The 60,948-nt window shown below is 41.8% G+C and overlaps 1 protein-coding gene across 1 annotated transcript; it reads right to left on the reverse strand.

The window, feature by feature from the left end:
* Positions 1-25,198: 25,198 nt before the first annotated feature.
* Positions 25,199-57,330, reverse strand: foxo6b (forkhead box O6 b). The gene is made up of 2 exons (XM_058405355.1): positions 56,153-57,330; positions 25,199-29,542 (listed from the first exon to the last, which is right to left on the reverse strand). The coding sequence occupies exons 1-2, from the start codon at positions 56,600-56,602 to the stop codon at positions 27,878-27,880; spliced, it is 2,115 nt and encodes a 704-aa protein (XP_058261338.1). The 5' UTR covers positions 56,603-57,330; the 3' UTR covers positions 25,199-27,877.
* Positions 57,331-60,948: the final 3,618 nt, after the last annotated feature.

Here is a 60,948-nt window from a genome sequence, read left to right on the forward strand (position 1 = left end):
CCAGTATGCTGCCTGTCCCCCGGGGTGAGGTCCAACCACACACACAAACCCACATACACCAACATAAAGCAAACTTAATGATTAGTCTTCATACGGTGCCACACACACAAGTAGAGTCAAAGACTCCTGCATAACAAGAACCACAATCTGCATAGTGAACATACTTTCTCGAAGTTGGCCGGCTTGATCAGGACGTGATGCTGCTCTTACTGTTGCAAGCACAGGCATGTGAAGGAAGCTTCTACAAGCTAATGAACAAACATTCATCCGTTCCAATAGCTCGTGTGTTGAAATGAGTCTCGGTGAGAATGTTTATCTGGATAAGCTCGGAGTGTGCGGTCTCGAAGGAAGCGGGCCTGTCTCTCCTCTACGCCACTATGCGTCCCTTTGGAGTCTACTTGACCGACTAAAATCTTCAGTGGTCACAAATCTTACACACGAGCAGCAAGCTGTTATTATGGCAAAGAAAAGTATAGAAAGGACATAAAGTACTCCTTAAACTTCATTTTGTGTGTGTGTGTGTGAGAGAGAGAGAGAGAGAGAGAGAGGAAAGAGAGAGAGAGAGAGAGAGAGAGAGAGCACTATACACGTGCGATCTTGTTTATGAACTACTCCAACTGCTGCAGCTGACCCTAGTGATGAGCAAATGGATGGGCTCACACCACTGGAATCTTGTGTAACACCACAGATGAAATTTTCTCCTCCAGCCGCAGCCACAGAACCGCTAATTTGTGGAAACGGCCATCAGTTCCCGAAACTGCTGGCCCCAAACCTCCTGCGCCGAGGTGATTATTGTGTGTGTCACACACATCAACAGCAAGCCTGCTGGCAATCACAATACCTGCATGAACACATCCGTTTCCTTGTTTACACATTTACACAGCGTCATGAAGTCGCTGATCCACAAATGGCGCTGTTCCAGGACAGGATTAAAGCAAGACACCTGTTAAAAACAGTGTTATTGGTCCAGGAATTAGACCTCTGTGAGGCTCAGGGAAACTAACTGTCTTAGGGAACAGAGATAAACAACAAGTGCTGCACATACGATGTTGGCTTAACAGATTTCCAGCTCCGCCGTGTTTATTTAGCGTAACACAAATGTAGCATTGCCTAGCTCGCATACTCAAACAAAAGAAAGTAAGAAACGTTCTTCATACGTAAAAGAACTACTACCGACTAGTTTCCATCAAATTATCCTCTGTCCAATCATGTAACCTACTAAGATTTCAATCCTTAATTAATCTCCTCTTGGCTCGCTCTACTAGTGGTTTTGAGGAAATGAAAATATTTGTGGATAAAATCTATTTAGCTTTCCCGTACTTGGAAAGTGAGAATGACTCGCCTCGTCTCGCCTCGCCTCGCCTTCCTGCTTATTTTTAAGCCCCACAGAGGATTCATCTGTGATGAATCTACAGCCATCTTCCTGCTTCAGTGGATAACAAGATGCTGAGCCCAAAAACTGAATCACCAAAAAAAATTCGCTGAAATACTTCAGTCCCTGTTACACCACAGCTGTAAAGTAATGCCACATCTGGATCTGCACCTGTGTATCTGCTGTATCTGTATTCACATATACACCCTGAAGTGGGCGTGGCCTAGCCTGAAAGCTGAGGGGGTTTTTTTTGGTTTGTTTAATGTTAAATTAAATAGTAAACATTATTATAATGCCTTTGGAAAGTGCTCGCTGTTATCCTTCCATTTTCTGTACTGTTTATCCTACACAAGGTCACAGCGAGCCTGGAGCCTATCCCAGGGGATTCAGGAGACATACTATACACAGGGTACACCTGCACACACACACATACTTAAAGATGCCAATAAGTCTACCATGTATATCTTAGGACTCATGGAGGAAACTGGAGTACCCTGAGGAAACCCCCGAAGCACCAGGAGAACATGCAAACACCACACACACGGTGGAGGCAGGAATCGAACCCCCAACCCCAGAGATACGAGGCAAACATACTAACCACTACAGCCTTCATACCCCCTAACACTGACCGCATGGTCTGTACATTCTGGCTCTGACAGTTCCTCAACCTCCAGCTGCAGTCCAGTTCACTCGAGTTCATAATTGGTCTCAGCTCGAGATGTACACAAAAATCCTGCAGAAAATCTTTTGTTTGTACATGTTTCCGAAGCTTTCGGAAAAATAAAAAAAAAGTCAGATGGATCTACTTCCTAAAATTTAAACAAATGTGCAGCCTGATTGAAACCATCTCAACCTTGACCAGGCAGTCACTAAGGATGTTGTAAATGCATCACACACTGACGCACTTTCTATCTAAACACTCACTCGTGCCCACATGAAAGTAATAACCTCCAAACCGCATGACTTCTTGTTGAGTAACCTGTAACCCCAGGACCAGAGCACACCTGTAGTCTCGACCACATGGCCCATGAACCTTTCTGGCAAGCTTTTTTTTTTATGTATAAAAACGAATAGCGTGTCTCCTGTTTGTACGTGTTGAGTACAGTTGTCAGTTTCGTAAACTGTAAACGCTCATAGTGTGTCCTAATGAACAAAAAGAGAAGATATTCCTAGATATTTACGGCACACGGAACAGGAAAAGACCCAAAGTAACACTGTCTAAATATCTATAGTGATTTTCTAGACATTTTCCTTCTCTTCTCCCAATCTCTTCCTCATTTTCACTATCTCTCTTTCCTTAGGCAGTACAAAGTGGATGAAGAGGCGAAATTCTCATCTGTTTGATGGATAATTTGAAAAGAGCATTTAAGATTGAAGGAGAGAGGGAATGAAATATTGCTTGCCCTCCATTCTGAATCCCATCGCTCCATTGCTTTAAGAATTTGGTGTGTGTGTGCGCGTGTGTGTGTGTGTGTGTGTGTGTGTGCCTTTGAAAACTCAAAAGCTTTATACATGAACAAAGGCATAACCATCTGAAGTTCCACAATAGAATCCTTTATTGTGAATTTTCTTTTCTCACACATACACACACTTTCATATATTGTCACACATGCAGACACAAACAGACTCACAAACACACTCACACATACATATCAATCCCCTAGCTTCCTGCAGTGACACACCTCCTCAGCTTCCTCCACGCCACCTTACCAGCCTACACTTCCACTCATATTCTGTTCCAAACCCCATGGGGTTCTTTCTCCCCCTCTCTAATGAAGGGGTGCGGCTGTGGTGTCTACGGAACGTCAGGAATGCCCTATTCAGCTAGCGGTGTCCCACAGGGCTCGATGACGGAGCTCTGGCGGAACGAAGAAGGACAAGGACATTGCCGCTGACAGGGAATGAGCGTGCATGCGAGAGTGTCCAGTGCTCCTCTGTGTCACACAGCACGCTCTCCTTAATCCTGCATAGCTGCGTATTTGTGTGGGATGTATACTCCAGGCTGGGATGGTTGAGGTTAATGTATTTAGGTCCCCTTCACTCTGGCATGGCACCAGCATGGGGTGGTAATTGATTCTCTGTGTGCCATTAGTCTTTGAGACAGAGATGCGCCAACGAGGGAGGGTGCTGTCACTTAGAACCTGGCAACGTGCCCAGCGCATACACATACCAATAAACACATGCGCACTATGCGAGCTAAGAAACACACCCACACTGTAGACGTCGGCCATCAAGGTCTAGAGCACGAAGGGCAAACTATTAACATACTCACATACAAAAACATGCATACGCATTAGGAGCCATACACTAATGTGTTACAACATATCTACAACTCAAGTCTATCTAGCGCTTCTCTTATTCATAGCAGTGCTAACAAGAAGCTGAGGCGCAGCCTGTATGCTAATGCTAATCTGATAAACCTGCCTAAGGCAGAGACAGAGACAGGAGTCAGCGCCATCACACACTCATCATCACCTGGTGCCTCTTGCCATCTCTCGGCCTCATTAGCACCGCTCCTCTCTTTATCATTAGCACGACTTCTCGGAGTTGATGGAACATCAGTGTCATTAGAGGCACGCCTATCAATGTGGCAACAGTTAGACACGGAGGATCATCGCTGCCGTAAACACCGCTAGATTAACCTTTCTGGATTTGCTGCTACGTTTCTTCCTTCACTCTCAATGTTTACAAAAAGCATTTTGGTTTAGAATAAAATGAATACAGCATATCAGTGCATTGCGATGCTAACTAATGATTAGCTGGATCTATTTCTTTTAAGTCTCCTCAGAACACTAGGTGCTAGGTACTTGATTAGGGGATATAGGGTAACTGTACTGGGTACGCAGATATGAAAAGGAAGTGACTACTATTTTCTGTTGTTGTTGCTGCTGTTGTATTTTGGTGTATTTTTTTGCTTCATTAGCCTGAATCTATTTTGATTAGCATCCAGCAAAACTAGCTTTGCGGAGGAGTCTGAATGTGTGTCCACTGAACTATTCTGATTTTGACATTTAAATGCGTAAGTTTCCGAGGTCCTGATGTAAATCTGATCAAATATTATTTGGTGCATTTTCTTTTTTGTATTTTCCCCGGAGAATAATAACAGGGTTCACATTTCAAAAAAAGCTTTCCAGTTTAATCTACGCCCACTCGCAGTTATGGATGCTTGGAGCACTAAAAAGATGCAAATAGTGGCATAGTATTATACAGCTAGTATAGATATATACACTATACGATCAAAAGTATGTGGACACCTGATTATCAAACCTATATGTGGTTCTTCTCCGATTTGAACATTCTGAAGCACATAACTGTCTAGAATGTATGCTGTACATGGCAGTGTAAAGATTAATGTGGAAGAACTCGAGTGTCCTGCACAGAGCCCTGACTCTGACCGAACACCTTTGGGATGAACTGGGAACTGGAAGACCTCCTCACCTATAACATCAGTGTCTCATTAATGCTCTTGTAGCTGAATGAACACAAATCCCAACACAGCCATGCTCCAACATCTAGCAGAAAGCCTTTCCAGAAGGTTATTGGGGGAGTTCAAAAAGCCCAAGCACATGAGGGTTTGCTGGTCAGGTGTCCACAAACCTTTGACCGTATCATGTCGCAAGTTGAGCTTTATCATCTTTCATAGAGAAAAATGCTTCAAAATGTGTTTGTTTTTATTTTTTTAGTTCGATAATCTGACTGTTTTTACCTATTTTATTATTCAATATATTCATTCCGCTTCGTTTAATTTTTTTCTGTCCCAAAGCAGCTTTCCAGGCATCACTGTAGTTCCTTAATAAAAACCCCAGCAAGGAGAAACTCTGGGGGAAAAAAATCTTAAGATAAATCATACTGTAAAGAATCCATCATCTGGGTGATGCTAAATAGTGGGATTGTACACCATTACATTCGACAGCCATATAAAGAAAACACTGGCTGTGTTAAAAAATAATATGAAATCTTTAGTATTGTGACTAGGAGCTCTAGAATGGACAGGGTTGGCTAAACGGTTAAGGCTTTTGGTTGTTGAACAGAAAGTCAGGGTTCAAGCTCCAGCACTGTGCAAGGCCTTTAACCCTCTCTACCTCAGGGGTGCTGGATCACGCTTGACTCTCTCCTCTGACCCCAACTTCATAACAAGCTGGGATATGTGAAAAAACTTTGTGTGAGGCAAACAAATAAAAGCTTCTAATGAGTACAGGATAGTCTAAACGCTGGTCAGAGGGTGTGGGATGTGAAGCCCGAAGCAGGAACCCACACTGAATGGAATATCCAATGCAGGGAAATGCATTCTGACACACCTAGGGGCAAATCTACCTAATATTTAAGGAAGTAGGAGAGAATATGGAGGACACTCAGGACATGAGAGACTCCATACAGACAATAACGTGAGCCCAGAATCAAACCCTGGACTCTGGAGGCAGCAACAATACAGCACTTCCTGTATAATATTCATTTTCATTTCCTCAGTAGTTAGCGTCCTTGTTGTCTATTCCCCAGCACCAGATACTTACGGTTCCTTTTACATGACAGTTACAAACGCAACAGGATGCGTTCTCTGACACACATGAAGCCACTGCCAATACTGACAGCAACTGTAAATAAGTGATCATATGTTCTGTTCATCACAGGATACTGTGTCATTACCGCTGCATGTATGTGGGGAATAACCGCATGGATTTTGCTTATTGTACCATGGATGCATTGAGAGAGAGAGAGAGAGAGAGAGAGAGAGAGAGAGAGAGAAAGTGGCATCCCTGTCATACATGTCTGGCACTCTCACTGCTCATTTGAAGTTGGCCATTAATTGGACCCATACTCTTTTCTTTATCTATTTTTGTTTGGCTGTTGACCGAGGCGTGCATGGTCCTCCATCGCCCGCATCTCTAGGTCGACGCGGCTAGCTAATTAAGACTCCAGAGAGCCAATAATTGCTGTTGCGTGCCTCTCGGCAGAGCAAAGGAGAGTTCTCTCCCGGCACAGCCTAGAAGAAACCAGCTCAGGAGCACAGCAGAATTAAAAGGCTTATATAAGCTTGCGGTGAAACTATTAAACAGCATCCAACTTTTATTTTTTTCCCCTGACTTGTGAGGAACTGCCACTTGATTTAATAGGGCTTATTAAATGTGCATATCATACGGAACCTCTCTCTTTCTCTCTCTCTCTCTCTCTCTCTCTCTCTCTCTCTTCCGCTCTCTCTTCTCTTTTTCTTTCAAACATGCACAGATGGAGAGAGAGAGAGTAAGAAGTCCACTGCTGTACACAATTAAGTCCAGTAGACAGTCAAGAGTAAGTAGCACCTCACTGAGAGCTGTGGTGGACACTCCTAAAATAAAAACACTTCCTGACTTCAAACACAAAGTTCAGTAAAAAAAAAGAAGGAATGTGAAAGCAATGAGGGAAAAAACAAAAACACCACACAAAAAAAAACTTCTCAAATCACAAAGATGCAAACATGTTTTAACACAGTCTTTACACTTGAACAGCATTAAGGATTAGCTTACTTTCCCCCTCTCTCTCTCTTGCTCTTTTTTTCTCGGCATGCTTGAAATCAAAACTTAATTGGTGTCTTAAATAAATAAATAAATAAATAAATAAATAAATAGTCTCCCCTGTTCTACATACAGCCTTTAGCTTTCCCCTCACCTCAGGATTTCTACATTGCTTTTCTACAAAAACAGTCTACAAATCTACTCTCATTACTCTTATTGACCTCTCATGATTGTGACTCCACTTTGATGCCAGCCAGTTACTCAAGTCAGTTATGGATACGAGGTTCAGGGTAGTCCAATTTCCTGCAGATTAGCTCATACAAATAGCCCCACATTTCTACCTTTTCAGGGGTGACGTAGTTGGTGGTCATGGGTAACTATAACATTATGAACACTGACAGGTGAAGTGAATAACACTTGATCTCCTCATCATGGCACCTGTTAGTGGGTGGGATATATTAGGCAGCAAGTGAATATTTTGTCCTCAAAGGAAAAATGGACAAGTGTAAGGATTTGAGTGAGATTGATGAAGGGCCAAATTGTGATGGCTAGACCACTGCATCTCCAAAACTGCAGCTCTTGTGGGGTGTTCCCGGTCTGCAGTGGTCAGTATCTATCATAAGTGGTCCAAGGAAGGAACAGTGGTGAACCGGCGACAGGATCATGGGCGACCAAGGCTCATTGATGCACGTGGGGAGTGAAGGCTGACCCGTGTGATCCGATCCAACAGACGAGCTACTGTTGCTCAAATTGCTGAAGAAGTTAATGCTGGTTCTGATAGAAAGGTGTCAGAATACACAGTGCATGACGGGTCAGGGCTGTTTTAGCAGCAAAAGGGGGACCAACACAATATTAGGCAGTTGGTCATAATGTTATGCCTGATTGGTGTATATTCGCATACTATATAGAGTAGTTTTCTCCTATATTTTGTCTATTCTTTTACCTTGTACAGCCTCCAACTTTATTGTACAGTAGATTGCATTTATTTCTTTTTTTTATTCCTTTTTTGTCTTATTTAATTTTATTTTTAAATTCTAATTTATTTATTTTTTTAATCCATATCTCAATTTGCTTTATACACAGACAGTTGTAAAATGCATTTTGTTAGATGTCGTACTGTGTATAATTGTGTATGTGATGAACAAAAATGTTGAATTTTGATCATTTCTGATAGGGGAAAAAGTACAATATAGGTATAATATAAGTCAGGTTCTAGATACAACTGCTGGGGGGGGGGGTCATTATAAAAGTCTTTACCATTGGTTGATGATAGATGTCACACAATAATGGTGAAGGTGAAGGTAAAGGTAAAGGAGCTTCCCAAGTTCTCCGGGACAACAATATTAAACAACTCTCAAATAAAAAGAAGCATAACAAAGACCTTAAGCATCCCTGTCAGAACAATTAGATTGATAATATGCAAGTGAAGAGACTAAGCAGTGTTCAGTAGTTTTTGGAGATTGTATGACATGCTTTTAGAACAGCTTTAATATCTGAGCCAAAGGCCAACTTGTCAATCAGTTTGTGGTGCATAGTTCTCTCCCATTTCAAATAAATAGTAGCCTGGCCTTGAATGACTGAAAATAACTGGCTGGGAGCTTTGCCAAGATGGCCACTGAGCAGACAGACATTACTAGAAGGATTCTGGCTTTGACTTTGCTCTTTCAACCCTGTAAAACCCTGCAATACCACAAGAAACAACAACGTTTTGGTTTGGTGATCTGTCCGCTTGGCGTCCATCTGTGTGTTTATTATAGTCCACTCAATTTAACTGTAACAAACGGTGCATGGAAAGCTATACCAGCAGATTAGCAAGAAAACACTTCATTACTTGTGCACTGCTAGCTATGTAAACATCAACTCAGTCAACTATGTTCAATTTGAGCTGATTAGCAATTGAAGGCGAAAGCTGTTTTCGCAAATGTAGGGAGAGAGAGAGAAAAAAAAAAAAACAGGACCTGATTCAAGATTTCCTTTGCTTGTCATTTCATTAAATGCAGTTTGATGAATGTGTGGTGTTATGTGACATATTCTGTGACTAAAATCATAGAGGTAATCAATAATAATTGATCGGTTTCTTTAAGAAATATTAATATATATTCATAAAAGTTAGAAATACTGTGACTTGTGCACTGACCTTATATATTGAGCCACACCCTGGGTCAATATATAAGACAACAAGACCAACTTTCAATTATCTATCTATCTATCTATCTATCTATCTATCTATCTATCTATCTATCTATCTATCTATTCATTATTATTATTATTATTATTATTATTATTATTACTATTATTATTATTACTATTGTTATTATTATTATTACTATTATTATTATTATTATTATTATTATTATTATTATTATTATTATTATCATCATTATTATTATTGCACCTTATTATTGCATAATAGATATCATCACAAAGCAGATTCACAGATATCCGGGGGAAAAAAAAGATATAGATTTCGATCTTTACCTAATGAGCAAGCCAGAGGCGACGGCGGCGAGGAAAAGCTCCCTGAGGCGACATGAGGAAGAAACCTTGAGAAAGAGAGGAACCAGACTCAAAAGGGAACCCATCCTCAACTGGGTAACACAGAACACCAAGAATATAAATCATTACTCTTCTACAGCCCTATATTGTAGTCTCAGTGCATTAAAGATCTTTTTTATAAGCAACAGGGTCATGCGATGAATTCACTGTAAAAATAAATTACAATGAAAACTGCTTGATTTCTATTCCAAATAATGTCCTGTCTTCTAATATGATATATGATTGGTGGTCCGTCACGATTTAGGTGGAACAAAAACATTTTTGTCTCTTGGCTCTTGAGCCATGACTAGACTAATCTCACAAGGCTCTAGAGAAATGCTGTGCAAACAAACCAAACAAGTGTTACATATTAATTTGGTGTTTCTTTGATTTATTTATTTTTAAGGCACGTCTTTCATATAACAGTCCATTTTCTGGGTCTGAGAATTTCTTCCGAATTGAACTGATTGAAGTTTGTGTTGTTTTCTGCAGGGTTCAGTTCACAAATTAAAGCAGACCAAAAAAGACCACAACTTTTCTTTTCTTTTTTTCTTTTTTTACTGTATGAAGGGCACACAACAGGAACTGACCTTGCAGAAACAAGACTTTTTGTTCATTATTCAGTTATACAGGAGTGAAAAATGTAAGCAAACATTTTGCAAGCATTCAGAGAAATCAACAAAGCACATGGCTCAAGTTCTAAATAATAAATAATTCATTAATCATATAAATAGTCATAATAATCGTCTTCCTATTTTCTGCTATAGCCAGCTATAGAAATTACAGAAACTATTGAATCCATCCAGATATTACAACACTCATTCTAACAAACCTCAAATCACAGATATACACCTTGAGGAGTCTTTGCCATCTACTCAGTGTGCAGATCTGTTGTGTTATGTCCTTTGTGATTGCTGTGCTGGTTTGTTCGCACTGTTTTAGTCCGGTTTCGGTCCATGTTGCGCCGTTTATCTCCGTTTGCAGATGATGGACCTGGACTGAAGCGAGTTCTCACTGCTATCAGACCGAGGCTCTGTCTTGAAGGTGATATTGGACTGCTTCAGTTCACGCTGAAGAAGCGTGTTCACACCTGTCCAATAAACCAGATTTTTAAAGTGAATTTTTTTTTTTTTTCTACTTGATACATCAAAGTTGTTTTCAGAAATTCTTAAACCTGACGAGGTATTCTTGGCATCTTTTTAATTATCCCCCCAAAAAAATTTCCCTGCATAAAATTGCTCAGAGCTTTGAACCCTGTAAACCCAGCGGAATGAATTCTCCGTATTGAAGGAGATTGGATTGGGTGGTTAGGGTTCATCACTTCTTTTAATACATGTCTCCCCACACAAATGCATCTAATTACAAACTTGTACGCACATTCACTGGCACACCGAGAGTCACTACATACACTTACTCAATTAAACATGACAACAGAAAAGCACCTAGCCACCCACACAGGTTGTAGCTCTCGCTTTCTCTCACACAGTATCACACATTCACACTTCACATCATACACCCTTCACACGAATCAAAGCGCTGCATTCAGGCAAAGCCGCAGCTCCCTCACACTTTTCTGTGTACATGTGGTTGGTTATGTACACACACACACACACACACCTATGCAAACTCAGTCAGCTTTCCATCAGCACACTAATCAAGCATGCTGACAGTCAAGTATCTGAGTTAACTGTTCAGTCATAATTGTTTGGATGCGATGCCTTTTCCCGGAGTCTAATCTATGCAGAGTGCGATCTGGAGGTCACCCGTGCAGCGGCTCAGCGACATCCTTCACCTCACCCCAGTAATGATATGATATTATACTTGGAAGACCTTCTGAGGAAAGAAAAAATACAGCAACTACGAAGCAGATTCCCATTTTTCCACCTCCTCACTGTGGGAACCACCATGACCTCTTGCCCAGTCATGCATAAATGAAATGGAAGAAAAATAAAAATGGACTGGTGAACATGTAATACTGTATGCTTTACAAAAATCTGGTAGCCTTATCTGGTCATTGGAGATATGGTACCTTAGAATCATTGCTGTGGTTAGTGCTTTAGGTTGATCATTATAAAAGATTCCTGATGCATTATAAACACGGAACATTAATGCATACTGTACTCTTGGAAGTAGATACAATAAATAAAAATAAATCTAATGAAATGATTTTTAATGAAATATTTTTTTTTCTTGTTTACTGCCAGTGAAGAGAGGAAGACCTTGAACGTTCAAAAGGTATCAGTGTGACACCAAACACCGTGCTTTGTCACCCTAGTGAGTCCGAATCGGTCTTTATGTAGCAAAGCTAGCGTGTAATTAAACTTTATGTGGCTTAAAAAATAATAAATAAATAAATTATATATAACATTTGAGTAAAAACTGTAATACATAACTGTAAGACTGATGATCTACAGTTCCCATATTATATATAATAACCTTCCCGTTTGAGCTGAATTGTTGCTGAGTGTTGACCATGAGCTTCTTCTCAAAAAAAGGCCACTATACTGTGCATGTATAAATCATGCATGCTGACGTATGCCTGTGTTCTGTCCTTCACATCCTGGTTCCATTTCCTAGTACCTACAGGGAGTCTAGTTGCCTTGCATTAAATTTAAGCAAGGGTGGCCACATTCTCAGACTCCTGGTAGGCATCTTTTATTCAGTGGGGCAGCCTAAGACGCTTCATGTTCATGGACTTCTGCATTGCTTATTTTCATGTTGTCACTGCCTCAGAACACAGACGCTTCTTAAGGTTTATCTTCCAAGGTCATTCTTTCCATTTCAAGTCTTGCCCTCTGCCCTTTCTATTTCATTCTAGGTATTTTTATGATGAATGCAGGTAGCCTTGTCTTTCCTGCTGGTCACTGGGTGTGGTAGTGGTAGCGGTAGAGGTAGGGGCAGTGGTGGCTCAAGTAGTTAAGGCTCTGGCTTGTTGATCGGAGAATCAGGGATCAAGCTCCAGTGTTGGGAAACTGAGCAAGGCCCTTAACCCTCTCTGCTCCAGGGTTAAGCTGCCCCTGCGCTCTGACCCCAACCTCCTCAGCTGGGATATGCGAAGAAAAGAATTCCACTGTGCTGTAATGTATGTGTGGCGATAATAAAGGGTTCTTCTTCTTCACTGGCATCACAATATTGCCATATTTGGATGACTAGATCCTCTTCATCTTCTAGGAGCTGGCCATCTGAAACACATCCACTTAACATAAGCTCAGAACTGAAGCTAGTCCATCAGGCTCTTCTTTGAAGATCTCAGAAGTTCACTACATGCTGGTGTTCTGACCGTTAGCTACATCAACCCTCATCTCGGTCTACAGAATCTTCTTACGCCACTTGAGGACAGTCCAAGTGTTGAATACTGTCCTACCATCAAGACCAATGGAAATGTATACCTGTATATAGGTGACACACTCATGCATTGTGGACACTGTGTGTATGTGTGTGCTGTACGAATGCATCTTATGAACAAAACTCTACTTTCACTATTAGACTAAAAATGAGCGCTGTTATACCGAGTGTCAGAAAAACAGCAAGGAGCAAGATTCTAGCTGTAATTGAGAAGGCATTAATAGAGAAAAACAGCACAGTTGAAGGTGAAATAAAAACAATCGTATTTTCTCCATGATTATCTGGCCCCAAGTTAAATTTAATTGATGTTGTCCACTTTTTCTACTGTAGCACTGATTTTTGCCGTGCTGTACAGGTCAACAACTAGGTCACAGTATCCTGCTTGTGGTCCTACAGTGATTAGCAAAGACCTCGGTTCTCACTGCTGTTTTTCTTCACCTAATTATCAGAACAACCTGGTTGCTTCCTTTCTGAGCAGATCTGCTGTTCCAATGGGATGACAAGATTTAGCACCTTCATCCAGATCATCTGTGGCCGTGAGTCTGGATTCTCAGGCTCAATCACCAACAGCAGGCCTGTAAACACTTCTGAAAGCAAGAACCCCCCCCCAGTACATTAGTCTTGCATGCTTTGGTTGGCAGATGACTCTGGAATGGCCTTGTGGCTAAATCCAGGATTTTTTGCCCAAGGCCATATTACCCAACTTTGTCTTCAGTGAGATCGAGCCTGGAGAGAGCTCCTTGCTGTGCCTGCTCTGAGCCCTGTAGGGTTATTTTGACCGTACAGCAGCCATCCAACTCTCAGACCAACTGTTCATTAGCTGTGGAGTAAGACACGAGGGAAATCCCTTGTGGAAAACCGAGACTGGTCCACTGGGTAGGTAAAGGAATCACCTTGTCTTAGACACGTTGTGGATGACCATCCCCTACTGTTACTGCCACTCTATGAGGAATGTATCCTTTTTAGGGGCCTTATTTATAGATGTGATGCTCCAGTAATTACGTCTTGCTGCTGCTTGGGAGTCACCATATACCTCCTCTTCTCAGATTCCACAAGGTTAACATTCAGCACTCATAGGACACATGCTCCTGTTCTTCATGACATTATCAGGGTGTTTTTAGAGGTTCACAGAACGCCATTTATACATGTATGTGTTGATCTGTATAAAGCCTGAATAAAGCAGCAGGAATCCTTGTCATATTTATCATGTGCTGTCTCTGCAGTATGAAAGGGACATTTTATTTACATTATGTAATGAACAAACAAGTGACCTCGGTGAAATATCTTCACATTAATTTATTATATGATTTTTATTGATTTGTTTTTTTATATTGCTATGATTTTTACGATCCGTTCTGTAATCATTAGACTGTTATGGTCGTATCTGTCGATGTGGTGTATTATGTGAAAAATTAGGTGAAATTGTGGTAAAACATGTGCTCCAAAAATGTCTTTATTTATTTATTTATTTATTAATTAATTGACAGCTCGTATACAACATACGTATACAGCATTATCTGTAATATGTTAATTGATTGCTTGGTGTAACGATGATCTAACAGTAAAACAATAATCTAAACATAAACCACGTTGCAGTCTTATTTCATCTGATGCTGTATTTCCCGGTAGACATGTACTGTCACTGTAATCAGTCCTATTTATGATATTATATAGCTTGTTTGTGTGATGAAGAAGAATGCAGCTGAACTCTTTCTAGAGAGAGAGAGAGAGAGAGAGAGAGGGAGAGCCTGGAGAATGATTTGTGATGCATTCTCTGCTGGTGTCAGAGTGAATAATATTAAGTCACATCATAAATAAATCAGTAGAGGACTCACCTCTGTTGTGTGACAGTGAGAAAGGAAGAGTGAGAGATAGAGAGACACCTGTATCTAAAGGCCAGTGCGAGTATGACAACAGTTATTGTAACCCCCGGAAAGGTCAGACAGCACATCACCATAAAGGAAACAAAACAGTGGGGCAGGATATAGGATATAAATATAATCGTCTGATTTTGGAGAAATCCGAAAGAATTGCAGAACGTGTGTTACTTTGACTACAGGATTATAATCACAACTATTACACTACATTAGACAAAAAAAGACAGAGAGAGAGAGAGAGAGAGAGATTTGCTGCAAAGCTGTGATAATCTGAAAACGTCCCAGAGAGTAGCGCTACTGTAGGAACCCAGAGCTTCACAGCATGTAGCTGTGTGATGTGGTCTGTAGCAGAGAAACACACATTGCAGGTTAATCCTGCCTCCAGGCAGAGCATCAATCTTTCAGATCTGCTAATCAATTATTGATTATTCTGGATTTGTCAGTGTGTGTCTATCAAAGAGAACAACAGCTCTAAGATTTGGAATAAAGAGATGGTTTTCTTTGAAATATGTAGGTATGATTATTTACACTTGTATAGATTTAATGTGGATGCTCACAACCTTCAGCCACTCTGAGCTCCGTCTTTGCATATACTTTAGCATGAGTTAACTTCAGTAACCAACAAGAAACATTTTGGCCCTTAGATATAAATAGCTTAATTTTATTTTCTCATGGAGACCAATCAGGTTATAAAAGCTCTCTGTCTCTCTCTCTCTCTCTCTCTCTCTCTCATAACAAGGTAACCTCTTAGGTACGGTTTAGGATATGACTGATGATACAGTCTGAATGCATTTTTATGTGGATGAGCAGTGTGCAGTGCATGTGACATTAAAACACGCTTACACACATGCACACAGATGTTCAATCATCTTCCTACACACATGCACGCTAAGCGGCTACATAATATCAGACAGTTGGTGTGTGTGTGTGTGCGAGAGAGAGAGAGAGAGAGAGAGCACTTGTGGAGATTTTATTTAATGTAAGGCCCTGTGTTCCAGCTAAATTGAGCATCTGATATTGCCGGGTTCTTAAACAGAGTAAAGATATGATCACAGTCATGATCTTCATAATCTTGTAGCCCTGGATAGAGTCTCTGAATTCAATGATTCTTTATTCAATTCTAACATCTCAATATGTTACTAAGTGTAGCGTGATGGCGCAGCAGGTAGTGTCGCACCTCACAATCCGGAGCTGTCTCTGTGGAGTTTTGCATTTTCTCCCCATGTCCTCATGGATTTCCTTCACCTCCAGTTTCCTCACACCTTCCAGAAACATGCTGGTAAGATGAATTGGCTAGGCTAAACTGATCCTAGTATGAGTGTATGATCCTGGTGTGTGTGCACCGTGCGTCCTGCAACGGACTGGTACGTACTCTTACATCATACCCAGTGTTCCCAGAATCCCTGACCAGTATAAATTGATTACTAAAGATGAAGGAATGAACACTCATTCTTAGTAATAAGAAAGCACAATACTAAAATAGAAAGGACATTGGGTGTGAATTATATTAATAAAAAAAAACAAATCCTGAAACTAACCACAAAGATTAAACCCCATTTTTAAAGCTGACACTGAAACTGAGCCACTTTTACACTCCTTTGTTAATCAATATACAAAATACAATAATGTGCCAGTTTTGTACAGTCTATGGAAATAATAAAAACGCCACATTAGCTTTAGTTCAGTTTATAATCGGACCCAAAAAAAAAAAAATGCAATGAACTGATGTGTAGTTAATCAGCACACAGCAGGCTACTGTAATGAAGAGGTTTTATCTGAATTTTCCAAATCTAAACTAATTTGTGTTTGTGAACAATGAAGAAATATGCTGTATATATGAACTATTTGCTATAATCAAATATTGCTGCTTGGGCAGCAAGTAAGACAAAGCAAAAATGGTTCAGCAATGGTTTGCTGAGCACAACACCAACTTTGAGGTGTTGACCTGGACTCCAAATTCCTCAGATCTCAGTCCAATCGAGCGTCTGTGGGATATGCTGGACAAACAAGTCTGATCCATGGAGGCCCCACCTAACATCTTACAGGATTTAAAGGATCTGCTGCTAACATCTTGGTGCCAGATACCACAGCACACAGAGATCTAGTGGAGTCCATGCCTCGACGGGTCAGGGCCAAAGGGGGGACCAACACAATATTAGGCAGGTGATAATGTTATGGCTTATCGGTGTATATATATATATATATATATATATATATATATATATATATATATGTAATAGAGACAAACCCACGCCCACCTGTATGGGCTTTTATCAGAGAGCCAATACCCTCATGCAGGTAATCTGCCTAAACTTGCTGCCTGGCCACGCCTCTTTATAAGGCAGCCGTAGGTCTTATAAAGAGGCGTGGCCAGACAGCACGTGAGGTATGTGCGCGTGAGGAAAAAATAAATAAATAAATAAATAGTCTGTGCCAGGTAATAAAGTACCAACACACTACAATGATCCATGATTTGAGGAATAGCAAGAAATTGAATTTGGAGTAACGAGAACAAGTACTAAAAGGAGCTCAGGAATAAAGAAAAAATATTGAGGAGGAAAAAGGAATACATGAATAAAGAGAAAAAAATGGAGGAAAAAGAAAAGGAGTATCGAAGTAACTGGAAAAAACATGTGAAAAGGGGAGCTCTTTTAAACTAACACTATAGTATAATATACAAACGTAAGTATAATTCATTGCCTTTATATTAAACCAGAAGAAGTTCTTCACTACCCTCACATGCACTGCTCCTGTAGTCAGCCTTGTGGCTAACACCGCAGTTATAGAAGAGTAATGATTTATCATCACCATTATTCAGCGTCCCCCAAATGAGAATGGGCTCCCTTTACAGTCTGGTTCCTCTCAAGGTTTCCTCCTTCTGTTTCCTCCCTGTCACCTCTGGCATACTCAATAGGGATAAATTTCTGTTTCAAATGTTTAGATCTGGATATTTCTATAAATTTCCTTTGTGAATGTCCATTGTCTAAAGAAGAACAGAGGGCACAAAGGATATAGTTTTTTAGAAGAACTGAGAGCATCCACCACACATGTATTACAGCACCGAGGAATATTTTTCTTCACAGCTGAGGAAGTTGGGGTCAGAGAACGGGGCAGTTATGATACAGCACCCCCTGGAGCAGAGAGGGTTAAGGGCCTTGCTCAATTACCCAACAGTGGCACTTGAACCCTGGTCCTCTGATCAACAACTCAGAACATGAGCCACTTGAGCCACCACTGCCCTATGAAAGTTTTTATACAGTATAATTACAATGATAATACGTTACACTAGTTGTATAAAACTGTTACACATGATATATTTGATGTTGGTTCTGTTGGTGATGTTTTAGTGATTGGCAGTCGGTCACAAGTTTTAAACCCTTCTAATCATGATGTGAAGAGGATTTCAGCGGAACAAGCAAAGAGGCTACTGTCCAATAAACATTGAAATAAACCAATAAACCGAGTGGTTTATTGGTTAATAAACCTGTGGAAAAACCCACCCGTCCACACTCCCATTCACCTCCAGAGACACACAACATCTGGGCGGGACTCGAAAGGACGTATTAAAAGTCCTTTAATCTTTACACCCATTAAATCACATGGTACTGAAACCTGAAACAGACCCCAAGCTGCTCTTCCCTGGGTGTCTACAGGTGCTGTGTTGGGGGCATCAGAGGGGTGTCAGAGGAGACACAAACTGCACTGGTTTGCGTTAAATGAGCAGCAATGAGATCATTTTATTCACTAATGTTTTATATTTCACCATGATTCATGAAAAATGTAGACTGCTTATGCTTATAGTCATTTAATCCCATGCTTATAGCCTGTGACAGTCCTTGGCTGTCCAGATGTTATTGCGTAATGTGTTTTCCTACACAATGGCCCCACCCACTAGAAACATGATGTTTTGGTGATTAATCACCTGGTACAGTCCTGACCAATGGCTGAGCTAGACTATTATTTCATTTGATGGCTGATGGCTTTCTGTAAATTTCCTCTCTGGGTCTGGGTGTTTAGTAGACTTACTCCCTGTCCACTTGCAGCTTTCTCTCTCTCACATGCAAGAAATACAGGGATTCAATTGAACAAGCTCTTCTAAGAAAGAGAGAGGATGAGGAAACCAGAGAATGAGAGAGAGAGAGAGAGAGAGAGAGAGAGAGGAAGGCCGTGACCATTCATCTATATATTTTTTTAACGCTTCTACTCTTTCATTGACTGTCAGAGCAAACGGCGTGCATAGACTGCCTGCTGTAGGTTAGTGTGACCTTTCACTGCCGTGCGTGTCTAATGCTCTTATCTCCCCGAGGAAAGCCGATTATTACCCACCTCACACTGGAAGATTGACAGGTGTGAAAACAGCAGGACATCAGAGGTGTACAACGCAGTGATCAGCGTAGCCTTTAAATTATGGAGAGAGAAAAAATAAAAACTACTGCTCCTGTATCATCAGGACAGAGGTTATATTTTTCATCTTTTATCACACACTGCTCTTGTCTTCCCAGAGCAAGAGGCAGGGTCTCTCTCTCTCTCTCTCTCTCTCTCTCTCTCTCTCTCTCTTTTAAAAAAAAGGAGAAGGAAATCTGAGAGAGGCACATTAGACGCTACCTTGAACAGAACAGACGAGCTGGCTGCAGGGAAGTGACGAGGGAGAAATTAATTAACGTTGGGGAGCGTAAACCGCCTAAGGGACAGTGGCTCTCTAAATCATTGAAGTTCTCTGGCTCACACCATGTGACCAGCCGGCAGACCCACGGCACTTAGCAGCACATAAAAGCATAATGAGATGTCTATCATTTCAGTTTAGATGTCTCTTTCTGTCTCTCTCTCCCTCTCTCACTGTGTGAACTGGACCAGCAGGGATGTGATATTGGAAATCCCTTTTGGGAATAGCAGAATGCTTAGCAAAGGCGTGTTCAGGATGACTGATCGCCGTACTTGTGCTTTTGTACATCTGAAATAAATCATTTATTCGCCGTGTGCACTAACCCACAGATTATATGGATATATACCGAATAGATTATTGACTAGAACTTCCATCTTGTTTTGTGACACGGGGTTAAATGTACGATGAGAACTAACCTGCTGTCCCAAAAGCGATTAGCCTTATCACTCAATTTCAGACAGAAAATTAAAAAAGAGCGAGCCTTTTTTTTTTTTTTTTTGCGACAGCATCTGTCACTGCCCCGCTTTTCACAACATGCCTGCACTCTCTTCATCTTCAAAATAACAGTACAATCCTCCCACATATTCTGGATGGTGTCACTTTCAATTGCCCTACTCTGACAACTTTGTAGATTAAAGCTTCCTTCTTTTAAAAAAATAAAAAATAAATAAAAAAAAATGGCTGGTCTTTGCCGGCTGATGATCCTTTCTGATGAGAGCTGCGGTGCGTTGAGTTCAGCTTTGGTGAGTTTGTGAGATGGTGATGTGACACACACATAAACATGCACTCTGTGATTGACAGGAATGTTAACACATAAGCTATTATTAACACCATCAAACCTACACAGCCTGCGACGCACGTCCTCAGTCAGTCACTCACTCACTCGTACACGCACTTCCAGAGGAAGAGAGAATGACTGAGTAAAGGATACTAATAGCCTTCACTCACAGTGCTGCTCATGAATAAAGCACCTGACAGAGAATAGATCAGGCACCCGTTTTCAGAGACGTTTGGGTCGGGCCATTTCCATGTCCGTTTTCACTCCTTAAAGTGGTCTAATTGACATCGACTGAATGAATTGAAATGAAACTCAATATTTTTGCTTTCTGATGAGAGAAACGCAGACACCGCCAGATTTTCATATTTTTGACGTAGTTTTCAATTAAGCAATGTTCATAAGTAATAAACGTGATAGGTAACCCTATACTACTAACTTCTTAACTAAGATGACTGACTATTCAGAATTTCTGCCATCAGAGCGATATTCTAAAAGTGTTTGAAGACCTCTGTGGGGAATATTTGTTGTTTATTTGTCTGGAAAGAGGAAAGTCATTTACGGCTCTGCAGCTTGAGCCATATTGTCTTAATTTAGAAAGCAGGGATTGCTTTGCCAAAAAAACTGAACAGAAAGACATAAAACCAGGAATAAACAAAAATGCCTGCTGATTTCCAGCATCAGTTAAAGTGTGTTCATGATCACAAGATTTAAATGATGTACACGAGAAAACCAGTGCTGACCTCGAATTTACCGTCCAAATCACTGTCCAATTACTAATTTTTGGAGAACGTTGTCACCCACAAAAGTTTTATTCCTTCCTAAAAAAACAAGCACGATTATGTATTTCAGACTGGAAAAGTTCTCATAAAGAATTAGTGCTGGACTTCAAGTCCAGACCTACTGCTAGGATCTTTGCCTGGTTTAGTCTCACTGGAACTGAATGCAGCATTTGACAGCATTGACCATAATGTTTTAATGGACAAGCTGTAAAAAAATTCTTGAAAATTTGAAGTCTTGCCTGCTTAAAATTTATTACCAGTTTGTAGGCATAAAACGGAGAGTTTTCAGAGCTTAAAAAAAAGGACACTGTGGTGTCCCACAGGGTTATGATTTAAGCCCGCTATTAGTCTTCCTTTATATCCAGCTCTTTAATGTAATTCACGAACATGGCATGGGCTTTTACTTCTACACAGATGATATATGATAATATTTGTAAATTTGCTCCAATTCAAAAGGACAGCTAGGCAAAATAGATGTGTAAATGTAAATGAAATGCATAAAAGTGTTTTAGACACGAAAGCTTGAATGAATAAAAAGCCCTACAATATCACACATCAGTGAGCTGAGGTAGGCCTAGCATTAGTAGCATTGGAAAGTTTTCAATCTCTGGAATACTTATGATCAGAAAATATAAATATATATTTAATAAATTATTAATTCAACCTATTTTTAGTCTTGTTTTAGTATTGATCCATAGTCACTGTCACATCTGACATAATTCAGATGGCTCTTATGTGCTTTTACTGTACATGTATAATTAGAAAAAAAAATCTTTTTCCAGTCTTCAACAGTCCAGTGTTGGTGAGCCCGTGCCTCTGATAGCCTCGGATTCTTGTTCTTGGCTGACAGGAGTTTAACCTGATGTGGTCTTCTGCAGTTGTAGCTCATCTACATCAAGGAGTTATGTGTTCTGAGATGCTTTTCTGCTCACCTTGGTTGTAAAGAGTGACTATTTGAGATATTGTAGACTTCCTGTGAGCTCAGACCAGTCTAGTCATTTATTAATGAAAGCAAATGAATGAATGAAATCAAGTTCTGTAGGTTTAGCAATAACTAGTAAACATACGGTAATGGCAGTCCATATGATTCAATTTAGAAAGTGTGGCATCGATTCAAAGCAACCAGTCTGATGCAGCGAACTCCTCCAAATCATTATATTCCTTTTTTTGATTCCTGTTTGTTTTGAACTTCCAAGCAAGTTTAGAACTTTATATAACACGATACAATCAAATATTTTATCACTTGCTTGCTCCAAAAACCAGGATATGAATCTTAATCACCTCATCAGGATGCAAGGACATAATAAAAGTATTAATAAAGTAGTATAAGCATTGTTAATAAACAATAAAAGACATCCTCCACTGTGAACAGCAATATAAGACAAACAGAATTGGAAAATAATCACTTACAGATTGCTTTCAGGCTTCTGCAGACATAGGAGCTGCCTTTTTATATGTTTACGAATGTTAATTCAAGCTGTTATCCATGACTGACGCAACGCTCACCTGAGAGTCCACTGATTCACTTTCGGATCTGGTTGATGTTTCGTCAAGAGACACGATCAAAACCGCAGTTGTGGCCCAGATGTGTGGGATCACGCACTAACTCACTGCAGGGATGTAACCGAATACGAATACATAATTCCGACTAAAAAGCTAACGTGCTCTAAACAGATACGAATATGACGCACACTTTTCTTTTCTTTGGTTTGTTTGTTTGTTTTCAGAAAGCTTGCCACAGGGGTTCACGGGGTATTTGGGTGAGAGCAGAGGAATGCATCACGAATGGGATCCTGCATGATGTGAGAAAGAAAATCGAGCGAGCAGGAGGTTACCTCGCGGAAGAAGGAAAGACGGCATTCGCGAACACGAACGATGGGTTCATTCATTCCTCCCTAGTAACTGTGGTTTAAATTAGACTGCTAGTCTGTTTCAATTCAGGGAAGCAGAACCGACTCGAAATTCATTAGAAATGGTGGAGACAGACAGAAAATAATTAAACAGGATTTAATGAAACAGTTCCATATACATCCCTTCCAGTTTAGGCCACACCCACTTCAAGTTCCACTCGGATACGGTTACGGACATTTAGAGTATTAAACAGATACAGAGACATCTTTGGCATTGCATGGCATTGCGTTACTCCAAGCTCCCTGTTGCTGAGTTTCAATTGCTAAATTGATGCAATAGAACAGTTTTATTTGCTGAGCGGAGAGAGGAAGTAGTGAGAGTGTAGAGGGCCACATGAATAGATAATGGTTAATCCTGATGTGGGCAGGCGGGCTGCTGACGGCAGTTGTGTCCCACATGCATGGCTTGTGGCTGCTGCAGACGACCCCCACCCACATACAACATGTTATGAAACATCTTTGAATTTATTCATGATAGTCGGCCAAGAGGAATACACAACAGACCAGCTAGTATCAGCACCATCATACACATCTTATCTTATCTTATCTTATCTTATCTGATCTGATCTGATCTGATCTGATCTGATCTGATCTGATCTGATCTGATCTTATATACAGGTAGTGCTGCTTCCAGTTCCTATAGAGTGCATGAAGACTGGGGTTTAGAGGTCAAGGTGCGACAAAGGCTCTCACTTGATCATTAGTCAGACAACATAAATAAGATAATGTGTACCAGAGTGAGAGAGAATTAATGATTTTTGGCACCAAAAGACCGTGTATGATACTGTATTTGTGTTTGGTCAATAAATATTACATTTCATTATATTTCAAGATTTAATTCTACTTTATACCTGAACTCTAGTAGGAGAAAACCCAAGCACATTTTCTGTCAAAGTAAGTACTGCTTGTATAGCAGCTTGCTAATGGATCTTTCATGGTGTACAATGAAATAGTTTCATTCTGCTTGTAAACTAATTCTCCACAACGCAGATCCGTTCATTCATGCTTCGATCCTCACGTCTGTGTTCTCAGAAATTCCACAATAGATACGTTCTAGAAAGTAAAGTAAATGTGAATGCATTTTTTTTGTCTCTTGCTACACGGTAATACGGCTGCTTTAAAAAGCTCAAAAAGAATCGGTGAATAAAATATATTATGGAGTAGATATAGCAAAGGGGTGGGGGGGGGAGATGAGTGGGGAGGGGGAGGGACTCTGTCAGCACGCTGTCACCTCCTCTGCCAGAATAAATCCATCAAACGCTGAAATAAATCGGGCTGCGATGATTTGCATGACTACGGTGGGGGGAGAGGGAAAAAAAAGAAAAAAGCTTGGCTCGCCGGCACATGCCATTTAGACAAATCCTGTTCTCCAAATACAAGTGGTATGTCGTTCCAAAAACTTCCATTGTCTACTTCTAACTGGTGTGTTCGATGATATGAGTTCTGGTGGAGATGCCAGCTTGGCATTATTCTTTCTGTGTAATGGAAATCAAGTGTACAATTTGAAGCCATTAACGGAGCTAATCAGAGATCTGATTTCCTTTCCTAAGCCATCGTTCCAGCTATCACATGCTGACCTTGTTTGAACGGATTTCAAAAGCAGGTTTAAAGGAAGCTATAGATAATTTCAAGGGGGTGCCAGTTGCATTTTTTTCCCAGGTGCCATGGAAGCAAGAGTGGCAAAGATGGGCAGATGGCATCTGGTGCTTCTCTCTCTAATTTGTCTCTCACTCTTGCCGAAGTGTCTATGGTACCGGGTCAGCGTCTGGGAAGAGCAGAGTCGATTAGGGGAGCAGCCGTGTGTGTGTGTGTGTGTGTGAGAGAGAGAGAGAGAGAGAGAGAGAGCGCGAACAGTATGGAGGTGCAGATGCAGCCAGTCCCTCAGTGAGAATGTTTCCACTGGGAGAAACACAGCTATGGCACAGCATCTGGGGCATTAACGAGCCTTATCAGAGGCACACACCACACACACACACACACACACACACACACACAGAATGTACAACATGGCTTAGATACATATATACATGGCTATGCTCCAGGGTCCTTGATTCGAACCTACACTTAGGTCTGGAGTTTAATATGTTCTCTGTGTGTGTGGGCTTCCTCTGGGTTCTCAACATGTCAGTAGATGAATTGGCTACTCTAAATTGCCCCTAGGTGTAAGAGTATGTGTGTGTGTGTGTGTGTGTGTGTGTGTGTGTGTGTGTGTGTAGTGCCCTATGCTGAACTGACGATTCATCCAGGGTGTATACCTGCACTGCTCCAAGTGTTGCGTTGGCTGCACCATGACCCTGACCATGACATTATATATATATATATGTATATATATATATATATATATATATATATATATATATATATATATATATATATATATATATATATATATATATATACGCACACATACACACACATACAATACAATAGCACAGAGCGAGAATTCGGTCTTTTGTTTTTATTTTACAATCACCAGATGAGCAGATACATCATTTTAAAAAAGAAATAAAACCAAGATTTTTTGTCAAAAATTATTATACAATTTTTCTTCTCCATACAGATTTTGTACAGGAGGAAACATAAGTCAAAATGTAATAACATCATGATTCGATAATAAAGATGACAGGAGATTCAGGGGTTCCGCAGATTCACCCACAGACCCATCTTTTTTACCCAATAAATATAAACTGTATAATCATATTGTTGTTAGCCAGGCATAGTGGATACCAGGGCACAACCTCAATGGATTTCCATAGTCATTTCAGATACACCACTGTGCTACACACACACAAGAAGCTTTACACAGAAGCAGACATGGGGTCAGGGACCAAAACACGGTTGGGGGAATGATAGAGCGCCGGTCACCAAGAACATAAAGAAAGGCAGAGGGGAAAAAAGATGGCAGATGAAGACAGGCTTTATTGTCCTCAGTGGTAAAGAGAGAGATGAGAGAGAGAGAGAGAGACAAACAGAGAGGGAGAAGGCTGGCTATCTGATCAGAGTGTGTGCAAGAAAAGCTGCAGAGAGGCACTTGACATTTGGCCTGATTCAAACAGCTTTGCTGAGGGAAGGTACTCTGATGGAAACACACACTCACACTCTCTCCTCTCTCTCTCTGTCTGTCTCTCTCTCTATCTATATATCTCTCTGAGCTCATTTTTTTCCTCCTAGCAACCTATTGCTCTCCTTTTCAACTCATTCATTCTCCAATCCGTCTTTCTCTGTCAGCCTATCGATCAGTCTCCTCCACTCGTTCCTCTTTTTTTCTATCCTTCTCTCTCCCTTTATCTCTCTTGCTCTACTTTTCTAGAGACTTGTACCCGATGAGGAGGTGCTGAGATCGAGCATCATGAGAAATCAGATTCCCCCACTCACTGGGGAACATACTGAAACGTATAACACCACCCCACCCCACCCCTACCAAAAAAAACCCCCACAAAATTACATAACATCTATAGTAAAAGACAAAAAAAGAAAGATATGTCCGAGATGTGGCCATTAGCGATGAGACGTCTGAATGGAGGGCTGCGAGGTGACATACCTCAGGTGGTAGCATGATGGCGAAAGTAAAAGCTTTTTCAAAATCGAAAATACACACAAATCATCCTTCTTGGTAAGCACTTAATTACTTCTATCTCCCCTAAGTGTAATCAGTGGATGAAGAGGATATGACAGGAGTTCGTCTGTGAAAGGGAGATAGCACCCCATTTTCTGATTGTGCTAATTAGCATGCAGTTCACTAGTGTTTATTCTGAAGGCAGTGTAATATAGCTTTTCTCAGAAGTCTAGATTTATGGTTTTGTCTTTTGGCAATGTTATCACCACACTATAACCAATTACTTTATTAAGCTGATGCAACAGAATGTCATTTAAGGTTACTTTCTGCAAAGTTCCTGCACGATGTCGAATTAGGATTGAGAGTGCAGAGTTAATGAGGGTTAATGAGGCTTCATGATTGATATATCAGCATTGATTATCTAAAGTAACACTGCATAGGATCATGGTAATGCAGTATGCTAATGTAAACAAAAGGCCCAGTAAAGTTGAAGCTCAAAGTGCTTCAGATCATATGAGGCTGCCACAGTACAGTTGGCCACTGGAAAGAGCCTCGCTCAGGAAGTGTGGTAGCCTCGGATCGTTCCTTATCTCATTACAGCGAAAGCTACATAAATCCACAGACGGAGAGAAAGAGGAACAGGGTATTATTTGCATGTCTCCTCTCTCTCTCTCTCTCTCTCTCTCTCTCTCCATATCTATGTCTATGGCTACCTCCCTCTCCCTCTCCACCTCTCGTTCTCTTCTTCCCCACCATTTGCTGTAGAGTGACTTCAATCATCACTCTAGCCAAAACACATTAAGCTGGTTTGCCTGAAAAAAAAAGACACTCTGAGTGCCACATTCGATTTGGAGTAGTGATGCATAGCTGCTGCATTACTTTGGAGAATAAAAACGATGTGCTGAATATCAATAAAGTGGAGCTGATGGATGACTGTCCTAGCATATGGAAAAAAGGGACATCCGATGAACCTGCATGGGACGAGGACACACGCTCACACACACGCACACACACAACCCTGACCAACATGTACACAACACTGCCTGACAGTACAGATATTTATTTCTCCATCCTTTAAAAAAAATAAAAAATAAACAAAACAAAAAAAAAACACCACAATTTTTTTCATTCTGCAAGGATAACAGAATCATTTGGATACATAAAACCCAGCGAACCAGCAAACAATACGATTCCCCTGGTTTCAGAGTGGCTGTTACTGCCTCTGAATTTAGGGAGATAGATGTAAAGTGCTTGAGAGCTTTTGACCGGAAAGATGTTATGGATATTAAAGAGTAAACTGAGGGACAGAGATAGGACAAAACTTGGTTGAAGAATGCCATTATATTAATCCACAGAGAGAAGGAGAGAAGAAAGAGGAAGAATATTTATGGAGAACTCTACGTTCAAAATGACTGCACTGACACCAGCAACTATATGTCCTTAAAATGCCTTCTTGTACTTTTGGCTCTCTGAGCAAAAATAAATCACAGTCAAATCAGTTCTGACCTGATCAGACCCCACCCCAGCTCCCACTGGATCCTACGGTTAAAGTTTTCCAAATCAAGTGTTTGTGTTACCCAGGAACCCAACTCTGGCTGTTATGTGATTGCGGAGGCCCTGTGAACATCCCCATTCCGATTCCCAAGCCTATTCCCATTCCAACACCCTGTGAAAGTGATCCGTCATAGTTATAGTCCATTCCCTCTGTAGAGTCCATGAAATCGTTGAGAAGGACAGACTCCACATCGCCATCCAGACTGCTCTGATGGACTTCTATATCCATCTCTGACTGCTGCAGTCGGTTGTGAGGTGGCTGGTGGTGACCAGTTTGGTGACTGCCATTCTGGGCTGACTGGTGGTGGTAGTGGTAGTATACATGCCAGGGTTCTGTCAGGCCCTGGTGTTGAGCACCAGGGTAAGGTTGATGGCGGGTTTGTGGTGCAGACGCCATAAAGGAGGGGTCCTGGGGCACATCCATGAAGCCGGCTGGGTTAGGGGGTAGGGAGGTAGAGGGAAGGTGGGCACGAGGGCCATACGGATTGGAGGATTTGTGGTTGTAGGGTTGCAACATATCATTGTTGACTCTGGGAGAGAGAGTTGACTGCCTTGAGTTGCTGTGCTGCATATGGCTGTGCATGTGGTTTGAATTAGAGCTGGGGTTAAGCTTATGGTTTTGCTTGTGAGGTTGGCCATAGTCATGAGCAGGGTGATGTTTGGAACCATGGTTGTAGTCTAGATCTGGAAGATGCTTGTTGGGATTTTGGTTGTGATGAAGGCTTGAGTTCTGCTTATGGTTTGCTCCATGATCGTTGTGAAGGTTTTGATTGGGATTGGGATTCTGGCTGTGATTGTGACTACAGCTCTGATCATGGCCATGAGAGTGCACAATGCCATTAGACTGTGACATTAGTGAATGGGCAGTTTGACCTTGCCCGACTACCATGTCCTTCCCACAGTACTGTGGTCCACCAGCTAATAGGCTCTCCAGAGCATTGTTCTCTGAGTAAGCCCTAAGGGGGCGCTGGAAGCTGGTTGGCTTGTTTTCCTGGATAGTCTGCATAGGGGCATGGTGCCTCAGCATACTCATGGAAGGCTGACCATAGACGGTACCACAGTATGATGTTTCCCCCTTGGGGCCTGGTCCATAATGGTAGCCATTGCACTTGAGTTGCTGTGGTTGAGAGAAGTCTTCATCCAAGCTGATGGCTCCAGTAAGGTCAGCCAATTGAGGGAGCTCTACTGAAGGACAGTGGCCCCCTGTGCCTAAAGCCGGTGATCTGGTACTAGTGGGGCTCGGATAGAGGCGAGGGGAAGCTGAACAGGACAGCCCTCCCTCCTCTGGTTCATCTGGCTCTGCTTCGGCCACGATTGGTGATAGGCAGCCACTCAATGTGGATGCAGAGGAACTTGTTCTGGAATGCAGGTCTGCCCAGGCATCAAACTCCTCACTCCCTACTCCCATGCCACCCTTCCCAGCTGGGCTACCATGCTCTGGGGACCCTTGGATGCCAGGTCCAGCGCCAAGTCCTCGGCCCATCCCCATTGCCCTCTTTCGGCTTATTCGGCCTCGGGATTTTAGGTATTTTGTGCCATTGTCCATGGAGGCAGCCCGCCGACGAGGGCCCTTTCCCATCTTTCCACCTTCTGGGTTCAGCATCCACCATGAACTCTTGCCTGTTCCCTCGTTCTGCACACGAATGAAGCGGGTATGCAGGGACAGGTTGTGGCGAATGGAGTTCTGCAGAAACAGTTATGGGTAATGGGGTGGGAAGAAAGACAAAAACAGATTGTTAAACATTTAATACTACGCATATTGCAAAAATCACATCTTGTCTGCAAAAATACAATGTACAAGGCCTTTTAACTGGAATCAATTAACTGGAATCTATTATTCTGTCCAGAATAATTGTCCTTCATGGCACTGACTGCTTTTACATTTTAGATCACAGAAATCTAAAATTAGAAATATCTTTATTTAACAAGGCTACGAAATTGGTACTGGAAAACTGGTTGTTCAATAATACTTCAGGGGCAAATGCATTAGAAACTGAATATGTTAACTGGTTATTCTAGATGTATTATAAACACACTCTCAGGTACAATGCACACATTTGACCAATATGCATCAACTTTTGATATAAAGACTTAATAATAATTTAGAAGCAGCTAATCATTCCTAATCATCCTAATCATTCAGATCAAACGGCTGTTCTAGTAAAGCGTGGCAAGCACTGAGAAGCAGATCGATATAGCAGCTCCTCCACGCAGCAAATACTCTCTCTGACTCACACCACTGCCAACCGAGTCATGCACACACGCATGCATGTACACACACACACACACGCCACAGCAAGCACATCAAACCGTCGCCAAGGTTACCCAAATGAATCACACGTGGCAACATGATCGCAGACGCCCCTATCGATTGCAGGCCTCCAAATATGACAGGGAGCCAGCGAGAGAGGCGAGAGGGAGAGAGGTGTGATTCTGGCATGCTTACTGTGCTGGAAGAACACCAGAACAAAGAGAACAGAAAAAGAGAGGAGGGGGCTGTTTCCAATGCCAAGATAAACCATATTTAGATCACAGGAACAGATGAAGTAAACATGGGTTTGTTTCTTGCAACTGAATAATTGGGAATTCTTTTCGTTTTTGTTTTTTGAGAATTGAGTAATTAAAATTTGATCAACTAGAAGTTCCTTTTAGGACAAGGTAAAGACAGGCTGCTTGTTGTTCGTCAAGAGCTACACCAATGTACATAACTAATTGCCTTGTACAGGGAACACGTCTACCATATGTTGTACAGTAAAAGCACGGTGTATTGGAACTTGGTAGAGTAGCGATATTGAGTTATGTGTAGATATGAAGAGTAACGGTAGAGAATAATAATTTTTTTCACGCTGATAAACATGTCTGGTTCTGATAAATGCACACACTCTGGGAAATGTATTACATTTTTCAAACACCTGATGCAATAATGCATGCGCATATTACATTTTACGCTATATCATATGCTGCCAGTAGTTAAGTGACATGTATTCCTGGCTGGTTGGCAGTTCAGTATGACACTGCCTTTTGTCTGAAGATGTTACCACCATAATATATAACATATCGAAATAGTATTTTCCATACAGCTCTGTAGTCAGGTGGACAAAATAGTATCTCTGCCATGCTGTTTTGCCGAAACTATTTAGCACAATAATAGGCCTAGATGGACAGTAACGATGACAAAAAGAAGCCTAACACAATTTTCCTGGAAATAACGACAGCAGAGATAGCTGTATTGATGTGGTTATGTGAATGGCAATAACACATTTGTGTTGCTGGTGTAAAGAAAAGAAACGCTTCCTTCGCCGGAAAAGTTAACCCGTCGATTCTACGGGTTTCTGTACATGAAAGCTCCTCCTCTTGTCTTGCAAAAGTATCCTTGTATTCATTGTATCATTGTACAGTATCACTCAACTAATCTCCATCTCCATTACACCCTCTGTCTGACTCACACGCGTACGCAAATGATATTTTCCCGTTTCCTTGCTACCTGTCTCTATATCACAAATGAAAACATGTCACTTATAGCTGCCTGTCAGGACTTCCGCATTATTATTATCCATTGTAAGACTAAGTCGAAGATAACAGTTCAGCCTACACTTCAAGGGAACCGCAAGATTATAACGTAGAGCATAAGTGGTGATAATTTGGGGTTTAAATAAAATAGTTGTATTGCTAATGAGTGAACTAAACAAGAGGAGCCATGAAATGTTTAATAGCAGTAATAAAACTGTAAGTACACCATGCTAATGATAAAGCTAAAAAAAAAGCTATCCTAAAGTATGTTACTAAATCATTGGCCTTTTATTCACTGAATAATCCATGCTAGAAATGAAAGCAGGAAGCAAAAGAAGTTCTGTTTGTATACAATACGCTTACATTTCAAATGTTTGGAAATATATCCCTGGGCGGCACAGCAGCCTATCGTTCCTGAATTACGGCTTCAGGGTCTCTGGGTTGATCCTGAGCTCAGGTTACTCTCTCTGCACGTTCTTTCATCTGTGTGGGTTTCCTTTGGGTTCTCCGGTTTCCTCCCACCTCCCAAAACATGCATGTGCCATAAACTGGGGTTCAGCCTTGCCTTCTGCTCACAGTTACAGGGATAAGCCTAAGATCCTACACAGCCCTCTTCATTACACCGTTAATGACCAGCAGTGCAGTGAATAAATCTTAAATGTGTGGTATTAAAGATTAATCGTTTGTGTACTATACTGCGTATTTATATGGTGTACACATTAACATAGTTACAGTCCTAGCCTGGGTTTGGCAAAGTGTGTAATATTGCTAATTATCACATTTAATCTAGTCTGAGAAGTACATCAACCAAGAATTAATCCTGCACTCAGACCCATTTAGAAGTGCTAATTTTTTTTTTTTTTAACAAAAGGTACAGACAAGTTTGGAAGTCATTCTTTGTTCTGAGCAGATTTTAGTTTAGCGAATATCATCCTAAGCATCAAGAACTCTGTTACAGTATTTACTGGTTCACACCATCATCTCACTTTCACACTTATTCATCCCTTTTCTCCATCTCCTCCATCTGTTTATCACATAACCATACTTTTCACACCCCCTAAATCACTCACATACTTGTCCTTCACCTGTACTCAAACAGGAAAACAAAACCATCAGACAGAAAGAAAAACACAACACACGCTGGCATGCATCACTTATATGCACTGAATAAACCTTCATCAAGTACCTCTATCAGATCACATATAATCTATCTCTCGCCTCTTTTCTTTGTAAAAAAAAAAAAAAAAGAGGCATCTTGTTTTTCCATAGTGATTCTGAGAGCTATTACGGCTCATATTAGTGAATGTATATTGGGCACCCAGGTGAGCCAATTATCATGGTGCGACAGAGAGCTGAGCTGGAGATGAGCTCCAGAGTTGGCTGATCTCAAAAAAACCCCTGCCTCTCTCTCTCTCTCTCTCTCTCTCTCTTTTATTCTCTCTCTCTCTCTCCGTCTCTCTCCTGGGATTTCTGAAGGGCTGATTCTCCAGCCCACGCTATCAGGCGAAAAACCGTGCCACTTTGACTCTGCTCCTTTTCAAAGCAGTGAGAAATTGGATAAGTGAGGGGTATTTATGTTCTCTGGCCCCCCTCCAAGGTGCTCCTATTCTCAACCAGCAGCTCAGCCAAATGACATGAGCCCCCATGCTGGTGTAATAGTCCAATGTTGTGCAGCCACGGCAGGCAAGGGGCTGACTTAATCAAAGCCAAACGGTGTGACAGCTTCGAAAAATGCCCCATGTCAGGCGATCAGAAAGCAGCCCTCTGACAGCTACACCACGGCTGACGTTAGCCGCAGAGGGGTAACCATGACTACAGCGTTAAATGCTGGGGAGAAAGGCGGGAAGCGAGTGAGGCGGGTTAGGGATAAAAGTATGAATTGAAAGAGGTGGATTAGGGCAAAAAAGAAGCAATGCAGTTTGATGTTCTAGGTTTCATCCGAGACTGTCAGGTGACTCACAAGGGAGCATCCATCATTCAGTCACAATGCCACAGGAGCTGTCTCTGAGGACTGGTGATCAGCAAGTCAGGTATAACCTGCAAGGCTTGCTGGGTGACTACCACTAGCCATCTATAGCTCCGAACACACATCAGCATCAAGCTACCAGAAGCTCAGGGTGCTTTGAATCGACTCTTCGTTCATGTTGTTCAAAACCTTGAGTCACCTGAAGAGCTAGAAACAATCGCATAGCGTGACTCTGATCTCTCCCTCTAATGCTAAAGAACAGTGATCACTTACAGTACAGAGATCCTCTTGTTAAGTCTGCTTTGCTCAACCACAGTGTGGCTTGTGGTAACCTTCTGCAAACAGCAAGCCTGTGGCTCATGTTTGACCCAGACACCTTGTCGGTCCAATGTGAGTCAGCAGACTGCCTAGCCCTTCCCATTACACTCATATGTATTTGTGTACACACTCACCAGACACTCACATTCATCAATTCATCCACAGGAATCCACACCCATACACAGTCTTGTAACCACACTCACACAGACACACACAGCAATCTAGCAATCACACCTCCACTGAGGGTAATCCCAGAAAGTCTGGAGATAATCCTGCTTAAATCTGGCTGTTTGTCACCTGGGTGTCAACCCAGGAGTTGCTGTAAAGCACCAGGGATTGGAGGGATCATATGTTGGCCAGGAGGGCATTAAGCTAAGAGCGATGATGGTCCAAATGTTCAGGCCAGAAATATTACTGAAAAATTCAAAACAGATCTTTCAACTGTGGATCTTATGCACTATAAACGTCTATGGCTTTCAAACAGGACACTATAAACTGTCTGGCAACGATCACAAACATTCTACTCCCAAATGTGTCATGTCAGACGTTTTGGTCTTGATTTTTTTTTTTTTTTTTTTTTTTTTTTTGCTTCTCTAACTAACCTTCAAGCCAAAAAGGAAAATAGTTTAGTGATTACCTTAAAATGAAAACCTGACCCTTGGTGAATTTTCCATTAAAAGGTGACAATGTTAATCCTGTCCATAACAATAAACCAAGTGTTGTCTTGGTTGGATGTATGGTTCAGGTTAATAGAAATTATTCAAGATAACAATCCCAAGAGCCTAAAATTGCTGGAGTAGGGCTCAAGAGAAAAATGTTTGCCCTATCTTTGGAAGATCACAGTTTGAATCCTGACAAGGCAGAGCCATGCATGGCCAGGAGCCAGGGAAGCAAACTTGGCTGTGTTTTCTGGGTAACATGAGAGTATGTCTCTTTCCCCTGTCAATCATAGCACCACTAATCATGAGTGTCTGAGAGCTCATGTATGTGTAAGAGGGCAGAGAGCACTTTCCTCAGAACTGCCCTTATAGGAAAGTAATAGTTGTTTCTTTGCAGCAAAGTAAACCAACCCATGTAGATTTGATTCTGTACCTGAGAGGTTACCTGAGATCTTATCCATTAGACCAGGCTGCTGCAATATCAACACAGTGCAAGAGACAACTACATTATAGTCACTGATCTAGACTTCAGGATGATCTTAATCAAATATATCCTTGAAGTGGAGTTATGAGGGACGCTGGGTTTTTGGCCTAAAAGCGAGACTAGGACTACTTTAAAAACTTCAGCTTTAGTACAGAAAAGAAGAGAGAATAATGACTGCATATAGTTTAGACACACAACATGTGTCATTTCAGTGTTTTTCAACAGGGATTTCTATTTATGTTTCTGTGTATTCTGCACAGGCTAATACGAGTGGATGGATAGTTTTTGAATTCCTATGAAGGACTCGTGGAAAGCATTGTGCTAATTTGCAGAACACTCTCCTTGGAGCATTAAAAGCAATTTTACATTTTGTGCACTGCTCCATTTGATACAGCGCAGAACATTCTTTTCAAGCAGGGATTGCTGAAGTGTTCTTAGCAGCTAGCACGGCTGAAACGTTTGCAACCTTGCTTCAACCATTATGTATTAATCCTTCACGCACAGCCATCAGTCATTATGTACAGACTTGTCAATGGGTCTCTGTCTCTCTCTCTCTGCCAGACATATTTTGGATAAGCACAAGTATGGTAAAAGATAGACACTGGCTGTGTGCATTATGAAGGGGAAAGCAAAGGAGGAGGTGGGGGGGTTTGAGAAACAGAGAGACAAAGCAATATATTACAGGCGGCGAGAGTTAAAATGAGAGCTCTGTGTGGGAAAGAGGGCTCGTCTGCTAAGCCTGTCTGGAGGCAATCGATGGAAATTAGCAAATGCTAAAGATACACTTCCTGTGGAAGATGTCACGGGCAACGTTCATTTGTTTGAGGGGAAATGAACTCACAGCTATGTGGATTAATGAGCAATGTCTTGAGAGGTAGGATGCGAAAAGAATTCATTCAGTGGTTAATATTGTAATAAAACTCACTGGGCATTTTTGGTAGGAATATCTGTATACCTGCTGATTCATGTAGTTATTCAATCAGCCAATCAGATACAATAGATACAGGCAAAGAGTTTCAATAAAACTTCACAAAATGTGATCTCTGTGACTGTGGCATAGTTGATGGTGCCAGATAAGTTATGTATTTTTGCTGATTTCTAGTGAATTTAGCCTTTTGTCTTTTGTGAGATTATACAGGATGGTGCGAAAAACAAAAAACATCCTGGAAGGGAAAACGCCTTGTTGATGAAAGACGTCTGAGGAGAATAGGGAGAATAGGCAGTCTGATTAGAGCTGACAGGAAGGCTACAGTAACCTAACTCAAATAATCACAGCCGTATTGAGAAGAAAAGCACACAACATGTCAAAGCTTGAGACGGATGGACTACAGCAGTAGAAGCCAGGAAACTGGGCAGCAGAAATTTGGAAAAAATACCAGGTGATATTTATCTGTCTAGTTATAGGTGAGCCTGTGCTCACTCTCTGGAGCCCCAGCTTCCTGTTCCTCTATAAATTAGATGAATATAATGGTAGGAGTTTGTCGCAGTGAGCAAAATCTCTTTGTATTTGGCCTACCTACTACTGTAATAACTATTATTACAGAAATGCTAATTGCTGAAAATTGCTCACAAATTGCTATCACAACCTTGGAGACACAAAAGACACAGCTAACCCTCAAACAACAGACAGTCTTTCTTTTGTTCATCACAGAGATGTCTGTCAATGCCCAGGGTAAGGGAGGAAGGAAGGGGTAGCTCTATCGTTATGTAAACGTAAGTGGTCAGTACGTTTGACTATTTGAGCTACCAAATGTTTAACGGTTGCACCAAATGACATACTGTAGTTTTAGCATAGCTTTAACGTAAAAGTTTATTGTATACCGACCCTGTAGTGCAACGTCCACTGAAAATAAAATAATAAAATAAATTTCAGTCCAACATGAATAATGCTACCATTCACAAAGTAAAGCAAGATATTGATAACAGGATAATATCATTCTGGATATGTTTACCTCAGGGTATCGGAATATTATTATGTATATTATTATATTAGTTTATAGGACTAGGGCTGTTTTATTATTAGTCAGTGTAGCTCCACTAGTAGTGCAAAATGTCATCCAATTAGAGATATTGTCAAGGTACAAATTTGCTTTATATATATATTACCATAAATGTCATTCAATGCAGATTAAGGTTTTAAGTTATTTTCCTTTGCTTTTTTACTAAATTTGCATTAGAGCACAAGCAGAAAAGCAGAACACGTACTTTCCTGTATAAAATGCAAATCCATGAGAGTCATGACTACACACACACACACACACCTCAACCACGCTGAGTGATGCACAACCGACGCACAACCTTTATGGGTCTGCTTCCTTATCTACGGTTAAAACTTAACAAACCGGATGGAAAAAAATTACACGGATTATACAGAGTGACGTGTTTTACCATCACCAGCCGCAGTTTTGATCTAAGATCAATTTTACTTCAATTTAACATTTTCACCGTGCTACTTTTGAACCAATTATGCACAACAATGCACAGTTTAGGACTGACATTACACCCTGACTTATAATCGAACCTCAGCTGGTGCAACTGACCCCTGGATGTTAGCGTCCAATGTTGCCCAATGTCAGTTAGACTTACACTTGCCCCCTTGAGGAGTGAGAGTCTGAGTGAACAGGTAGGATAGAGATGGACAGAGTGGTGTGGTGGGGGAGGAAGGAAGGAGGGCGTTTAAAAATAGCCTGAACAGATTAAAGAGCATCTGAGTGCAGAGCAGGGGATCAGAAAATCCACCCTGCATACCAAAATAGCCTTTGAGGGCACAATGAGCCAAACTTTCCCATCTCGCTGGCTGGCACAACAGAGCACGAGTCCAGCCAGGTTTCCCGTGACAAAGTGGCCCCAGATGATGCCACAGTTAATACGCTTACAGCTTCAAACTATACTTCTGCACTACATATATCTCTTATGCTCACTTACTCCTGGTGATGGCACTTGATAATGACACTTGAAGCCATTTTACAATAATCCTGTTGAAAAAAAAATCGCTTGGTATGTTTAGTAGCCAGGAATAGTATTTCTTTAGCTTCACTAAAATCTATAAATTTGTAAATTTGCCGTTTGGATTCAGCCGAAGTTATATACAGTAGCTAGCTAGCTTACTGATGATAAACTAGCACCCTCTTGTCGCAGGTGAAGACAAAGGATTTCAGGTTCATGACTTAATTTGCATTGTCACATTTTCAGCAGCTAAAATCACAAATCTGTTTAATACAATTCGATGAATACATGCCTAGCTCAGGAAGTAAGCTAGCTAAATAAACTGCTAGCAAACTAGCTTCCATTTCCCACAGGCGAACGTGTGGGATACTTCAGTATGTGCGTATCTGTTTTGTTTATCACCGCCATTAGCTAAATTAGCTGGTTAACAAAACGATCAGGGTAATTTGTTAATGATTTTCAAGTTTAAAGTCATTAGAGAGATCGCGAGCTCATACTCGGTTGTTTCGGTTTGTTTGTTTTTTTTTTTCATTAAAGAATTGACTTCAAATTAGAAAATGTCCACATAATCTATAATCTGTAACCCGGTATCAGCCATCCACGTGAAGTAAGTCATTTAAACGAGCTCAGTGATAGATCCTGTAATCCCAAGCCCATTGTCACTCCTCTCTTCCAAACAGCCATTGAAAAGACAGTAACACTATCGTTTTTGCACAAAGTCATCCTCTGTCCTAGACAGAGCATGCACAATTAATTAGTAAATCATTAATTAAGTCACGCTTCGATTCTTTCAGTTCGAGGGCATGGAGAGAGTTGATCACTTTAATCAAGAGCAAACAGATGAGGAAGCACACTCGCATGATTCTTAATTAAAGCACAGCTAGATTAATGCATTTTATGGCGTAGTTTAAGATGATATCCAAGTTCATGTGAAAGGACAAAGGCGTATTGTGTACACACGGATATTTATGGGATTTTCCTTGGATGCCGGGAGATGTGTTCGAGCGCACGGTAGAAGAATGCCTTCAGTGCTCATGCACTTTATAATCATGTGTAACACACAAAGATGCGGCATACAAATACACACACACACACACTTGTGCTCTGTTAGCCTGGCACATAGGGCCCGCTCATTACAACAATGCCAAGCTACCAGTTGCTAAGGAGACCTGTGGGAGAGGGAGGGTTCCTGTTGCTATGGCAGCAAGCCTGCTTTCTGCCAACCGCCTTTCCCCACGAGACCTGACCGTAGTACGCAGAGAAAGGGAGCGACAGAAAGAAAGGAAGATGGAGAGAAGAACAGAGGAACAAGAGGAGTGTGTGTGTGTGTGTGTGTGTGTTTGCGGGGGTGTAAAAGGGGGTTAGGGGTAAGAGATGTTGAAAGAGTTTACAAAGAAGGCAGCAAGCAGAGTAGGATTTGGGGGGAGGAGTGACAGAAAAACAGGGGGGAAGCAGGAGAGGGAATGTGCTGTGAAAATTGATGGAGTGAAAGAAGAATAGTCAGGGTTAAGGCGATGCAGCAAATAAGCAAGGATGCCTTTGAGAGCTCCATTTTCTTTCCCATGAAGTGATGTACAGCACTGAATTGTGCTCAGCTGATGGGGACCGAACACAATGGGCTCCGCTGCTAATGGCTCGAAGTGAAGACGCAGAGGAACCTGAAGCTCCCGGAAGTGACCCATCTTTGACTTTAGCTTCCAATCCCTTATCTTGGTGGGAACGGCTCATGGAGCTTTCATCACCTTAACCCTGGCTAGTTAAAATGAATGTTAATCTGGAGAAATGGAAAAGATTTTAGTGTGTGTTTGCCAACCAAATGTCTGAACGCAACTCACCTGCAGCACAAATATTAAACTTTTCATACTTTTAACTTGTATATTACGTTCTTCATGACATCAGTGTAATTGAACCACGCCCATATCTACCGCTCGGCTATTTAATAAAGATCAATATGTAATGAATCCTTTCACCTCATGCTTAACCCTTTGTTTTTCCCAGGTGCCTGGTTTTGTTGTGTCCATGTTCAGCACTATCATGTCTCACTCCGCACTGGTGCTTAATGCTGCCTATAAATTAGACACATGGGGCTTTAAGAATTTATAGCTTTTCATAAGTATTTCTGTTTATACCTAGCTTACTAGGAGACGTTTCTTCACAGAAAAGTTCACACAGACGTTTCTCTCCTCAAAGTAAACGGTGATATCAAACTCATTCCTGCTTACTTAGACGCCACAAGTGCTTGTTCATCAGCATCTAATATATAAAAGGTGTTTTCTTCACCCACTAAAATTCTGTGTAAGGTTATCCAACAGAGGGGAAAAACATCTCGCACTCGAAGCCAACAGTTTCCTGACTCATTTTATATCAGACCTGTAATTCATTCGGTTATGCTGAATGAAAATGTCCAAGAAGTTTCCATTCTTCCTGCTAAATGGAAATCCAGTGTCTTCTTCTTCTTTTGGCTTTTCCCTTCAGGGGTCGCCACAGTGAATCATCTCTCTCCACCTATCCCTATCTTCTGCATCCTCAACACTTGCACCCACTAGCTTCATATCCTCATTTATTCCATCCATATACCTCCTCTTTGGCCTTCCTCTTTGCCTCCTGCCTGGCAGCTCCATGTCCAACATTCTCCTACCAATATACTCACTCTCCCTCCTCTGGACATGTCCAAACCATCTTAACCTGGCCTCTCCCTAACTTTGTCCCCCAAACGTCCAACATGAGCTGATGTACTCGTTCCTAATCCTGTCCAACCGTGTCACTCCCAAAGAGAACCTCAACATCTTCAGCTCTGCTACCTCCAGCTCTGACTCCTGTCTCTTCCTCAGTGACACTGTCTCTAAACCGTACAGCATGGCAGGTCTCACCACCGTCTTGTACACCTTCCCCTTGATTCTCGCCGATATTTTTCTATCACAATATGGAAATCCAGTGTACGGGTAAAAAAGAGTTAAATATACTTGAGAGTCCAAGGTACGCAGCAATGCAGGACAGTAAAATGGACATTTTCAAAATCTCGAGGCTGCTGAGAATACAGAGACATTCCACAGTTGGAAATTACATTAGCTAGTTGTTTTTAATCACTGAATGATTTATGCTGATCTGCAAGCACACACAAAACTGTAAATAAACGTTAACTCACTTACAACTACAAGCATACTTTCCATTGGAGGGACAGTTAGTTCTGCTGTGTTTGTGAAAAACTTTCACAGAACTCCCGAACAAGAGAGCAGATTTATATGATCTCCTACAAAAAGACAGATAACGTAACACACTCCTTAAATACTGCCACCCTAAGGGTCACTCCTTTCCGAAATAAAACCCGAGGAGGCGCAAACACTGCCCAAATATGTTGCCTAACTAGAAACAGGAACTGGTCTATCAGAAAAAACTGGGAATTTTCCCAGCAGGCTGTTCCATGATGTTACTCATTTCTGATTAGTTCAGTCTTACTAGATGTATAGCTTATCAACTTCCTGGGTTGCATGTAGAACAGACAAAAAGTGTAAAAAGGTAGCATGAAGAAAGTGCAAGAAAATCTACCAGCATGGTTCCAGTATAAGAAATAGCCAAGAAATCTTCCAGAAATAATAAATAATGATGTTAAACTATAAAATTTTACAGAATATATGATTTACATTTACATAGCCATATAGTTTATGATATTTTATTAGTACTCTTTTGGTACTTTGGAGCAATCTTAAAGCAGAGAGACACATTGAAAGCAAATTCCAGGACTGATTAGTTGAATTCCAGGTAACTCCCACGTACAGAAGTGCTTTCCTCTGACTATCCGAGAGACACCGTGCTTGAGGTAGGGACACTAGGGCCGATTTCGAATGACCAGTCCACCAGTGCTTTGGGGAGGTGGAAGGAAACCAGGGACCACAGGTAAAGCACAGGGAGTGCGTAAAAAATTCCACACACAGTGGTTCAGTTTCCTGGTGGTCCAGCGGCAGGATCCGGTGGCCCGGGTTCAAATCCTGAGCAGGGTGCTAACCCAGCCACTGAAGAGTTAACTCTCAGTGCCAGTCCCCAGGATTAAATGGGAAGGTTGTGTCAGGAAGGTCATCCGGTGTAAAAGCAGTGCCAAACCGAAACATGCGTACTACGGTGACCCGAAAGTGGAGCAGCCGAAAGAACAACAACAATGTCGTCAGAGGTTCATACGTACGAGTCCGACGGTGGTGATTACGATGGGGTTTTTTTGTAGTTGAAAGAAAGTAAAGAACTGAACAGCAACAGCAAACGCTCGCTTAAATCCTAGCATCCGTTTAGGCCGCCATGACTTTTCGTTACAGACACGTCCCCAGCTGTGAGGCTGTTCACTACGTACATTAATTACGATATTACTGACAGGATTTGAAGGCACCATTTGAACCAGGGACCCTGGAGCTATGAGTTGTCAGTGCTACCCACTGTTTTATTTTTGGGGGTTTTTTTTGTATTAAAAAGTCAAAACACTAAAGCAGTGGAAAGTTTAGATGTTTAGATGTTTTGGGATGTTTAAACTTTTTGTCCCGCAGCTTAGTAACGCTGGATAAACACAACTAGTCACCACTTACACAAGCCCCAAAGAAGTGTTTGGACATTCAAGGGATTACAGAGGGTGTGTAGTTTAGTTTCCTTCAGACAGACCAGAGAAATTCTCTGACAATCAGGAAGTGACATTATGTGTGACACTGTGAATACATTATAGCTTGTGCGATTCCCCTAACAATGATATTTCAGCACGAGAAGGTGCAATGAGGCGCATCACAAACCAACGCCACGGCCGCTCTGTAGTAATAACGCACTGAAAGGAGAGAGAGGAATAAAAGAAATAGAGGAAATTCAAGAGACGGAAAGAGACGGAAAATGAGGAAGAGTATCTCGGTATCGATCAGGGGCATGATGAGGGCCTGTAGTGAGGAGTCAAAAGAGGAGAGATGGGGGAAAAAACAGACGGAGAGAGAGAGAGAGAGAGAGAGAGAGAGAGAGAAGGTTGACTGTCTGAAGTTTTTATTATTATTATTTTTTGCAGTCTTCAGCTCCGAATTGGTTCCATCCTGTGCTGCTACTCTTCCTCTGTGGCATTCTTCACTGCTTCAATTCTTCTGACACACATACTGCACAAATCTGTCTTAGCTGATAAATTAGGCTTGAGGGGATAAGAATGAGACAATGGACCGTCTAAATGTTTCCCTCCCCATCATACACACACACAAACACACACACACACACACACACATTTCGCTATGTGCTTACGCCATATTCATTGTGGTCGTTTAGAGGATGCGCCTCTCTCCCCCCAGTGTGTCTGTTTCTCATTCTCCTTCTCATAGACTCAGAGAAGAGTGGCAGAGTCGGTCCTGTTCATCTGCTCTCATTCAGACACACACACACACACACACACACACACACATACACCCTCGTGAACTTATATATACAAATACACTCAGACGCTGGCTTTATTGACTTATTCATGCATGAGTGTATTTCAGGGGCAGAATGCTCTGTCTGCTTGTCTCATGCACTCCAGACATACCCCCCACCCACACACACACACACACATCCTTTTACAGTGTTGATGTTTGAAGGATCATTTGGGTTTTTTTAACTGGCCCTCATCCTACAGCGCTACATTGCACTGTCTGTTTTTCTGTCTTTCCCTCTCACTCTTTCCCTCATCATCTTCATTTATTTCCTTCCCTTCTTTCTTCATTCCCTCTCTCCATCCTGTCCTCTGGTCTACATTTAGCCGGAAAAAGAGAAGGACGGCTCGCCATTTCTGGAACAAAGACAGCCCAATTAAGTCAGTTTGAGTTAAGGTCAGCACGGCAGACAGAATGGAGAAGAGAGAACGTGAAATTGAACAAAAAGGAAGCGGAGGGAAGAAACGAGAGAACGGGGAGAAAAAGGAGAGTCTGAGTGACTTTGTAGCACGAGAGAGAGGCGACTCCGTTTTTTTAGCTCCTCGATGGGAGACATATGAAATATTAATAACTGCTCCAGCCATCCACTTCAGAGGCCCATGCTAAAACTTAGTGTCTAATGAGACACTGCTCATGAATTGCTAATGAAGATGCTGGAATGTGTGTTTGGGTCGTGCATGTGTGTGTGTGTGTGAGTGTGTCAGTCTGGGGAGGGGCCATTTAGATGGGAGACGTTGGGGGGGGGGGTGAAGTTCAGTAGAACGTGAAGTCTTTGAGAGAACTTTTAGAGAACTTCATTAAAACAAGAAAAAACTACAAACTAATCCTCACAAATCGAAGCAGGCGCCCCTCCCTCACCATGGTAACACTCTATAGATATGCAAACACACACACACTCCTACGCACACACACCGCAGACATCAGACATGACAGTCTCGATATAGTCTCACTCTTTTATATTCGCAACAATTTGAAAAAAGTTTAAGGTTAGATTTAGGACACAGGTTCATCCTTTATACCTTTTCGTACCGCTCCATGTACGCAAACAAAATGAATTCCAACCGCATTTCCTGCCTTTGTACGAATTTGTACAAATTTCTCCTGAGACCGAGTTGTTTATCTCGAAAAATCTTGCATATAAACCCTGCAGTCCCACACTGTGAATACACTCCATGGTCTCCTAACATTAATATTCTGTTCAGTACTTAAAATGTGTTGTGGTCTTAGAAAACTTGTCGGGTGTCGGCGTGGCTGAATTCTACACCCGTCGTGATGAATGCAGTCGGTCTGCCTAAAGATGTCTAAAACTGTACTAGATTGATGTGATTCCTTCACACAGAGTGTCACGCTTTGATCAAGTTGTTGGACGTTTTTACGCGGCGGTGAAAAAAGACACAATTAATTCGGTTTGTAATCAGATACCGGCTGTCAGGATGCTCGTGTGTTGCAGTCGGAATAAAGGCTTTTTTCAATGCGATCTTCTTTCATAGCCTTTGAAATGTTATAACTTTACTTGTGGTTGAAGATTCGTCTAAAGAGAAACAGTTCAGGAAAGCCTGTGGTTTTGAGAAGTATATGTACAAATGTCACATGGAAACAGATAAGACAGACCAAACCTCCTGACTGCAGATGTAAAAGGTGCAAGGATCCTATTTATTTTTAATTTTTACAAAAATCCAGCTATTTTTAAAGCATTTCGGATCAAAATCTCTTTTCTATGAATCAATTTGAAACCTAACAGCTCCAAGGTCCCCGGTTCGAGCCTTAACTCGGGTTTCTGTCCGCATGGTCGTCTCTCTCCATGTTCTTCCAGTACCCGTGTGGGGTTCTTCCAAGATCTCGAGTTTTAATCTTCTTCTCCGAAAGAGTAATATTTTAATTCACTCTAAACTGCCCCTAGGAGTTGTATGATCCTTCAAGAACCTGTCTGGGATAAAGCAGTTACAAATGAAATAAAAAATAAAAATGTCATTTACTCTTCAATCTTTCCAAACAAAATTTGAAGCCAGTCAGAGAAGAAGGGTTCGTGAATGTATAGATGGACTCTATGGACTATTTGGGAAGAACTTTTTTACACACACAGAACAGAACCACGTCGTCGTCATCACCTAGAGAGAAAGGCAAACATCCGCCAGCCCAGAGAGTGAAGAGCGAGACAGCTGTGCGTCAGGTTTTATTGTCTGTGCGGTAGAGAAATATGAAGATTTGGAGGAACGGCAGCAGCAGCTGACAGCCTGAGTGAGTGAATCTCTCTCACATCAACCTTATTTCTAATGGCAGCTGAGCTTCGTAGACGCAGCTCAGACACCGGTGAGGAGCGGTCTGCTTCCTGGGAGTTGATGGAAATATATGTATGTGTGTGTGTGGATGTGCACGAGAGAGAGAGAGAGAGAGAGAGAGAGAGAGAGAGAGTGTATGGCAGTGTTGTAATTAGAATACACACTGAGTATTGAGAAAGGGCCATGTTTCCTCACACTCATGCACATGGCTTCAACTGACTTGCATACAGGAGGAACAGCATGAAATTGAAAATAAAGCTGTAACTATAAGGTGTGTTTAGAAAAGTGGGAGTGTGTGTGTGTGTGTGTGTGTGTATGCAGCACCAGGAACTGACTTTCTAGATGTAGGTCTATGTGCATGTGTTAATGTGTGTGTCAGCAAAAGTCTCTATGCTTATAAGTGGTGCTGTCAGTAGGCATCACTCAGCTAAGCCACGGTGGGCGGAGCACATTATTAACAGAGAGAGAGAGACCGAGAGAGACAGACAGACTCTAATCCAGGGCACAGACATGGCTCAGCCTCATACCGAGACCAGACCTCGCTTCATGCTCCAACATTCAACATCTTTTTCCACATTATTGTTTTCACTTAGACCTGTCCAGGGTGTACCCCTGCCTTTCGCCCTATGTGCACTGGGATAGGCTCCAGCAGACCCCTAATTAGGAATAAGCGGGTATAGACAATGGATGGATGGATGGATGGATGGATGTTTTCATTTATCATTCGCCAATATAATTTCAGGGTCACTCCTTTCTCCTACACACAAGCTACAGGTTTAAATTCATTGCCTATATAAACACATGACCAAAATCACACAGTGTTTCAGAACTTTCGTCCCTAATTTGTTGATTATTATTTCGAAATGTTTGCATCATTATATTCAGTGACCCCTAACTTCACTAACTTGGCATTATTATTATGAAACCATCGGAGCTGGGTCTCAAAGCTCTGTCAGGATGTCATGTTGAGTCTCATCATATAAGACTTTAAAGCTATTATGCACACCAGGGATGTACCGCAATACTACTATCTGCAATTTTCTTTAATTAAGCATACACACTAAGCCCTCGGAAAACCTCGGAAACCTGGAGTTAGGAACGCTAACACTGTCAGCATGGTGCGTGAATTCTGGCTCTGGCAGTTCCTCCACCTCAGTCAAGTCCATAATTAGTCAAGATGGAGCAGCAATAGTCTAAGTCAGACCACCATGACCCTGACTAGGCAGTTAGTAATGATAAATTGTAAAGTGAATGCATCACATGTAGGGTATTTGCTTTTGGACACGCTTCATATCTGATGCTCACTCATAGGAAAATAAAATCCTTCCATTCCGGTGATTTTTCTGCAGTGTCCTGTGCCATCCTAGGCCCAATGCACACCTCTAGCCTCAAGCAGATGCCTGGGGAACTTTCCGGCAAGCTTTGATTACAAAAAAAAAAAAACAAGAATAATGTGCCTCCTATTCTGTATTGTATCTGTTTATTTGTTCATTCTGAATAATGTATTTGTATTCAATTGCGCACATACGCCCAGGAAGAAAGCGTTCTTTGAATAAGAGGCAGCACCGTTCGTAATTTTTTCTTAATCATGCCGTGTCTCTACAAAGTAGGGAGAACGGTAAAAAATACAGCACTTGCTATTAGCCAGCTCTTTTATTTACACCAAGGACACACTGTCTCGGTTGTCCCTTTGTGTAATTTGGACTTGGAGTGGATGATGTGTACTTATGTCTAGTGTGTGTATCTCCAAAGGCATTTTGGAAATACACACACGTTCATGTTTATCGGACCCACTATTGTATTTCGCATGCCTTCTCAGTTGCTGCTGCAGGACTAAATCAGCCCCGGTGCTAATTTTCAACACAAAATCTAATCCACAGTCTGGGACAGGAAGAACTCAGCCCTAGCCTCTAGTTCATACACACGTGATGCAGTTGTTTTTTGGTCCTACTGATTTTTAATTCCGTCTATCCGTCTTGTTTTATTGCATGACTCATTTTCCCTTGATGAATATTCTTAAGAAGTTCTTGATGGATAAACTGTTCAATCTTTCATTTTCATTACTAGGCCTATTACCGCACTGTTAGCATGCAGGATTTAACACGCACATCGACGCGGCTACAAAAAACACACTAATCTAGTGGCAGATCATCAAAGAGAATAAAGATCCTTAATGAAATCCCAGATCTGATGCCGCCGAAATTTAGGGGGAAAGCAACAAATCAATAGTGGCAACGGTACGACCAGTTAAAAAATGAGAGAGAGAGAGAGAAAGAGCGAGAGAGAGAGAGTCATGCAGTGTCTTGCATCAAAGCTATCATGCAAACGCTTAGATTAAAAAAGACAGCTTCAGAAGATGAAATGTTGAATTACACAGTGCGTGAGGGGGGGGGGGGACAGACAGACAGCGAGAGAGGAGAATAGGGTTCATCCAAGGCTATGTGTGGTCTCGGGAAGTCAATAGACACATGGGCAGCATACTAAATGCAGCGTGGCCTGCATCATGACCTATTTTCATCAAACTGACATGCAAATCCTCCACACTCAGTTGCCATTTTATACCCCAAGTCTGCCTGCTTCATAACCCGCATCTTCCCTTACCTCCAACATGCCTGCATTCCCGACCACACGTGTATCATCCACACCTTAAGTATAGGTTTGTTTATACAGCATGCATGCATACAAGTGCAATATGTCACAGCTCTTGTGTGAAACGTGTGAAAAGCGCAACGGAGTGTTATTAGAGCAACGCTGCAACAGATCAGGACAAAGCACCAAGCACGGGCCATACATCTGGTACACAAAAGAGTACAGCATAAGCGCCGAAGATGAGGAAGATTGTATAACTGCATGGCTACATCTCAAACCACTAACAACATCAAAGCATGTGTTGTAATTCTTCTCTTTTACAAGGCAATACCGAGGCTGTATATCTGGGAGCGGAGGCATCAAAGTGGGACACTGGAGGGTATCATGAGCTCCGCTGCACAGTCCGCAGAGGCCGCATTAATCACTGCCGTTCTCCTGTCGCTGATTATGGCTCATCCGTCTCTGCTTGTCCAATGGGAGAGAGCCTCATGAATTTCTGATTAAAAATGTAAGTACCTCATAATACCAACACATAACCGATCTCTTTCAACTAACAAAGGGATGATCAACTCCGTCATTTTTTTAGCGACGTTTAAGAGACGATTACTCACTTACTCACTACACTGAGCAGAAACTGTTTACGTCTCCGCCAACCAAAACCTAACAGCATTTCATCTGTTTAGAGAATAAGAGAATTATAAACAGAATAACATAATTGTATGTTTACCTTAAACATAATGGAAAAAATTAAGCAGCCTCTATTACTAAGTCATGTTTCCTTCGGAGTATAAAGGGCAGGCAAACATGCAGAAATCAACAGAAGGAGCTTTCAACACAAAGGAGATGAACGAATGTTGATTGGATATCCTGAAAGATGATTTATGAGTTGTATTGCTGCCCCCCCCCCGCCCGCCCGCCCCCCCACAACGAGAAGGTTAGTCAAAGTTGTATCAGATTCGTGTCAAGTAAAGCTGAGTGCACATTACATGAGTTTCAAAATCTCTGAAACACGACCTTAATCACATGCGATCTGTTGTTTTGTACATGATCTCACCCAAAGAAGGCTGACAAACAACTACACAATCTTTCACCTGGAGAGATCCCTACTGAAGCATGCCTGATCCCTAAATCCCGCTTTCTCGTGAAAATAAACACGAAAGCGTTCTATCGTGTGTATTTCTTAGTATTTTGTATATATTTAAAAAAAAAACAATAGAAAACAAAAATAGAAATATATGAAGGACAGCTTGTTTTGGCTGGAAGAGAACTGGACTTTCCTAGTGTTTTAATTTCTGACCGTTTGAGTATCACACACAATAATCTCTTAGAGAAGTGGGAACTGGATTCAGGGATCTGCTGCACATGACATAATGATTTCTTCTCTGACTCTCATCGTGACTGAGAGACGTTCCAACTACGCTTTTTTTCAGCAGGAGCATGCTTGAAAATATCGGCACCTCTGTGAACTCTCACAGGAAATTGTATTGCTGATGTAACCATTTACACTACACCAGCAGTCGTTACGAGGCCGAGCTGGGGGATGATGTAGTCACTGAGCCCCAAAATTAGTCGCTGAGTCAGAAACCGTGTAGTGTTCGGTTTAAAACCCACATTTCGTCTCTGCGAACCAGTGGATGTTGTACCATATACCAGGAAAAGCACCTCATACTCACTGGAGCATTAAAAATTTTGGGGCTGATTTGGGGCTGTTGTCTTGGGAAGACTGATGGCATCATGAATTTGACTCAGAACCTTAAACCTACTCGCCTATTCCAGGGAATGGTAGTTACAACGTACATTTATCTCCTTTTCTCTTCATCTTCCTCCAGCTCTAGTTGAATCACTATACATTGCTTTTCTTGTCTTTCCATTTCCCCTATAGTACAGCGTTGTTTTTTTTTATTGCTCTTTTCATTCATGTTCCTATCCGGTAGTCAGGTTTAAAACAGTGCTGTAGTGATTCATTACAAGAAATTGTATTCCACTCTCTTTCCTGTCAATTTATTTTTGACTTGTTGCATTATACTATGTATAGAAAATCATTCGTGGCTCTGTAGTGGTACTCACGATAAGGAGTTTCTGATTTACGGACTTGAGCAGCGTGCGCTTTATCTTAATGTTCCCAAAATCAAAGTGATGATTGATTTTACATGAAGTTTGGGCTTAAAAGAAACGCTGCGCTGTCAAGTGCTTTGCAAAAAAAGTAAAAAAAAAAAACTAGTTTCGAGCCTGTGGTTTAGGTAAATCACATCTCTGGTTACTGGAAAACATGTGCCAGTGCAAAATAACAATAGAAGTGCAAGCATGGCTGTGATTAGCTATGAAAACACCAAGGTCCGGACCTCAGTAGTTTGGGGAAGGTTTTGTTTTTTTACCTCCTACCGAGCGCTCTCCAGCTGTCAGATTCAAAATGGAAATTGTCGTCAACTTCCTGGTAATGCGGTGGCAGAATATAGCCTATTTTGAGGGGGGAAAAAAAAAATCACTGACCAATCAGAAGTGATTGGTTCCAAACTGTCCTCAGAGCAGCTGTGGGGACACCAGGTTTGCTCATAGACTTTAATCAGCCATTTTGTTTAGCTCTAGCAAAATCACTCTGCTGCCGGACTTTAACCTCGTTCTGAGAGATAGCTAGAGAGATAGCTGGGTTTGAATCGCGGTATAATGCGAGCGTTTATGAGGACAAACCACTGGTAATGCTGCTAGACAAATCAGCATGCTAGTTGCGGTAATGTTAGCTGATGTACGTCGTGTTAGCTGCAGGATACATTGCATTTTTAATGTATGCTTTTTCAGTAATCACTGAGGAGAAGCGAGAGAGAGAGAGAGAGAGAGAGAGAGAGATGTAAAATTAAAATTTTTACCTCAATACTTTAAATTGAGTCTGAGCAGTTGATGCAGGAAGGGTGATAAAATATAACAGCCGCTGATGTGCTACACATTGGGGTATATTAAATATGAAGTGTATTTTTTGCCCCAGGTTTTGACCCTGAATACATTTACCTTCACGAATGTCCACATGAGTCAATACCTCGGAAATGGTTTACTGTACAATTAGCATATTGCATAGTACCCAAGCACAGAAATATGCCATTAAAGGTTTTAAAACAAAACCACATACCCGTGTGTCTGTGATGCTGTGAGGACGGACTGTGTGCAAAATAGAAGCATTGCAGCTGTAATTAAGGTGGAATCAGAGTGAGATCTGCACTGCCATGATAATGAGCCTTGTCTGAATTATTAACTAGAGCTGCATCCCTTGGACATGCAATCCCGTCAGACACACACACACACACACACACACACACACACACAGTGAGATAACAGTACATGCCCTGCATGTATCTAAAAACTACATTCAAAGCACAGAAACAAGCAAGGTTCTGCAAAATGGCATGAGTCTCCTTCTGTTTGAAAGGAACTTGCTGACAAATCTAGAAAATTCCATATAAGTTTTGCACATCATGGTCACAAGGGAGCGAAAGTACTGCTTTTGTCTCTTCCCACCAGTTTAATGGGATCACGTGAAGAACTTGAGCGCACCTGCAGCCCTCAGGCTTGCAACACAACCAAACATCTTTCCACTATTTAAAGTTTAAGTCCAAAAATCTGTCTGGAAGAGATGGTTTCTGCCTTTGGTGTTCGCTTGCTTGTAATCACGGACAATACGGAGAGTTCAGACTCATTTCATATGTAAGTAATGGCGTTGATTTAATTAAGGATCTAGTTTATCCTGGTCAGGGTTGCAGTGCTTATCCTGGGAACACTCTACACAAGGTGGAATGTACCATGGATAGGCTGCCAATCACTCACAGGGCACCATCCAATTTGGAGTAGTCCATCCACTTAGTGGCTTGTTTTCGGAAACCAGAAAAACAAGAGGAAACCCATACAGACATGAAGAGAACTCGAGCTATGCCACTGTGACACCTTTATAGTAATAAAGTGTACTTCAAAAATGATAAAAGTAGCTGCTGTTTAAAGCGTCTTGGATGTTCCGTCTTTTGTAGGACTCTTGGTAGATCTTTTATCTTAAACGGGTGGAATAAAGGTTCACAGATGTACAATACTGTACCATTAGCATCCATTACTCTTGCCTCTAAAGAGTCCAGATATTCAAACCATCTGTAACTGACTTGCCTTTTCCCGATTCGCTCCACATAATCTTTCTCTCACCGACTCCAAAGCCCAGCTTTGCCAAAGGCCAGAGCGTAGATTTCACTCTCAAACTGTCTGGGCTTTGATGAAGCGTCTGTGCCAAGCCAGCCAAGCTCTCTGTCCTTCTGCTCAGCCTTTGTCAGGACAATGCCAGTGGTGTTTTCTGAAGCCATTTGAGCTTTTCATGGGCTTTCTTGGTGTGTTTGCAAAGCTGCCTGGGACAGAGCTGCACCACTGGCACAGGCAGGCAAATCAGAGCCGCCCGCCTTGAGAACGAACTCCTCCATCCAACAATAATGTCTCACATACTTTAATCACAAATTCCTTACAAGCTATTCGTCAAGTCAACATTCGATATCTCCTTATTTCCTTGCAGTATGACTTCCAAAAATCTTTCATTCTCATTTTTATTTCCTTTTTACTCTATTTATTCCACTTGGGTAATTACTTTATCCCAGTCAGGGTCGCAGTGGATCCGGAGCTTATCCCAGGAACACTGGGCGCAAAGTGGGAGAAATCACACAGTCCGTCACAGGGTGCCGTGCACAAAAACACACACACATTTATACCTACAGGCAATTTAGCGTAGTCAGTCCACCTACCTGCATGTTTTGGACAGTGGGAGGAAAACCAGAGAACCCAGAGGCAACCCACACAAACACAGGGAGAACATGCAAATCTCTAGACAGACAGTTACCTGAGCTCAGGCACCCTGGAGCTGTGAGGCGGCAACGTTACCCGCTGCAACACCGTGTCACCTTTAATAAAAACAGGCCACTCTTTTATTGTGTGAATACTATATCTTGCAAGATACAGCATTTGTACTCTCAATTCAGGGCAAAGGGCTTCCCAGATTCGGTACACGTTCCTTATAGATCATTCTACTAATTCCTGCTGATTAATGTTTCTCATTTACAACACTAACTTCTGCTTCTTTTATCAATCCTTTCACCTCCAATACCTCTTCCTCTACCAGCATAGCTGTTTTTACTCTCATGATTGACGAGGAAAGGTCACGCTGATTAATGTAGGAGTGTACTGGACATGCGACACTTTAACTTTCTCTGATGGAAAAATGGATTCCATCTTCAGTAATCCTTAACTCTTTTTACCAGAAGCCAAAAAAATGAAATTTGCACCTGTTTTGGTTGTGCCCATATTCAGCATTAAATTTCCTCATCATGTCACACTCCACAGCGGTGATTAATGGCTCGTATGAAAAAAGACACCCAGGGCGTTAAGAACTTGTGGTTTTTTCTTAAGATTTTCTGTTCTTAACTAGCCTACTAGGGGCAATATTTTCACAGTAAAGTCCGAATGTTTCTATATTGAAAGTAAATGATGATATCGAACCCATTTCTGCTCTCTGAGATGCCTGAAGTGCTTGCTCACAAGTGTCTAAGATTATCTCCAACCACTAAAATTCTGTGTAAGGTTTTCCCAACAGAGGTATAGACGTCTCACACCGTAAGCCAACAGCGTCCCGACTCATTTTGTTACGTTGAAGTTGCATCCGTAAAATAATTCATTTGTTTATTCTGATTCATCGGGAATGTCTGATTTTCATTCCACAGGCAGAATAAAAGACCAGTGTAGTTGTAAAAACCAAAAAAAAAAAGGGTTAACAGGGTCTCTAGCGTTTTAAAAGACTTTCTTTGAATTGGATTCTTTCTACTTTACGGCTCAGTTCATTAGAAAACATCGTGGGAAAGGGACAAACAAAAATAACCGCGGGAGCGGGAGGAATTGTTCAGGATTTCTTCGGGAGTGAGATAAAAACAGTCCCACACACACACACACACACACACATCTACTTCAGTACTTCAGACAGCAGCACCTGTAACTGAAATCACGATTCTGGTTGCTCACGTTATTGCTTTGACAAACTGATTTTTCCTGTAAAATAAGTAACGATTGTGGTAGAGACTTTGAAAAAAGGAAAAGAAAAGAAAAGAAAAGAAAAGAAAAGAAAAGCTCACCACATACTTCTTGTAGATATCCTCGTTACTAAACACTCCATAGGCAAACATTGACACACACACACACACTCACACACACACACACACTGCTTTAGTAACAAACAGATCTGATAATCTGCTTTTACTTTACCCCCCATTTAACTTCACCAGTGTTTATTTGTGTGTCTGAATATATTTGTGTGTGAGTGAGTGATTATGTGTGTTTACGTGTATATGAGGGAAAAAAAAAGGAGTTTTAAGTGTGTGTGTGTGTGTGTGTGTGTCAGAATTAAAAGTGCATTAAAAGCTGATGCCAACTGTTCATAGGCCAACACGTGCGTGTGTGTGAGCCTGTTTTCCACAACATTATTTTGATTGAATCAAGTTGTTTTTCACCCTTATCACACTCCTCTGACAAATCAAAGCCTGCACCCTGCTGCAAAGTCCAATGGGAGCATATGAGTGACACCCAGCTGTAGATCCCGGGGCAAAACAAACACATCCCGAGGAATTAGGCCAGATTTAAATCTAGTTCTGAAGTTATGATCTTACGATTAGTATAAGCTAGCTTTGGATTGGGGGAGATCTGCATCTGAAAGCAATCTTTCTGGTGGGTAAAATCCTATCAAATGATCTTACATTCAGCTGGTAATACAACTGTTGTAAACACTGACACAGAGGATGTATACAAATACAGAACCCAGGACGCATTCAAGACTCAACATCAGGCATATAATATCCAGACAGTTTGAGTCCTTCGTGTATCCATTACTAGAAGTGAGTCTGGTGGTTTGTAGGCAGTATTATTTAATAGCTTTTTACATGCTCTCAAATCATATAGGCTACAATAAAATTGCTATTACTTACCCTCTTCAGGTACTAACAACATTCCATATTTAACAACAGTCTAATAAACAACCAGGCTGAAGTGAAACACCCAATAAAAACCCACACAGCCTAAAGGTCTGCATGTGTAAATAATTTTGAATAGTCTGCAGAACTTATTTCGTGTCTTATGTGTTATTTTCAAGTTGATGTTTCCAAACTAGGCACATAGCTCTCTCTCTCTCTCTCTCTGTGTGTGTGTGTGTGTGTTGTGACTTTCTCAGTGCTCTGCCAAAATGAGACAAATCATTCACAAAAATTCAGCACAGTTCCAAAATTATGTTCTGGACCACTCCTTGGCAACATTAGAATATGAAATGTGAAGAAAAAAAAGGCAATCAAATCCCTTTTTAGAGAGTGAGACGGAGAAAATAAAAGCACCAGAGAGAAAAATCCCTTATGTGCTGCATTATGAAGCTTGAGCACTCAGATGGCCACAACGAAGAAGAAGAAAAAAAAAACCTAATTAGATTCTTATGAAAGTATGTCATAGGCCACTATGAAGGAAATAAACCGGTTATCCGTCCCAATGTGACATCATTTGCATTTATCTGTCGCCAAGTATATTGTGGTTTACTTTTGCGGTTGCACTTGGCTCATCATGTTACTGTTCGATACCCTCTAATATGGTGCACCTCGATTTCTTTAACTCTCTTCATTCCTGACACTTAAACGGTGAAGGTAGGTGCAGTACGTGTGGAGCCTGTAGTTCCCGCTGGCCGGATTGACTCCCCAGAGATCTTTAGACTCGTCAACCCCAGGCTCACACATACAGTACACATCACTACAATCTAATCAGCTCAAATGCGTCACGGAGCTTCACATTCGCACGAAGCTGGGCGGATGGGTTTTTCTCTAAACGCGAGCCCAGCACTACGAACCCAGTGAACCCTCTCCACCCCCACGTCCCACTGCTCACCATTCATCGCGCTCTTATGCGTCATGATACGAGGCATCATTTTAAATGATCAGTTCAATGTGCTGCGGTCACCGGAGGACACAATGGGGGTTTTTACTACTAGAGCAGTGAAGGCGAACTCTGTGTACCTGTGTAGCACGCGTGCAGCGGCTTCAGGCGCGAGCCGAATATGCAGAATAAAACCAATGATCGTTGCACAAGCATACCTTCCAGCCGGCAGAGCTATTGCTGTCCCCTTTATCCTTGAAATATGGCACGAAGCGCACCATCCAGTCGTAGATTTGGGAGAGTGTGAGGCGCTTGTCGGGTGTGCTCTCGATGGCGCGGGTGATGAGGTCGGCGTATGACTGGTTGCCCCACGCGTTCCGCCGCGACGATTTGGATTTGCGCAGCTGGCCGGCCGCGTCCAGCGCAGCGGCGGCGGCCGCGAGGGGTACCGGTGCACCGGTGGGGTGCTTCAGCTCTGCCGGTGCTCCGCCGCCGTTTCTCTCGGCGCGACACGCGGGCACGTCAAAGGGCTCCACTTTTACTGGCGGAACACGGAGCTCCTCTTCCGGACGTGGCAGCTGTGGCCAGGTGCAGGCGCGCGCGCGGCCGTAATCCCCGTCACGTTCAACCTGATGCGCGTCCATCCCGCCGTTCTCCATCATCAGCATCTGGGCGGTTATTTTCTCTTTAACACTGCCAAGGTCAAAATCAACCCAATCGTAAATCCAACCACGATCTTGAAACGTCGAGTCTGTCTTATTACTGTCCGCACGGTCGCCTTTCACGGTCGGATCCAGATAAGCAATAAGCCCGAACCAAAAGCGCGGCGAGCCGCGGAGCGCGCGCTCATTGTGTAAGACTCGTCTGCAATATCAAAAGCGAGCACGCGAGTGTAGCCAACGCATCGTTGTTAGCAACAGTCTTTCTTCCATGTTACTGAACAATTCAGTGGCGCGCTGGAATCACACGCCCATCGCCGCGCCGTGCCAAATTCAAAGCCACATGAGAAAGCCTGTGAAATTTCAAATCGCTTGTGCGCAGCAACAGTTGATTGTTCTGACAGACTGCTTGAAAAGACAGCCCGCGAGCTCGTAAATTTTTATCTCATCTAGCTTCAAAGAAGAAAAAAAACAGAGACACAGAGAGAAAGAGAGAGAGAGAGAGAAAGCGAAAATCAATCGAAGCTCTGTCTGGTCTCTGGTATCTTTTTCCCCCTTTAGATTTGTAACCGGATTCACACGCAAGCACTCACGCAACGACTGACAGCGCGCGCGCAACTACCGCCTTTACCCACCACATCACTGGAATCGTTAATAAACGAAATGCAGAGACGCAAAACGAGCGCTCTGTTACGGATTTGCGCGCGCACATGATCTTTATGCCCACGTGCGTCGGTTCGTCTCCGTGTCTAAATTGCGCGTGTCATTTATCAGTCTAATGCACAGGGCTGGACACGATTCTTTCCCTCTGGGCCAGGTTTGTCCAGGGAGACACTGATCATTTCATATTCTCTGCTTCCTGGTTAGGTTTATTTTGCAAGAAAAACATTCCATGTGCATGCATTTACACACATATTCGTATACATAATTAGGCGAAGGCCCGTGTATAAATATATTTATTATAATGTATAAACACTGTTTAAACACCGATCACCATCTGTATAGAGGCCAAGGATTACAAATATAATTTCTGAATGAAATTTGCTTTAATAAAAAATACTCATTTCTTCCTTTTTATTGCAGGAGCGCGTGACACCTGTTGCACTGACAGGTTCAGATGTGACAGGAGTGTTAACGCCTCGGTGCACCTCCTCCACTGCATCTGATGCTCCTGGCAGTTCTTATGGCAAAAATTGGACCTTGACAATTATTAGGGGCTAGATATGGAGAGGAGGAAAAGAGAATCAGCGGCCACGTGAGATGATTTCGGCGCCAGATCTGTCTGCCAAATGCGTTTAAATCCGCAGAGGGGAGAGGGAGGCAGGAAAGTGGCATATTTGGATGGTGATGGCTTTTTGGCGAGAGATTTGTGTCCTGTGCACGAGCGCGTGTGGGCGGGGTCGGTGCAAACGTGCCATTTAACATTAGTAGCCGCGTGTAACGCGCTGATAAAGTGACAGATTTGGCAGAGGGGGATTCCGCCGGACCCGGATAAGACACCCCTCTATGCTCCATCTCCAACCAGCGGCGACCCTCAGACAGTGGTTGATGTTTTGCCAAAATCCCGTCCGCTCACTATATGTGGTGCAAAAGCCTCCCTAGTGATGTGGTGACACTATGCACGACTATTGACAGGTCGGTCGTCATTGGCAACCGTGTCCCCAGTCGTCATACCCACCGCTAGCTATTATTAATCTACAGAGAGTGAGGGCAGAGAAGAGACAAAAGAGAGAGAGAGAGAGAGAGAGAGAGAGAGAGAGAGAGTAATTGCGTTTAAATCGTGTCTTTAATGGAGCGCGCGGACCCTATCAGCGTGCGCGGTCATTAAAATGTGCGTGAACTGCGCGTGCACAAAGGTACAGGCAAACGAAGACGCTTCAGTGCCGTGTTGCCTAATCTGTTAAGGGGTAAGTAAGAAATGATGACGCAATAGATTCGTTTGCATATCCGTTGAATCGTTGCGATTATTTGCATATCAAACCGTGAAGAAGGAAGATTTTCCCAAGACACTTGGAAGAAGTCTTTCATCATGCTACCACAAACTATTTACTTCTTACAGAATACTAACATGTCTTTCAGCCAAAGATACAAATGGAGCCAAAAAAAGTAGCAGCAGTAGTAGTAAGGGGCATTTCTATTACATTTACAGTTTATTCATTTAGTAGACACTTGCATACAAAGTGACTTACAGTTGAGGAGAGATATACCAATACAAGTAGTGCTCCCATGTTAGAATTTTAACTGAGTGCTAGAGGTGCACGGAGTGGAGGTATAACTGCTAGCGTAAATTCCCAAATCGGTTTCCAGAAGAAAGTGGGTTGCAACAGTCAAAGGAATCAAAGGCGTGAGGACATGTGTCTCTTATCGCCGCCTCAGAGTCTTGGTAAGAAATCAACCTGGTAGACCTCGCTGAGCAAGAAGAAAACGGAGCTCACGTGTCTCAGTGCACCTTGCACACTTTGTTAATTACAACACTCGCTGATAATATTCTGTGCGCTTAGGTCAACCTTTCTCATGCTCTCTATTAAAGATATTATCTTCATCGCATAGAGAATTGACTGCTATAGAAAGCGTCAGTCCCTCATTTGCAGTAGTTACCTTCATTAATCACGTCTAGCTGTGGTAAAATGGCAAACATCGTGTCACCATTGCGTATTCAATATCGGGTCGATTGTTTGCAACATAAGTTAGAGCTCCTTCTTTTTCTTGCAGCATAATTTGTATAAAATTAAAGGAAATGTAACCTCTTTATGAATTCATATCATTTCTTTCGGAAACCTTTGTTTCATAAATCGACAGGAAAATGTTATTTTAGAATTTATTTTGTCTGTACGTCTGGATGTGAAGGGTTCGTTCCAGATGTGAAAAATCCAACAGAACAGCAGGTACATGTACATATTTTGTTCCAACAATGATATTTTTAACTTTTTATGTTTTATGATGGAGAAATATGACTAGGGGAAGCTTTCACGCCATCACAGCTCCAGGGTCCTCCTTTCATCCTGTCTTTAGGTTATCGTTCTCCCAGATTATCCTCCTCAGAACCCACAGTGACCCTGACAAGGATAAAGTGCTTACTGAAGATGAATGAATAAATGAATATGACTATTTCCAGGATGTCAGTCTGCAAAAACTATTACTTAAAATGGCATGTTGGAGTTTCCCCGCTGTGCAGAACATAGTCCAGGGCTAGAGTTCAATAAGGACATAGATTTCATGCATTCTTGCTGAAGGAACAAGCAGGAAAATTCATAAATCACGTAACATTTATTAGGCTTCCTGCACTTTAGTGCTTCGTACTTTACGAAAGCGATGATGTACCTTGAAGAGGAACGTCTGTGCACAATGAAATCCCAACTGTGGAATTAACAGTCGGTGTGTTTCATTTACACGTACAATGTTTATACAATACACGTTTAAAACAAACAATCACTGTAACTAACAGTTAATCCAGCACCTGGGGCTGTTGAGGAAGAGTTGGAAATTATTGGGTCTGTTACGTTGAAAGTTCTAACACTGCCTCATTGTCTATGACTTGTGTATTGCATTAACCTTGGAATAAGACACATAGGCGTCCGTTCTCAAAAGGAAATTTAACGGATGGACGGTATGCTATGGTGGCTTCATGGTTAGCAAGTTTCCCTCACATTTCAGGGGTTTGATTCCTGCCAGTGCACTGGGTGGTGTGTGTAGTTTGCATGTTTTCCCAATGCTTTGAAGGTATTCTCTGACTTCCTCCCTATGCATTGTAGGCTGATTAGCATCTCTACATTGGTGCGTCAGTATGCCTGTGATCGTGCCCTGTGAAGGGTTGGCACTCTGTCCAGGGAGTGGATGGACTGTATGCAAGACAAAGATAAGATAAAACATAAGAAAGCTTTCTGGATGTCGAAACTATAAACTAAGACTATACCACCATCTGTTCATCTTTGTGTATGCTAATAGACACTATTTCATGCAAAGGTATGGGCTAATATTACATATTTTGTTGATTTGTCCAATAACACAAGCTCTGCAGCAAACTATATATAAAAAATGTCCAGTTACTTTATATGTGATTACTTTAGAAATCTGAAAAATTGTTATTCTGCATGTGCAAATGTTTGGACACATTGGTCAGTACTTAGCAGCAGCCCTATGAGTCTTCCTATACTTGTTCCCATGATTCTTTCACTACTTGTTTTAGGAATTTCCAAGCAGAATTCCTTGCAGAATGCTTTGGGTTCTGAGATAATGGGTCATCTTGCATGCACTGTATGTTTAAAGTCTACCCACAGATTTTCAATGGTGTTCAGATGAGGACAGCGAGAGCCATTCCAAAAGTTTCAGCTGGAATTTTTTTTTTTTTTGAAGTA

This window comes from Hemibagrus wyckioides, linkage group LG12, assembly GCF_019097595.1.
Source record: "Hemibagrus wyckioides isolate EC202008001 linkage group LG12, SWU_Hwy_1.0, whole genome shotgun sequence".
In the NCBI taxonomy this organism is placed as follows: domain Eukaryota; kingdom Metazoa; phylum Chordata; class Actinopteri; order Siluriformes; family Bagridae; genus Hemibagrus; species Hemibagrus wyckioides.

Excerpts from the sequence above, each read along its gene's own strand:
- foxo6b (XM_058405355.1), bottom strand. The coding sequence starts at position 56,602 with ATGCTGATGATGGAGAACGGCGGGATGGACGCGCATCAGGTTGAACGT. Across the intron at positions 29,543-56,152 it reads ATAGCTCTGCCGGCTGGAAG|AACTCCATTCGCCACAACCT; the intron begins GTATGCTTGTGC and ends CTGTTTCTGCAG.